This window comes from Gossypium hirsutum, chromosome D10 (genome assembly GCF_007990345.1).
Source record: "Gossypium hirsutum isolate 1008001.06 chromosome D10, Gossypium_hirsutum_v2.1, whole genome shotgun sequence".
Lineage (NCBI taxonomy): Eukaryota > Viridiplantae > Streptophyta > Magnoliopsida > Malvales > Malvaceae > Gossypium > Gossypium hirsutum.
Window position 1 is genome coordinate 32651333 of NC_053446.1, and position 72089 is coordinate 32723421.

At 34.9% G+C, this 72089-nt stretch overlaps 2 protein-coding genes, 1 long non-coding RNA gene and 1 other non-coding gene across 5 annotated transcripts in view; 2 read left to right on the forward strand and 2 right to left on the reverse strand.

Moving 5' to 3' along the window:
- LOC107915002 (7-hydroxymethyl chlorophyll a reductase, chloroplastic) overlaps nucleotides 1-459 on the forward strand; it is an 11060-nt gene extending 10601 nt beyond the window's left edge. For both annotated transcript variants that reach the window (XM_016844090.2, XM_016844092.2), the window contains 2 exons: nucleotides 1-88; nucleotides 170-459. The exon at nucleotides 1-88 is cut by the window's left edge and continues 7 nt beyond it. In XM_016844090.2, the coding sequence (XP_016699579.1) occupies nucleotides 1-88; nucleotides 170-275 (194 nt within the window). In that variant the 3' untranslated portion in view covers nucleotides 276-459. The remainder of the gene's footprint in view (nucleotides 89-169) is intronic.
- A 13741-nt stretch (nucleotides 460-14200) lies between these two features.
- Nucleotides 14201-16861, reverse strand: LOC107916060 (probable indole-3-pyruvate monooxygenase YUCCA3). Its single transcript, XM_016845229.2, has 3 exons — nucleotides 16063-16861; nucleotides 15604-15975; nucleotides 14201-14717 (listed from the first exon to the last, which is right to left on the reverse strand). Exons 1-3 carry the CDS (start codon nucleotides 16753-16755, stop codon nucleotides 14490-14492), a joined length of 1293 nt encoding a protein of 430 aa, XP_016700718.1. The 5' UTR covers nucleotides 16756-16861; the 3' UTR covers nucleotides 14201-14489.
- A 14708-nt stretch (nucleotides 16862-31569) lies between these two features.
- LOC121222277 (uncharacterized) lies at nucleotides 31570-38070 on the forward strand. The gene is made up of 6 exons (XR_005919523.1): nucleotides 31570-31954; nucleotides 32080-32111; nucleotides 32205-32309; nucleotides 36156-36234; nucleotides 36864-36932; nucleotides 37736-38070. It is a non-coding gene; the product is annotated as an uncharacterized lncRNA (long non-coding RNA).
- Nucleotides 38071-43020: 4950 nt separating this feature from the next.
- On the reverse strand, nucleotides 43021-43127 carry LOC121222791 (small nucleolar RNA R71). Its single transcript, XR_005920162.1, has one exon. It is a non-coding gene; the product is annotated as a small nucleolar RNA R71 (small nucleolar RNA).
- Between the last annotated feature and the right edge of the window lie 28962 nt (nucleotides 43128-72089).

Below are 72089 nucleotides of genomic sequence, written 5' to 3' on the forward strand. Positions count from 1 at the left end.
CAAAGGGTCTGGAATTTGCTCGATATTCACTTGACTACCATACTATAAGGAACTATTTATATGTGAATCGCACCTGGGGAAAACAAAGGTAAATTCTACTGACCAACTAATTTATAATACACTCAGGAGCAGAGTTGTTTTTAATTATGAAAACATCAAATGTGTGCAGAGTTGATAGACATATTCCTTCATACGCAAAGAAACTCGTGGATGCTTACAACCAGAATGGTGTTATTGATCAAATGCTTACCCGTGAGAAACCCTCTACTTGGTGAAAATTTCCCTTTCCATGGTGTGACATGTGAATGTACTTAAATTAGAATCCTACTGTATTATCTGATGATATTGTGATCTCAATGAAGCTCTGTGTGCATTAGACTATATTAGTTTTTCGAGGCCTGTTATTACTTGACAAATGTATCAGTCTTTGAATCGTATAAAAATCACTTTGGTTGTCAATGTATCATCTTCCTTTGTATCATAAGTCCTGTATGATCCGCTTGCCAGATTTCTAATTGGATGAGCTAATAATGATGGTCAGATTTTGTTGATGGAATGAGTTACATTGGTTTCAGGAAGATCTAACATGAATTGATATGCAATCAGAATCAATCAGCTTGTTGCAATTTTTAATGTGCTTGAACCAAAATATTAATTTGAAGATGTCTGACATCGTATTTGCAATTTTCTAAAATCAAATCAACTGAATCCTGAAAAGCAACTTGAGTGTGTGGTTATCAGAAGCAAAGTTCAAAGTTTAAACTATATTCACATTTTTGAGTAGCAGCCAATGTTGAACATAACAATCTGCAACTTGAATTGAGGTGCCATCTGGATTGATCTGATACAATTTGCACTTCTTTTCTCTTGGAGCAAAAGGCTTGGATCTGTTTGTTGTCTAGTAGTGAGTCGTTAGTAGGTAGCATCCATTTGTCTTGGATCATGCAGCATGGATGAACTTAGTGACCCAAAGTTTTGGTTGTTTTCGGTTGGCTGGTTTTGGTTCATAGTATCTATGGATGCTTTGGTTTAAATACTTAAATCTTTGTTCCTTTCCGTTAAAATTTTCAATTCTTAGAATTCACATTGAACTAATTAGGATTTGAGAATCATCTTACAATTTCTTGCATCTTTTGCTTCCCAAAAAGAAACTTAGAATATTCGAAAGGCTAAATATAACTCAGCTCTCTGTATGACTTCAAAATATCTGGTTGAATCCATTTTTTCCCCTGCATGCATGCACAGAAATGTGTGTGTATATATACTATGCATGTATCTGTCCAGGACAATAGAATGTAGAATTACTATGCGTCAGTTGTCAGTAGCACTCTATTACCGTCCAACAAAAAGGAATGGGTCTTCTCCCTGGAAGTGACAAGTCCCATGTGATTTTATATTCTTGGAAACTGCGATGTCTAAATAAGAGGTAGAATGTAGAGAATTTTACTGTACCTGGACAGCTACACAGTTGTAAGTTTTAATGTTGTAGTCTAGAACAAGTACAGTTTTCAAACTGTCAAATCTTTGCTTTTCCATTTCTTTGAAACAAGTTGAGCAAGAAAAACCTGCGGATGGTTTTGAGAAATGACACAGTATATCAAATATTTTATATGAAAGATTTGATTGTGTGGTGTTGATGAAATTCTATAGGGGCCATTGAGTTAAAGGCCTTTCTACAAGTTTGAATCAACAACATGGGTAGCCATATGGTGTGTCTAGGCTTCACATTTATTTTACTTTTATTATTATTATTATTATTATTATTATTATTATTATTATTAGGAAATGGTTACTTTCCATGCCAAACGGGAAACCTGCTCAAGTTAAAGCAGAAGGGAGAAAAAGGTAAATCATGGGAAAAAGAAGCAAAACTTTTGCTGCATCTGGCTGGATTATACTTCTGAATTGACATGCACAGCAACTCCTACATTTCTGATTGTTTATTATTCTTAGCTGGATAATCATTTTCTTCCTTAACTTGCGCTTCGTGGAAGTTGCAACTCAAAAAGTTCATGGATGAATCCTGAAAATTACTTTAAAGGTAGACCAGAGATAAATAATAAATTATTGAACTTAAAGTGTAATTTTATCGTGTAATTTTATAAAAATTTAAGAGATTAAATAGTAAATCTGTGGGCCAAGATCACTATTGTTTTCATCCCTAATCCTAAGCAATTCTCATGCTTAGCCAGCTGAGTTAAACTTTGTTATGGAACACAGTTTCAACGGTCATTTCATAATTCTGTTATTGTTGTTGTTATTTCTCTTGTTTGTAAACACTGAGTTTTATTTCTTGTTTTTGTTTTAGTTGCACGGTGCATTTTGGATAAGGGAATTAACACTCGCTAAATTGATTCGTTTTGATGGGAACACCGTATAATGAAATAGTGCGGTTTGAGCGTGTGTTAGTGCAAGCTGCCCAAGTCCGTTATTTGGTTTCCTTAAGTACCAATAGATAGAGGAAAAAGTAGTCATGAAATTTGAAAACCAAATTCTTAGTCTTCTTCATTTTCTCTCTCAAATTCTCTCTTCTCTTCTCCTTTCTCTGTTAATCCTTCTTCCAGATCCATCTCGTGACAATGGTATTAGAGCCTTATCGATTCTTATGGCAACCAAGGGTGTTACCACTAGATTGCAAAAAGAAATGGGAATGATGCAAAGTGAGCTTACTCAGTTGCAAGCCAAGTTAACACAATTGGATGCGAGTATTGATGCGTGCTTAAAGGACTTCCAAGAAGGAATCAAGACTAAGGTTCGTTTTGAGGTACGATCTGAGGTTCATTCTTTGTTTGAACAATATTTTGGGGAAACCCCTCTTGCTACTGTTACTAGATTGGTATCTAACAAAGGAAAAGGGATCTTAGGAGGATCTCCTCTTGGTTTTCCAGTAAAAGAGTATTTAGTAGTGTCTCCTATGTCAGATCTAGTGTCATGGGTTGCGCATGGGAGCACGCAACCATGACAAACTTGTGCGATCCATCATATTTGAGGGAGACCATTTGGCACAACCAAACTGGGCCGTTGCCTGGAGAGATTAAGAGCCCATCTCAAGAGCCTGGTAAATATGGAAAGTGATCCAAGAAGATATGATTATGTAATCTTAGAGTTCTAATTGTATACAGCTTCTAATTGTGTCTTAGAGTTCTAATTGTATACAGCTTTTAATTGTAGCCCTTGATTTACTTTGAGGCTCAACTATAAATAGAGACCTATTTGCTCATTGTAATTCATTCAGTTGTTAATAAGAATTTTGAGAGTGTTCACTCAAACTTTTCTCCCAAGCGTTCTTGTTTTTGTTCATCTTTCAAAGTTCGTTCTTACTTCGTTCTTCTGCTATTCTTCGTGGGTGCCTTGAGGGAATTCTGTTGAATCCTTTGTCATTGCTAGATTAAGCTGACTTAGGTGTTTTTACTGTTGAATCCGTTATCATTGTGAGTTAGGCTGACTTAGGTGTTTTTAAGCAAAGAAACTGCCTAAGGCCGCACGGATCGCGTGGAAAAATTCTAAGTCTGTGACAGTTGGCATCCGAGCTAAGGATCGAAGCGACCGTTGAAAGATGTCGAAAGAAGTTGCTGAGAATGTTGAGGGAATGGAGACCCGTGGGAGGGCTAGGAAAGCTAGTCGCTCGAGGGACATATTGTCAGCTTTAGAGGATCGTGTCGTCACTCTCGAGAATTCCGTGGGGGATATCAAGGAGAGGATTGATGATGTCGATGATAGGCTTCATGATGGATTGCAGTCCATGCAGGAGCAGCTCAAAGTGTATGTGTTAGATAATGTGGAACAGTTGACGGGTAGAGATGATGCCATTGAGACTATGGTGGTGGCCTTGAAAAGGGAGATTACGGAGCTCAAGGGTGAACTTACAATCTACAAGGCTGCTTTGGGCAATGGTGGGTTAGTTGCTGTCGCACCTAAGCCCAATATTGATGTTTCCAAGCCCAAGGAGTTCAAGGGAACAAGGTCCGCAAGAGATGTGGACAACTTTCTGTAGGGAATCGAGCAATACTTCAATGCCAAAGGCATCACGGAGGATGTCACTAAGGTAACTACTGCTACGATGTATTTATCTGACGTTGCTTTGTTATGGTGGCGTCGTAGGTCCACTGATGTGAGACGTGGTGGGACCGAAATCAGAACTTGAGAGGAGTTTCGATGTGAGTTCAAAGCACAGTTTTACCCAGAGTATGCCGAGGATGAGGCTCAGGCAAAGTTGCGTCGGCTTGCTCAACAAGGTACTGTGAGACAGTATGTGCAGGAGTTTAGCGAACTTATACTTCAAATCTCAGATATGGGGGAGAAAGAGACATTCTTTTCCTTCATGGACGAATTAAAACCGTGGGCGAAAAAGGAGTTGCAACGTCAAGGAGTTCAAGAACTCACCAAGGCTATGTCCGTAGCAGAATCGCTTGCTGAATTTGGTAGGAAGAAAAACAATGCCAATTCTTCTAAGCCCAGACTTAATCAAAAGGGTAATACTGGGGGAGATAAAGAAAAGCCCACTAGGAACGGCAACTGTAAGAAGCATTGGGACAAGAAAAAGAGTGGGCCTATAAGTTGCTTTCACTATGATGGTCCACATATGATCAAGGACTACCCAAAGAAGGCCGCTCTCACGGCTATGGAAGCAAAGGGGGAGTCCGATGCGGAGGATAACAATCTTGGTTCGATACTAGGGGGTGTCGAAGATAGAATGAGCCATGATTTGATGTTTGTAGACATCATTGTGGCTGGCAGGAAATTGAATGCGCTCGTTGACACAGGCTCTTCTGATTTGTTCATGTCTGAGGAGGTTGCTTGTAAACTGGGCCTTAAGATAGATAATGAAGTGGGTTGGATCAAAAGAGTGAACTCAGAAAGTGTTCCAATCAAGGGGGTTGCAAAGGGAGTGGATCTTCAGCTCGGCAAATAGTCTGGAAAAGTATCCATTAAGGTAATACTGCTTGATGATTATGATTTTGTGGTTAGACTAAGCTTCTTAGATCAGGTTAATGCTCTTATTGCCCCTTCGAGCATTTACATGGTGATTTCGGACGCGAAACATCAATGCATGGTGAAAGTAACAAGGAAGAGAAGTTTTGAGGGAAAAACATTGTCGGCAATTCAGTTTGCTAAAGGTGTATGTAGAAATGAAGTCTCATATTTAGCAACTTTGAAGATCGAAGAGACCGCTGAGACTATTAGTGAGACCCCGAAAGAAGTGGGTCAATTGTTGCAATCATTCTGAGATGTAATGCCTGCTCAGTTTCCCAAAAGTTTGCCACCAAAGAGGGAGATAGACCCACAAAATCGAGTTAGTGTCTAATATGGTGCCGCCAGCAAGGGCTCCCTATCGTATGTCTCTGCCAGAATTAGAAGAGTTGCGGAAACAATTGAAGAAACTTTTAGATGCGAAATTCATTAGACCATCTAAATCCCCATACGGTGCCCCAGTGTTGTTCCAAAAGAAACATGATGGGTCCTTGAGAATGTGCATCGATTATCGAGCTCTAAACAAGATCACTGTAAGAATAGGTACCCTATTCCTCTTATTGCAGATTTGTTTGATCAGCTTGGTAGTGCAAGATGGTTTACGGAGTTAGATCTGAGATCGGGGTATCATCAAGTCGGATAGCCGAGGGAGATGAACCAAAGACAGCTTGTGTGACGCGGTACGGTTCGTATGAGTTTCTTGTGATGCCTTTCGGACTCACGAATGCCCCAGCTACATTCTACACCCTAATGAATAAGGTACTTCAACCATTTCTTGATCGTTTTGTGGTTGTTTACCTTGATGATATCGTGGTGTATAGCAAGTCTCTTGAAGAGCACATGGGACACTTCAAGGAGGTGCTCCAAACTTTGAGGGAAAATGAGCTGTTCATCAAGGAGGAGAAATGCTCATTTGCCCAACAAGAGGTGTCATTCCTAGGCCACATTGTGGGAGGTGGTAAGATCCGAATAGATAAGAGCAAAGTACGATCCATTTCAGAGTGGGAGCCTCCAACCAAGGTAACAGAATTGAAATCCTTCTTGGGTTGGCAAATTACTGTCGACGCTTTGTTGAAGGCTACTCTAGAATTACCACTCCCTTAACGGACATGTTGAAAAAGGGGAAGGTTTGGGATTGGAAACCGGAATGTGAGAAGACCTTTAATCAATTAAAGCAAGAAATGACGAGGGAACCCGTACTTGCATTACCGAATTTTATGAAGCCTTATGAGGTACGTGCGGATGTATCAGATTATGCTATAGGGGGAGTACTGATGCAAGATGGGCACCCAATTACTTTCGAGAGTTGAAAGCTTAATGAGACGGAGCGTAGATATATGGTCCAAGAGAAAGAGATGACTGCAGTAGTACACTGCTTGCACATATGGAGACATTATCTATTGGGTTCCAGGTTCGTGGTCCTTACCGATAATGTTGCAAATAGTTACTTTCTAACCCAGAAAAAGTTGTCTCCCAAGCAGGTTTATTGGAAGGTTTTACTAGCGGAGTTTGATTTTACAATGGAATATAAACCAGGAAGTGCCAACATTGTGGCTGATGCGCTCAGTCGAAAGATGAAATTCGCAGTAATTAGTCAATCTGATGGTTCTTTGTTCGAACGCATTCGAGTGGGATTGTCTCATGATCCCACAGCCAAAAATTTGATTGAGCTTGCCAAGAAGATAGAAACAAGAAGATTTTGGCTTGATGGGGAGCTATTATACACTCATGGACACCGCCTCCATGTGCCCCATTATGGGAAACTCCGTAAGGAAGTCATGAAGGAGTGTCATGACTCGATATAGGTAGGCTATCCAGAGATGCATCGCACTTTGGCCCTTTTAGAGGAACATTATTACTGGCCACACATGGGTGCTGATGTGGAAACCTATGTGAAAATCTGTCTAGTTTGCCAACAAGACAAGGTTGAGTTAAAGACTCCAGCCGATTTGCTTCAACCCTTGCCAGTTCCGGAAAGGCCATGGGAGAGTTTATCCATGGATTTTATTATTGGTTTTCCTAAGTCTGACGGGTTTGGGAGTATTCTTGTTGTGGTGAACAGGTTTTCAAATTATGCGACATTTATTCTGGCGACCAAGGAGTGCCCTGCTGAGGAAGCAACTCGGTTGTTTCTTAGACACGTGGTGAAATATTGGGGAGTGCCACTGTCTATTATCAGTGATTGAGATGGGCGATTTACGGGCCAGTTTTGGACTGAGTTTTTTAAGCCAATGGGTTCAGATTTGAAATTCTCCACAAGCATGCATCCACAAACCGATGGGCAAATTGAACGAGTAAATGCATTGTTGGAGACATATCTTCGACACTACAAAAGTGCCACACAAAGGGATTGGCCAAAGTTGTTGGATGTGGCCTAATTTTCATACAACTTGCAGCGAAGTGGGGTCACGAATCAAAGTCCATTTGAAATAGTGACGGGTCAACAGCCACTCACACCCAACGCTGTTGTGACCCATTATACAGGACCTAATCCGGCAGCCTATCGATTCGCAAAAGATTGGCAAGAGAAGAATGACTTGGCTAGAGCTTGTTTACACAAAGCAAGTAAGCGTAGCAAGAAGTGGGCTGATCAAAAACGAAGGGATGTGCAATTTCAAGTGGGTGACTCAGTCCTCATTAAACTACACTTGATTTTGCGATATACTGGCTTGTACAAGGGTCTTGTGCGAAGGTATGAGGGGCCGTTCAAAGTTGTGAAGAGAGTAGGCAAGGTGGCCTTCAAGCTTGAGCTGCCAGCAAAACTTAAAGTCCACCCGGTCTTCTATGTAAGCATGCTTAAGCCATTTCATGGGGATTAAGAGGATCCGAATCGAGGCAAGTTCGAACGAGCACCGATGGGGGTAAAGTTGTCGTACGATCGTGAAGTCGAAAACATTGAGGCAGGTCGGGTAATTAGCCAAAAGTACCACTGACCATGGCATGAGTACTTAGTTCGATGGAAGAGACTTCCTGATAGCGAAGCAAGTTGGGAACCTGCCGAGGCATTGTGGCAGTTCCAAGGGAAGATTGACCAATTCCATAACGAAGATGCGACGAGGGCGTCGCTAGCACAAGTGGGGGAGAATGTCATGGATTGCGCATAGGAGCACGCAACCATGAAAAACTTGTGCGATCCATCATATTTGAGGGAGGTCATTTGGCCCAACCAAACTGGCCCGTTGCCTGGAGAGATTAAAAGCCCATCTCAAGAGCTTGGTAAATATAGAAAGTGATCCAAGAAGATATGATTATGTAATCTTAGAGTTCTAATTGTATACAGCTTCTAATTGTGTCTTAGAGTTCTAATTGTATACAACTTTTAATTGTAGCCCTTGATTTACTTTGAGGCTAAAGTATAAATAGAGACCTCTTTGCTCATTGTAATTCATTCTGTTGTTAATAAGAATTTTGAAAGTGTTCACTCAAACTTTTCTTCCAAGCATTCTTGCTTTTTTTCATCTTTCAAAGTTTGTTCTTACTTCGTTCTTTTGCTGTTCTTTGTGGGTGCCTTGAGGGAATTCTGTTGAATCCTTTGTCATTGCAAGATTAAGCTGACTTAGGTGTTTTAAGCAAAGAAACTGCCTAAGGCCGCACGGATCGCTTGGAAAAATTCTAAGTCTGTGATAGGACATACTGGTGTAACTTCTCAAGAGGGAACTTTGGATACTGTGAGTACTTCTTATCGAGTGGATTGTCCTCATTTTGATGGTGGTAATTTTAGAGGGTGGTGGTCTAAGTTAGAACAAGACTTTGAGGTTGAGGGGGTAGGAGGTCACGCTTAGGTTCGAGTTGTTATGTTGTATCTAGAAGGAAAGACATTAGACTGGCATCATTTTTTTGTGCAGAGACAATGGGCCTATACCAGTTAACTTGGGAAATGTATGCTAAAGGTCTAAGGGAACATTTTGGATCTGATTGTTTCATTGATCCTATGGCTGAGTTGGTAACTCTTAAGCAACACGGGTCGGTCGATCAGTTCCATGATGGATTTGTTTGTTTGTTGAATCAACTAAGCTTACCTGAGACATATGCAATAAGTATTTTCACCAGTAATTTAAAACCTAAAGTTGGGCAGTATCTTCGATTATTTAAGACCAAAACTCTGGTTGAGGGTTATAATTTGGCTAGGCAGGTTTAGAATATTGTATTGGGACCTTCGAGGAAAGGGTTACTTGTAGGTGGTGGGGTAAGTTCTCCCAAACCCTTATTTCCTACTTCTAAGGTGTATCAGGGACCTGGTGGTTCTGCAATAGTAGGGGGTCTATGGGAACTAATTCAGGACAATGAACTCCCTCTAAATCATTGTTTCGAGTAGAGTTAGAGGATAGAAGGAAGAAGGCCTTTGTTTTTGGTGTGGTTCAAAATTTTCACTAGTACACAAGTGTTCCAAATCTCAATTGTATCAGCTCATCATTGAACCATAACTCGATCAGGACATTGATGTTAAGAGTCCTACCTCTGAATATTTCCAAGATTGTCCCGAATAATTGGAAACAATAAACTAAGTAATTGAAATCCCTTCACCAATCCTATCTTTACATGCTCTTCAAGAATCACAGTGACATAATACCATAAGATTCTCAACTTCTATTGGTCAAACCAAGGTGACTGTTTTGGTTGACTCAGGAAGTACACACAATTTTATATATTCTAAGGTGGCTAAAAGGTTGAGTTTGGCCGTGGAAAAGGGTAGTACATTGAGAGTGGTGATAACTAATGGGGTTAGATTGTCAACTCAAAGATTGTGCAGGTTTGTTCAGTGGAAAGCACATTGTTATAATTTTATTACTGATTTTTTAAATTCTGCAAGTGAAAAGGTGTGATCTAGTGTTGGGGATTCAATGGCTTTTGTCTATTGGTCCCATTATTTGGAACTTTTCAAGCTTGACTATGGAATTTGATTACATGGAACAATCTTGTATTCTCCAAGGCATAGTACCATGATCATTGCAAATTGTTTTTAGCAGCCAACTATCTAAATGCTTGAGCATGGTGGGAAATGGTCCATATCCCATGTTGTTGACTTCTTGTGATTAAACTACATTCACTATGGTCGCAGTCTAGTTGCCCGAAGACTTGCAAGCTCTTTTCAATGGGTTTGAAGATGTATTTTAGACCCCTACAAGACTACCTCCTCCTCGGTTATAAGACCATAGAATTCTATTAATATATGAATCAAAGGTAGTCAAAATGAGGCCATACAAATATCCTGGAGTATAGAAAACAAAAATTGAGAAACTCATACAAGAAATGTTACAAGCTGGCATAATTCAGGATAGTAACAGTCCTTTTGCTTCTCTTTTGGTGGTGGTGAAGAAAAAAGGTGGTAGTTGTAGGCTATGCATTAACTACATAAACTTAACCAACTGACCATCAAAGACAGGTTCCCTATACCTGTCATTGAAGAAATTCTTGATGAATTGGGGCAAGTAAAATTCTTCTCTAAGTTGGACTTGTGTTCAACTTATCATCAGATAAGGATGTGTACAAAACAGCCTTTAAAACTTATGTTAGTCATTATGAGTTTTTGGTCATGCCCTTTGGCTTGACCAATGCTCCTTCCAGCTTCTAATAAATGATGAACTCATCTTTAGACAAGTTTTGAGGAGGTCAGTTCTCATTTTTTTATGATATACTCGTATACTCTAAGAACCTGGAAGACCGCTTGGTTCATTTGCAAGAGGTGCTACAATTACTGAGGTTTAACCAGCTTTATGCTAAAAGATCTAAGTGTACTTTTGGAACAACTTAGGTTGAGTATCTCGGACATATTATTTCTAAGGGGGTTGTTAGCATGTACTAAACAAAAGTGGAGGGTGTTCTTAGTTAGTCTCCCTAAAAATCTATAAAAGAATTGAGAGGCTTCCTTGGGTTATCAGAGTATTACAAGAGGTTTATCAAGGGGTATGGACTATTGGCCAAGCCCTTCACTACTCTACTAAAGAAGGATGTTGTATGGCAATAGATTGATCTAGAACAGACTACTTTTTGACCAGCTTAAAGAAGCTATCTGTCAAGAACCAATCTTGGTTTTGCCAAATTTTCAAGATACCTTTTGTGTAGAGACAGATGCAAGTTGGCAAGGGGTTGGTTTAATATTGCAGTAAAAAGGTAGACTAGTTGCTTTTTTTAGCAAGGCATTGGGAGTTAAACATCAAGCTTTGTCAATATATTACAAAGAAATGTTAGCAGTGCTTCTAACAATGAAGAAATAACATCATTATCTGATTGGGAGACATTTTTAGATTAAAACAGATCACCAAAGCTTGAGATTTTTATCTAAGCAGCAAGCAATTACTCCTTACCAACAACAGTGGGTTGCTAAGATGTTGGGCTATGATTATTCTATTACCTACAGAAAGGGGGTTCAAAACATGGTGAGAGATGCCTAGTCAAGAAAACCACATGAAAACAGTCACTAATTTTTCTAATGTGAAGAGAGTATCAATTCTTCTTGGTCTGCGTTATGGGATCAAGTTGTAACTTCTTATGAGACAAACAGGAAGCTGAAGCAACTGTGCCATGATATTCAAATGTAGCCTCATCTTCACCCTAAGTATTATTGGGATGGCAAGTTACTTAGAAGGCTGGGTAAAATTATGGTGGGAGACAATGTTGAGCTTAGAAGAAATATTTTTTATTTTTTTCATAATAGTTCATTGGGAGGCCATTCGGGCATACATGCCACTAGGCATACAATATTTGGCCTACTTTATTTGAAAGGGCTCTTTAAAGATGTAAAAAGATAGGTTCATGAGTGCGTCGCCTGCCAGAGATGCAAAGTTGATCACTCTACTTACCTAGGCCTGTTGCAACCTCTTCCTATACCAGAACGAGCTTAGACAACCATTAGCATGGATTTTTTTGAGGGCCTACCTACTTCCAAGGGTAAATCTACTATACTAGTAGAGGTAGATAGATAGGTTAACTAAGTATGGCCACTTCATTGCCCTGGCCCATCCTTTTACCGCGTTGATAATAGCAAATGAGTATTTAAGCCAAATTTACAAAGTTGATGGTATTCCCAAGTCTATTATTTTTGAAAGAGATAGGATCTTCTTAAGCAACTCTTGGCAAGAGCTCTTTAGGCACTTAAGCAGCAAACTTCAGTTGTCTATTGCCTACCATCCCTAAATTGATGGCTAGATAGAGATTCTAAACAAATTTTTGGAGGGTTACTTAAGGTGTATGACTAGTGAAAAGCCTTTTGACTGGGTGACCTGGCTTCTTTTGGCAGAATGGTGGTACAATACCACCTGCCATTCAACCATTAAAACCACTCATTATGAAGCCCTTTATGGTCAAAACCCTCTCATTCATCTACCCTATTTGGCTGGTGCTTCTCAAGTAGTTGTAGTGGATAGAACTTTGTAGCATAGGGAAGCTATGAAGAAACTTCTAAAGTTCCACTTTACACGAGCTCAAGATAGGATAAAACAACTGGCTGACAAAAGGAGATTTGAGAGGGAATTTAAGGTGGGTAACTTGGTGTACTTAAAGTTACGCCATTCAGGCAACACGCTCTGAGAAAATTTAAGCATCAGAAGTTGTCACCTAGGTGTTTTAGTCCTCTTCTAGTGAAGGCTCGAGTGGGATAGGTTGCTAACAAGTTAATTTTGCCACCTATTGCTTGCATCCATTCTGCTTTCCATGTTTCTTAACTAGAGAAACATATTGGTTTTGTAGTAAGTGCATCAATCTTGCCACTAGTAGGGTTTGATGGTGCCCTTCTTAAAGAGCCAATTCAAGTGTTGGACATACAAATGGTCAAGAAAGGAAATCAAGCTACCACAGAGATTTTGGTCATTTGGGCTAACAAATTTTCTGAAGACTCAACTTAGGAGAATCTGAAAGACATCCAACTCAGGTTTCTTGCTTTTGATCCTTGAGGACAATGATCCTCTTTGTGGGAATGGGTATTTGTTATGGAACACAACTCCAACAGTCATTTCATGATTCTGTTACTGTTGTTGTTATTATTTTTTTGTAAACGTTACGTTTTATTTCCTGTTTTCGTTTTAGTTGTACGGTGTGTTTTGGCCAAGGGAATTAAAACCCGCTTAAATGATTTGTTTTGATCGGAACACTGTTTAATGAAACGGTGTGATTTGAGCATGTGTTAGTGCCGGTTGTCCAAGTCCGTTATTTGGTTTCCTAAAGTACCAATAGACAGAGGAAAAAACAATTATGAAATTTGAAAACCAAATTCTCAATATCTTCTTCTTCATTTTCTCTCTCGAGTTCTATCTCTTCTCTTCTCCTTTCTCTGTTATTTCCTTATTCCAGATCCATCTCGTGACAAACTTCATATCCAAAATTAATTAGAAGATTTGTTAAACTTGATTGCTTAAAGTAACAAACTTTTAGGTTTTTATCAATAATTTTTCTAGATCCCTAATCTATCATTAATCCCCAATTCCTATCTATCGAGCTCATCTAGCAAGATATTACATGCTGAAGTCTTCAAGAACTTATAATCTCCAAGAACCTATACCGTAAACAAGCCATTTTAAGGAGAATGTTGCGTATTTAAATTTTCTTGAATCTGAGAATTTATCCTGTATAGAAGTCGAAGGATGAACTTGAGAAATTCTAGTTGAAGCTAGATATTAGAACTAATAAGTGTTGGATGTAGTGGTAAAACATATTATATTTTGAAAAAGAGAATACATGTTTGAATATTGAAAATAACATTATTGAAATTGAAAGTAAAAACATAGACAAGAAATATGAAAAACAAAAACTCTTAAATTTTTGCTATATCCATGTATTTTTGGAATGTTATTATTGTAATGGCTAATTTTCATGTTTGGTGGACTAATTTGATGAGAAGAGCAAGGTTTTCTTTTTTTCTCTCATTTTTATCAACTGCATTCTTCAAAGTAAATAAAGAAGTTCCAAAACTGTGGTCTGCACTAGGTTTCCCTCTATGCATTTACGCTTTACAATTTTCAAAGATAAGATTTAGTTGTCCTTTCTTCTCCTTATTGTGGGCTCTAGCCATGTGAAAAAAGAACACATGAAACAAACAACAATAAACCTTTTTTCTTTTTTGTTACAAAATTTTAGAATAAAATCAATGAGAATGATGGCATGAAAAGATTTGCTTGTGATGCTAGGTATAATGGAGATGGGTCCATATTTAATGGACCCAAGGTTAAAAAAATTCTAATTTTAGAGAGAGCCCATTAGTTAGTAATTATTAATGTCTAGTTGACCACAAGAGATCCATTTGAATTGTCAATTTATTAATGTTGTGATACAAAGTAAACAAATACAAAAAAGAAAAATAGTAATTAAAAAAATAGCCTCATCTTCCTTTGTACAATAAAAAAAAAATATAAAAGACAAGTTATTGGCATTTTTTTCAGGAGAGGGCTACTTCCTGTGTTAAACTAAAGCTCTACATTATTTTGTATGCATATAAAAAGAAAGAAAAAAAAAAAACTAAAACAGATTTAAAGACAAAAACCCGTTGGATTAACATTTATACTTGAAAGTGGTTGAATTGTTGTATTTCAGAAATGTGAAATGCATCGCCTATGCCTTGCAGCCATGGATTTTTTCTTCTGCTTTGTTTCTTCTTTCCAGCTTTTGGCAATATCATGTGCTACACTGATGGCATCCAATGATGCACCAGAAAGACCTCTCCTTGTGAACCCTACTGCATAGAGTCCTCCTTTCCCTTTCCACCCGTTAGGGAAAGGGTTCTTTGGAACTCCTTCTGATGAAAAAAGCTCATTTTCCTGTTTCCATCAACACATTCAAAGTTTTAGATATATAATCAAATTAACAATGAAATCTGCCAGGGTTTGATTGTTTGTCAGTTGCTCAAAATAATCATTGATGATAAGGAAATGACAGTCAGAGAGGGAAATTTAAAAGAGAGAACAACATTGACTTTTTGTTTTTTTACAAATAGGATTGTATTTTGTTGTTACTATTAAAAAAATGTGTAAATAAATCCTTATATGTTACATAAAAAATTTAATTGGTCTTTTTTTTTGTTAAAAATTTTATCTATTTGTATTGTTAAAAATTAACACTGTTGATACAATAACCAAACAATTATGTTTGACGCGACATGTGTACTCATGCTGATATATACAGACCATATTTAATAGAAATAGATGAAAATTTTAAGAGAAACACTAATTTAATCTTTCATTTAATATATATAAATTAATTTATCCATTTCTTAATAAAATAATAAAATACAATCAACTTCTAATACAAATATCTCTATTTTCGAATTAAGCTAATTCATTGTTTTTTTATTATTACTATGACAATCCTAATCTCAATAAAAATACAAATTGATAAACAAAAAGAAGAAGAAGAAAGCTTCTCAAAATATTATAAATCTAATCAGAAATTTTGATGTATGAATAAGACAAAAGCAAACCGTCAGACAAAACAAACGATGCTGACAGCGGTTTCTTTTTTTGATTTTTGCAAGAACATGTGAATGTCTTAATCAGTTAAAAAGACAATAAACAGAAGAAATAAAAGGGAAGGAGAATCTAAAAAATATAGTCAGCGACTTCCATAACCGTCACATGTATATCCCACAAGAGATAAATAGAATAAAAACAAATCAATGGTGAAATAATTAGAGAGAATCTGACTCACCTTTAGCCATGAAGGAACGTTGCTACGATACCCAGTTGCAAGAATAACAGACTCAATCTCAAGAGTTTCACCATTGACAAGCTCAACTCTGCCCCTGGAGAACTTTTTGATCCCAGGGACAATCTTGATTTCACCCGATCTAATCTTCTGGAATGCACCAATGTCCAATACGGGAGTTTTGCCTGCACTGTTTTTTAGCTCTAAAGGTCCTACACGAGGCCTTTTCAGACCATATTTTTCAGTATTTCCAAGTATTAAATGCGTAAGAATGAGCAGTATCTTATCAACAAGCCAAAGGGGTAGCCACTTCATCATCGACACTGCCAATTCAAAAGTTGATTTGCCTAAAACTTCCCTTGGTAAGACATGAACCTGTTGATCAAATGAAAAAAAAAATGGTTAATTTAAATGCCTTTATCCTTGGAATAACATGATTTGTTGAAATTTATATTCACTTACTGAGCTTCGAACAACCATTGATGGATTTGCATTATGGTTACAGAGGTCAAGAGAGACCTCCATGCCCGAATTGCCACATCCGACAACTAGAACACGTTCTCCACTGTAACTTTGACCTGATTTATAGTCACAAGCATGTGTAACATGGCCGCCAAAATCTTGCAAGCCTTCAAATTCTGGAACAACTTTCTCTGCATTTTCTCCTGTGGCTACTACAAGCCATCGACAAATGTATTCGACTCCGATAGGGTTTGGACCGCCGGTTGCGATGGTTTTGACTCGCCACAAACCAAAAGTTGCATTGTAGTTGGCTGACTGCACTGTCTCATTGAAATGTGGGTTTATATCAAAGTGTTTTGTGTAGGACTCAAGGTAGCTTATGAACTGATACTTGGTGGGGTATTCAGGGAAGTCCTCAGGAAATGGAAAGTTGGGTAGCTGGCAAAATTGTTTAGGAAGGTGAAGCTTAAGACGGTCATAAGTTCTGTTCTGCCAAAGGGAGGCAATGCAGTTTGCTCGTTCAAGGATTATGAATGGCACACCTTGGTTTTTAAGCCCCGCTCCAACGGCAAGACCCGAGGGACCTGCCCCAACTATCACTGGTCCATTCACCCATATGCACCGGCTACTCAAAAAAGCCTCAGAAGCTAAAGTTGGAAACATATTCGGCATGTTAAGACAGCAGCTAGACATGTATATAAAGAAGAATTGAGGAAGTTTGTAGGGAAGGGAAGAAGCTGGTTCGAATATGTATGTTGTAAGATGGAGAAGAGAATGAATGGATTTCGTTTGAAATGATGTGAGTGGAGAGGGAAAGAGCGACGGAGGGGGTTTAAATAGAGAGGGAGTTGGCCATGATGATGAGTTTAGCATGTGATTGGTATTTGAAAACGATGCTTTTAGGGGTCAGTCTCAAATGATAAGCTACCCGGCCACCTGCAATTATTTATTACTTTCATACTATGTATGCATAAACAATTCCCCAACTCTAATATTTTATTTCAAGTTTCTAAATTTACATTTTACTCATTTATGGAGATAGTATGATGTTTTAGGATGTAAACCAGTGACTAAAACAAAACAGCCAACCAATCAAGAAACACTGCTGATCAACATTTTCACTCAAATTTCTAATGAAATTTTGTAAGCTTACTGCTACTTCCCAGCACTATAAAAAAAGGAAACGAGTATATGCTAACCAGAACCCTGATAGTAATCAATGGGACTTCAATGGCTTGAACTCTCAAAGAAAGCATAAATAGTGTAGATTTTATGCTAATTACAAGTTATACGTTTTAACAGAGTAATAGAATGTTAAAGGAAGTCTACAGGTATGACTAATAAATATAGGCCAAGAGTTCTGTGAAAGTTAACCTTGGAGGACTTGACCAATGGCTGCTACAGCCATATATGGTCCTCACAAGATATTTGTTACCCTTTGTGACGTTGATTCTGCTGTGTTCTTGGATCAGCTGCTAACTTTTTATTAATATTATTATTTCAGGTTTTGAGTGGTTCACCAGCTTGAATCTAGGGCAGGTGCTTTGTAGGTTCACTGAATACTCTTTGGTTAGAAAGTTTCATTTTATTTGTTGAATGCTTAGAAGAATCACGAAAAAGAATTGCATAAAACAATTATTCTACACCAGCATATATCATTTTCATTCACATCATATTGTATAATTATTCTAACAATTAAGTTATACAAAATGTTTGGAATGGGCCATGATAGTGGTTCCCACCAAGTGTGGTGCAGAGAGCAACAAAAGACGAAGGTTTAAGTATACAAGTGATTGTGAAATTGTAGTTGTGAGGGTGTTTGTACTGCAAGTAGTTGATTTCTATCTTGTGTCCTTGTTTTGGCGTTAAGAGGGGGTATTTATAAAGGGAGGCTAGGCATGGGTCCCAACCAGTAAGATTGTATTCTTCAAGTGCAAAAGGTAGAGTGATTGTCAACAAGGAGCACTATTGGAATCAATGTGAGGTGATTAGGTGGAGTATTGTCGAGCCTGAAGAGGTGATGGATTCACAGGTGCTGGCAAGAGCTTTTTCTTATATACATTTTTGGGGATTGCACAGGCTTGCCTTGTGTGATATGGCATTTGTCAAGGTTAAGACTAAGCCTCAAGCAAGGTTCCGAGGTCAAGCTTCATCGAATTCTATATTTAGGCATATGCATCATATAGCGAGAGATGATATGAAAGGGTGAGGTAGAATATTTGGCGGGTGATTTCAAGTAGTTGCAAGACTAATCAATGGCACAACATATGCAAGTTGAGCTTGATGTGAAGTTTTTAAGGAAGGCTGTCGAGGAACAAGACCTTCCAATTGCTTCCCTAAAGTCAAGTCATCATATGACCATTAACAATGTAACACCCAATACCCGACCCACTGTTCAAGTCCGAGTCTTGGATGATACAAATTTTGAACAACTGACTAACGTTATTTAAAATTCGTTTCCAACAATTTATTTGTACGCAATAATCTATATTAACACATACATCTTTTAAAATTTTTGCCTAGCAACTTCGTTTACAATTTTGACTATAAATCTCAAAGAAATTGTGGCTAGGCTAAAACTACGAGCCGTAACCTCTGGAGCACCCCTTTATACGCATGTTACAATTTCCCCTCCCTTTTTCTTCCATGTTGGCGAAGTCTGACTCAGCCCTCTGCTCAATTTTCGATGACAACCCTATCCTGCAATTAAGCAGACCATTCATAAGCTCAATTGGACTTAGTGAGTTTTTGCTTAATAGTCATATATCAAAAATCAAAGTTAAGGGATTGTCGATTTAAAGGAAAATTTTCACTCACTGGTCAACCCTGACATTTGACAAATTCTATCAATGAAGCTTTTGCCCTCCTTTTTCTTTTCCTACAGCCTACAGTTGATTGACCTTTGTTCTATTTGTAGTACATGCCAATTTTCTTCAAAATGGAGGTTCTCTAGAAATACGGACCTGAATGCAGCTCAACCAAAGTTCTTTCCCTCACAACCTTGAATGTGAAACCCAATATTGGTCTTTGGTTGTCTAACCCTTATTTTTCTGAGTTTAAATTCCTTATTCTCTCTATTTCCTGGTGGACTATTTGCCTCGAGATGGTCCTTGACGGACTCCTTTTATTGCCAACCTAGACGACTTAGCCTTGTATAACCTCGACGGACATAACCACCCTTAATTTCTCTTATGTCCATGGACCCTTAAGTTCCCAGTCCTTGGACAAGTACATCCTCTTGTTTAGTTTGCCTTAGAATTCATCCCATTCAACGATCTTTGCCAACCACCATCATGGAGCCAAGAATATACACCATCTAAATTCTCGAGTTCATTTTACCCTTTGAGTCTTTATGATGCCATAACCGAGTTATGGTATTTCATTCTTCCTTCACAAGTTAATTGTCCTAGCAAATTGCCCCGAGTGTATTGTCCCAGAGGACCCTTTATGACGCCATAGCTAAGCTAAGGACTTACACCGTATGCCCGACATTTATCTTCCTGGCGGACTCCCTTGATTTCCATAGTCTAAGTATGGTCTTATGCCTTATAGTCCTTATGTTTAATGTCCCGACGGACTAACTATGATGACATAATGTCAAAAGAAAACTTGTAGATACTATTTGGTTTTTCTTAAGAAAATCAAAATAATGATTTTTAAATAACGGTGTTAGTCGAGAGAAATAGTTAAATGATTCTCTGTACCATTACCATGGCCAATGTGATCTTCAAGATTTGGCCATAACGTCTAGGCCAGGTTTAGGGGTTATAGAAGGGCTTACTTGAATTGTATATAATTGTTTAATTGTTTACCTTTGGAACTTACTAAGTTTTTCGACCTTACTTAGTTACTTTTCCTTCTCAAGCTTGCTGACGAAGTAAAGGAACCCTCGAAGACTATGCAAGAGGATAATCACCGTCGTGAGATTTCTAATTATTTTGTATTATGTATGGCATAAGGGTGTTGTCATGATGATGTCTTTTTGAAGAATGAACTTTTTATATTTGAGCTTACACTTTTGAAATTATAGATCCGATGAAAATTCAGTAAAGTTATTACGATTTATATAATGCCCAAATTTATTTAACTTTGATTGATCAATGCTTTACGTCTTTAATATATATATGTACATGAGTAATGCTCTGATTAAGTTGTGGTATGTTCCCAATTTGTTTTTGAAAAGATAGTGATTTTAAATCAGTGACACGCCATTCTTGGATCCTCTTTAAGGATCAGGTTTGGGGCATTACATCAGTAGAATACTATGGTAGTTGGTATTGGAGGCAGGACTTAGAACTGTGCTTACTATGGTAAGCGACATCTAGGTGATTTTTGGAGAGGGATGGGTTCCTGTTTGAGATGTGGCCCTATGGACCATAAGATTAAGGATTGCTAGCGTTGTTATAAGTAGGTACAAGCTCTTGTGCAAAATAGAGTTGAGAACCAGAGGGCTGGATAACAGCCTCAGAGTGGTCAGGGTAAGTACAGAGCAGGTAATGCTGGTTAGGGATAGCGAGCACCAGGCCAGGGTGCAAATCGAACTGATGCCAGACAACTTGCACTTGTCTATGCGACTAGACGTTAAGAGGATCGTGATGCAACTAAAGTCATAGCATGTACTTTTACAGTTAATTCTGCTTAGTACTTCGCTTTGATAAATATTGGTTCTACACACTCATATGTTTCCTGTTTGATGGCTGAAAACTTGGGATTGGGGTAGAAGAAATCGTTAGTGACGTAACTATAGTTAGTCACTTAGGACAGTCTGTTACCATGAATAAGATTTCTAGAAGATGCTGTTAGAAGTGCAGGGAGAAATATTTTCTGCAGATTTAATAGAGCTACCCTTTAGGGAATTTCATATAATTCTAGGTATGGATTGGTTAGCGGAACACCATGTCGGTTGGGACTACGCTTCGAAGAAGGTAACTTTGAAGACTTCAGTTGGTAAGGAGATTGTGATGGTTGGTGAGCGTAGAGATTACTTATCCAATGTGAAATCTGCTTTAGTAGCTAAAAAGTTGGTACATAAGGGATGTGAGGCTTATCTGGCCTATGTTCTGAACATGAGTGTTAGTGGATCAGTTGTGGAAGGTATCCATACTATGAGGGAGTTTCCTAATGTTTTTTAGGAAGAATTACCTAGATTACCTCAAGAGCGTGAGTTCGAGTTTACTCTAGTGTTCATTGCTCCTTACCGCATAGCACCTAAGAAGCTTAAGGTTTAGGTTCAGGAACTTTTGGACCGTGGGTTCATAAGACCAAATGTTTCACCTTGGGGAGCCCTGATCTTATTTGTAAAGAAGAAGGATGGGCCTATAGGGCTATGTATCGGTTACTGACAATTAAACAAGCTGACTGTAAAGAACAAGTATCCCTTACCGAGGAATAATGACTTATTCGATTAGTTCAAAGAAGCTATGGTGTTCTCTAAGATTGACTTAAGGTTTGGATACTATCAGTTGAAGGTGAAGGAACCTGATGTACCTAAGATCGCATTCAAGACTCGGTATGGTCACTATGAGTTCCTAGTGATGCCTTTTAGTCTTACGAATGCTCCGACTACTTTTATAGACTTAATGAACCGGGTATTCTAGCCTTACCTTGATTAGTTTGTTGTTGTCTTCATCGATGACATTTTGATCTACTCCAAGTTCAAATCCATGCACGATGAACATTTAAAGGTTGTTTTACAAATTCTTCATAAGAAGAAGCTTTATGCCAACTCAGTAAGTGCGAGTTCTGGATTAGGGAGGTGATGTTTCTAGGGCATGTGGTATCTATCGAAGCCTAAGAATGTTAGTGAGATCCGAAGTTTCTTGGGTTAGCTGGATATTATTAAAGCTTTGGAGAGGGATTTTTGTTAATTGTGGCGCTGAGGATTCAACTATTGATGAAGAATGCTCCTTTTATGTAACACCTCTAACCCGTATCTATCGCCAGAATAGGGTTATAAAGCATTACCAGAGTTTACAAATTAATTTTCAGACTTTCTTTTCATCAAGCATTCATATTTATAACCAATCAAAATCAAAACATTAATGAGCTAACATTAACCAATTTCACTTGTACATGCCATTATAACCAGAATCAAATCATCCAAAATTATCGATAGAACCAATGGATAATGTGATATTTCTCCAACAAGCTTCCAACTCAATCGAGCTTCCGATAATCATTTCAATGCATCAAATAATTATACATATTACCAATAATAATTCAATTCCAATAATAAAACACACACACACACACACATATATAATATTCATTACCAAATAGCATTCACTTCAATTAAAATTATACAGAATATAGTTCATACGAACTTACCTGGCTAATTGCAGAAATACCAAAGTTCAGGGACATTTTGGAAATTTTCTATTTTTCTCAAATTTCCACCCAATCTTGATCTAAATTAATATTTCATTCAATTTACTAAATTAAATACTAAAAAAATTCATTTTATGCAATTTGGTCACTTTTTGACATTTTTACAAATTTACCCTTAATGTTTTACTTTTATTCAATTTAGTCCCTGAGCCTAAAATGTGAAAATTATCCATGCTAGCTGAATATTCATATATCTATTTTCCTTCTCCTCCTCTCCATTCCACATCCTTAATTTATATAATATGCTTATAAGTAACATTATCTATGATTTTACTATTTACTTGTAAATTTATTCAAAACTATCCATTTGAGTCATAGACACTAAATTATTTTTATCTTGAGATACAGGACAAAAAATTAGGATCCGATAATTTTCCCTGAAACTAGACTTATGTATCTTCTTACCATAAAATTTTCAGAATTTGTTGTTTAGCCAATAAGAACATTTTATTCTTTAAAGTCACCTCTGTTCTGCTGTCTGACAGTTCCGACCCTTCTTCACTAAAATTTAATTATCTCCTTGTACAGAATTTGAATGATATCCCCGTTTGTTTCTATTGAAAATAGGCTATTTAAGGACTTTAAAAATATAAATTATAACTCATAATTATTTTTGTACAATTTTTGATGATTTTCCAAAGTCAGAATAGGGGAACCCGAAATCATTCTGACATTGTCTCACAAAATCTATTATATCTCATGATTTACAATTCCATTACTTACACCGTTTCTTCTATGAGAAATTAAAGTCAGTAAGATTTAATTCAATATTTTTTTCATCCTATAATTTCATTTCCAAAATTTATGGTGATTTTTCAAAGTTAACTTACTGCTGCTGTCCAAAACTATTTTAGTGCAAAATATTAATTACTAAGTTTATAACTTCCTTATTCCCTTTCTCTATAATATTTCCCATCACTTTGACTTATTTCTCTTCACTAATATATCAAGAGCATAAGAATTTATATAAGAAAACTCTACTATAACATCTTTTCCATGCTATTTCAATAATATCAAACTTAAAAATATATTGAAATCTCAATGTACCTTGTCCTATTGATTTCAACCTTTAACTTGATTTTCTCTTTGCTCAAGCTTCAATTTCTTGAATCCAACTTGATATTCTAGCTTCCCATAGTCTCCTTGTTATATTTCTCTCTTTATGGCTATGAGAATTCTTTTGATTTCTAATTGAAAATGGTGAATTCTTTTTGGTAGAAGGACCAAATTGTAAAGAAAGAAAAACTTTATTTCTTCTCTTCTCTTCTAACGTGAATTGCATGGAAAAGATGGTGGGTTGGTTCCTTTTCATCTTTCTTTCCTCTTATATATACTAAATAATAAAATAATAAAATAATAAAATATCATTTAAAAATTAAATTAAAATATTAATAAACTAATATTTATTTAATTAATCTAAAATATCTCCAACATCATCATTATCTTCTAGATTTCTCTCTCTTCCAAATGAATATTTTGCCCTTTATGATCTTTTAAAATTCCATCCTTGAGTCATTACTTAATTTGGTAAAATTACAATTTAGTCCCTCATAATTCGAGTCATTACTTAATTTGGTAAAATTACAATTTAGTCCCTCATAATTCTTCACCTATTCAATTTGGTCCTAATTCATCCATTTTCCTTAGTTTCTAGATTATTCCAACCTTAAAATATTTGCACTATTGGTCCTTCAAATTTTTCTTATTTACACTTTAACCCTTCAAATTATGAGTATTTACCCTTGGGCAACAAAACTTTTCTCACTTTTGCGATTTAATCGTTTCTTTAATTAATATGTCATAATTTACTTCTTAATGTTGACATAACTCAAAATTACCCTTTTTATCACTTTATTTTCTTATTTTACTATATCAGGAATATTATCTTACTTTCTTACTATAGTAATTTTCGGGCTATTATATTTCTCTCCCCTTTAAAATAAATTTCGTCCTCGAAATTTCATTGTTTTCTTTTGATCATGAACTTCATTTTCCTTTCCATAAGAATAGAAGACCTTTAGTAGATTACTTTTGGAGTTATTCATATAATCCCATGTTCCCTTTTTGCTCAATTTACAAGGAAATTCATAATTAATATACATTCTCAATTTTCTTTAAATATCAAACATATAATGATTTATTGGTATATATATTAATTCATACTTCATCTTCAAATTTTCAACAATAACAATTAATCAAATTAATATTGTATATCCTCAAACTGAATTTAATCATCTTGTGAACCTTTGTTTCATGTCCTTTATTTTCAGTCTCCATTTAATTCACAATTTCAACTTTCCCATTTCATAAATAAATCAATCAATCAATTTCATTCGTTTTGTAATTTCACTTGTTTACGCCTATTAACAAGTATGTAAGCAATAAATGCTTAGTAAGCTCGTATAAAATTTATTCATGTCCATTCATTTCAAATATGAAATTTATAAATATCAAGAATAATTTAATATTGATACCACAATGCTCATGTAGCTATATTCATCAACTCACAAGGTAAATAAATCCACATCATTACTTGTTCATTTTATCCCTAGCAATATAGGATTTTAAACAACTTTATACTCTTCCAAATTTCTTTATTTTCATTTGCATTTCTTTACGTTCAACACTTATTCCATATACATGACACACAAGTCATAAACATATCATTAAACCATGGTTACAAGCTAATACATTTAACCAAAGTTTTTTTTAATTGATCACATGATAAATCATTTCATAAGAAATTGCATAATTTAAACCTTACCACTTTTTAGTGAGCGCTGGCATATTTTCACTTAAATACTTACCAATTCAATGTATTATATAAATAATCATATTACCATTCAACCAATAGCTTGACACTTGCCTAAGCATCAAGCAACACCACTGGTTAGCGTACTTGCACATATTACATATAAATTCAACTTTGATAAACTTGTTTGCTCAATATGTCACACTTGAGTTTATTACTTGTCTCAACATACATAATTTCCTTGTCAAATACCATATCAATATTAATTTAGAAATCTTTCATTTCAATCATATAAGTCTCTTACCATTTCTTACTGAATCGAAGAACGGCTTACGGATATGAGTACATTGTTATTTTTGTGCCGTAGTCCAACTATGGTCTTACACATGTATCTATACTACCATGGTCTAACCATGGTCTTACGTTCAAGGTGCCATAACCCAGTTATGGTCTTATTCGTAAATTCATCCTTTGCCACTGAACGATTATACTCAATCCCGCGTTCAATCCAAACTGAGTATTAAATTCAATAATATATTTCTAATAATAATTCTTTCATTAGTTAATATCATATACTATCACATTGCGCCATTATTTGTCTCATAAACATTTAGTTCATGCTTTCTATTCACATTTTCATATTCAATTCACATTTTCAAATTATATTCCACTTAGTCATTACATGATCTCATGTATTTTTACTTAGTCAATTTCCCGAAGAACACTTCGGAATAATAACAGATACACGGTGGAATTATCACATAGCAACCACCTTATAATCAATGATACTCGGTGGAATCAGCAGATAGCAACCACCTTTATAGTCAATGATACCCGATTCACATAGTAGCCTAGACATAGTACTACACATGTGACCATTTCCATCCGATACATTTAGTAGCATGCACATAGTACTACACACGTGATCGAAGCTATCTGGTACGTATAGTACCTTGTACATAGTACTACACATGCGACCCATCATTCCGGTACACGTAGTAGCCTGCAGATAGTACTACACACGTGACCATCACTTTCACTTTTACATAGTGGCCTACACACAGTCCGTGCCACACATGTGATCATTTCTGTCACTTCATTCATATCCCTTTTTATTCCGAAGGTTCATTCGAGAATTTTTCTCTTTTTCTCACTTCTCTTTTTATCGATCAATTTCAATTTCTCGTCTTTCTTAATTTATAAAAATACATTTAACTTATATAACATTCACACTATTCATTCCATTCCAAAAATCATACTTTAGAAAAATTATGTTTTTGCCCCTAAAGTTTCACAAAATTACGATTTTGCCCCTAGGCTCGTAAAATAATTTTTATTCAATCTCCTTGCATTTTGGGACTAGCCAAACCATTTTATGACAATTTCAATCCACAATTTTCACTTATTCACACACTTATGACATATTTTATAACATGTTCAAATTAGTCCTTTTAGGTGTTTTTATCGAAAATCGCTTAGGTCAAGTCGTTTATCACATTCCAAACATTCATATTCTTCCATAAAACATCAAAATACATGCATATCACTTTTACAATTTTCGCATAATGCTTTCAATATTATCGAAATTAGCTAAGTTAAAAAGTATCTCTATTTATAAGTAAAACAAATTTCATCAAGGTCGGGAGATATCACACTATCACAGGTTATATAATGACATGTATATTCCAAACTTTACACATGCTACGTTCGGTCCGAGAATCGACTACTGTAGCTCTGGTACCAATAATTGTAACACCCCTAACCCGTATTTATCGCCAGAATAGGGTTATAGAGCATTACCAGAGTTTACAAATTAATTTTCAGACTTTTCTTTTCATCAAGCATTCATATTTATAACCAATCAAAATCAAAACATTAATGAGCTAACGTTAACCAATTTCACTTGTAAATGTCATTATAACCAGAATCAAATCATCCAAAATTATCGATAGAACCAATGAATAATGTGATATATCTCCAACAAGATTCCAACTCAATCGAGCTTCCGATAATCATTTCAATGCATCAAATAATTATACATATTACCAATAATAATTCAATTCCAATAATAAAACTTACACACACATATATATAATATTCATTACCAAATAGCATTCACTTCAATTAAAATTATACAGAATATAGTTCATACGAACTTACCTGGCTAAATTGTAGAAATACCAAAATTCAGGGACATTTTAGAAATTTTCTATTTTTCTCAAATTTCAACCCAATCTTGATCTAAATTAATATTTCATTCAATTTACTGATTTAAATAATAAAACAATTCATTTCATGCAATTTGGTCACTTTTTGACTTTTTTGCAAATTTACCCTTAAAGTTTTACTTTTATTCAATTTAGTCATTGACCCTAAAACGTGCAAATTATCCATGCTAGCTGAATATTCATATATATATATTTTCCTCCTCCTCCTCTGCATTCCACATCCTTAATTTATATAATATGCTTATAAGTAAAATTATCTATGATTTTACTATTTACTTGTAATTTTATTCAAAACTATCCATTTTAGTTATAGAGACTAAATTATTTTTATATTGAGATACATAACTCAAAATTAGGATTTGCTTATTTTACCTGAAACTAGACTCACATATCTTGTTACCATAAAAATTTTAGAATTTTTGGTTCAGCCAATAAGTACAGTTTATTCTTTAAAGTCACCTCTGTTCTGCTATCTGACAGTTCCGACCCTTCTTCACTAAAACTTAATTATCTCCTTGTACAGAATTCGGATGATATCCTTGTTTGTTTCTATTGAAAATGGACTATTTAAAGACTTTAAAAATATAAATTATAACCCATAATTATTCTTTTACAATGTTTGATGATTTTTCGAATTCAGAATAGGGGAACTCGAAAACATTCTGACCTTGTCTCACAAAATCTATTATATCTCATGATTTAGAATTCCATTACTTACACCGTTTCTTTTATGAGAAACTAGAATCAATAAGATTTAATTCCATATTTTGTTCATCGTCCCATTTCATTTCCAAAATTTATGGTGATTTTTCAAAGTTAACCTACTGCTGCTGTCCAAAACTATTTTAGTGCGAAATGTTAATTACTAAGTTTATAACTTCCTTATTCCCTTTCTCTATAATATTTCCCATCACTTTCACTTATTTCTCTTTACTAATATATCAAGAACATAAGAATTTATATAAGAAAACTCTACTATAACATCTTTTCCATGCTATTTCAATAATATCAAACTTAAAAATATATTGAAATCTCAATGTACCTTGTCCTATTGATTTCAACCTTTAACTTGATTTTCTCTCTGCTCCAGCTTCAATTTCTTGAATCCAACTTGATATTCTAGCTCCCCATAGTCTCCTTGTTATCTTTCTCTCTTGATGGCTATGGAAATTCTTTTAATTTCTAATTGAAAATGGTGAAATTTTTTTGGTGGAGGGACCAAATTGTAAAGAAAGCAAAACTTTCTTTCTTTTCTTCTCTTCTCTTCTCTTCTAATGTGAATTGCATGGAAAAGATGGTGGGTTGGTTCCTGTTCATCTTTCTTTCCACTTATATATACTAAATAATAAAATAATAAAATAATAAAATCAAATTTAAAAATCAAATTAAAATATTAATAAACTAATATTTATTTATTTAATTAATCTAAAATATCTCCAACATCATCATTATCTTTTAGATTTCTCTCTCTTCTAAATGACCATTTTGCCCTTTATGATCTTTTAAAATTTCATCCTTGAGTCATTACTTAATTTGGTAAAATTATGATTTAGTCCCTCATAATTCTTCACCTATTCAATTTGGTCCTAATTCATCCATTTTCCTTAGTTTCTAGATTATTCCAACCTTAAAATATTTGCACTGTTGGTCGTTCAACTTTTTCTTATTTGCACTTTAACCCCTCAAATTTTGAGTATTTACCCTTGGGCAACAAATCTTTTCTCACTTTTGCGATTTAGTCGTTTCTTTAATTAATATGTTATAATTTACTTCTTAATGTTGACATAACTCAAAATTACCTTTTTTATCACTTTATTTCCTTATTTTACTATATTAGGAATATTATCTTACTTTCTTACTGTAGTAATTTTCGGGGTATTACATTTTAAGTGGACTGAGGAGTAGTAAGCCAGTTTTGAGAAGCTTAAGTTCGTTTTGACTCAATCACCTGTTCTGATTCAACTCGATTCTAGGAAGGATTATGTGTTTTATAGTAATGCATCCCATACTAGTCTTAGTTGTGTGCTGATGCAAGACAGTAAGGCTGTAGCCTATGCATCGAGACAACTTAAACAACATGAGTGCAATTATCTGACTCATGACCTTGAGCTGGAAGCTGTGGTTTGTGCCCTTAAGTACCTTTTCTCCCAAAAAGAGTTAAACTTAAGGCAGCGGAGATGGATAGAGTTGCTTAAGGACTATGATTTTTTCATTGAGTACCATCCAAGTAAAGCTAACGTTGTGGCTAATGCATTAAGTAGGAGATCGATGATTGATTTGAGAGGGATGTTTGCTAAGTTGAGTTTGTTTGAAGATAGAGATTTGCTTGCGAAGTTCCAAGTAAAACCTACTTTGGTTAGTTAGATTAAGATGAAGCAAACTCTAATGTGTCTCTTGTACCACGGGTTAAATAGATTGAGGAGGGTAAGATTACAGACTTTAGGTTTAATTCTGATGGAGTCTTGTGTTATCGTGGGAGATAGTGTGTACCTGGCGATAAAGATCTAAGACAGTCTATCCTTCGGGAAGTGCATTTAGCCCTTACACTATGTATCCTGGAAGGAATAAGATGTATTGGGATTTAAGAGAATTGTATGGGTGGTCGGGTCTTAAATGTAAGGTTATTGAGTTTGTGGCTAAGTTTCTAACATGCCAGCAAATGAAAGTTAAGCAACAGTTCCTTTCTGGCTTGTTAGAGCCTATTTAGATTCCTTAGTGGAAGTGGGAGCGAGTGACTATGGATTTGTTAGTGGGTTGCGTTGGCACCCACTAAGAAGGATTCAGTCTGGGTGATTATGGATAAACTGACTAAGTTAGCTCACTTCTTACCTGTTTGGACAAATTAAACTCTACAGAAGTTGGCGAGATTGTATATTTCAGAGATAGTGAGACTGTATGGGGTAACAATATCTATCTTTAGTATGACTTTTAATCCGTAATCTAATGGGTAGTCTTTGCTGGTTATACAAATTCTTGAGGATATACAGAGGGGTTGCGTAATCAATTTTCGAGGTAGTTGGGAGGGACATTTATCACTAGCAGAATTTACGTATAACAATAATTTTCAGTTAAGGATTCATATAGTACCTTACGTGGCACTGTATGGTCGAAGTTGTTGAACAACTTTGCGTTGGATCGAGTTAGGTGAAAAGAAAGTGTTGGGTCTGGATTTAGTTCAGGAGCTGGAGAGTATTGTTAAGTTGATTTAGGATAGATTGAGAGTGGCATCGAATCAATATAAATTCTATATAGATTTGAATAGGAAGGATATAGAGTTCAGTGTTAGGGATTAGGTATTTCTGAAGGTATCATCGTGGAAGAAGGTTCTGAGAGTTCGTCGAAAGGGAAATTTGATCCTAGGGTTTATTTGACCTTATAGGATCCTTAATAGATTTGGACTGGTGGCTTATAAGTTGGAGTTACCTCCGGCATTGGACCTTAACCATGACATGTTCCATGTTCTATGCTGAGGCGGTATCAATTTGGCCCATCTTATGTGGTTCCGATTGAGGAGATCAAGGTGAGACCAGATTTATCATTTGAAGAGGAACCAGTCCAGATCTGGTGTGGTGAGGTTAAAGTATTAAGGAAAAAAAAGATTCCACTCGTAAAAGTTTTATGGTGAAGTCATTGATCTAAGGAAGCTACTTGAGAGCCAGAGGACTCGATTTGTCGATAATATCTCCATCTATTCTGATAAGGTAAATTTCAAGGATGAAATTATTTTTAAGGTGGGTAGAGTTGTCACACCCCATTTAAATTTAATTATCGTCAATTCTTGAACAAGTATGGATTTTAGCTTAGTGGTTAAGAACAAGCCAAGCTTCTCATGTGACCCAAGTTTGATTCCCCCACTCGTCTTTATTTTGATTTTTTTACATTTAAATGGTTGGTCAAACCCCTTTTACAGTCCCACCTAGTTGCCATATAAAAAATATTCTTTCCTCCATTATTTTACTCTCCGTTCCTTTCTTAGCCCCCTTTTCACTCCACATGTCCCCCTTTCCCTCATTTTCTTCTCCACCTTTCACTCCCTTCCAATTTTTCTCATTTTGGCCTTCATTAGCCATTCCTTGTATCTAGAGTAGCAAAAACATTTTTGTTGAATCTTTGTTTGCTTTCTCCCCTTCTTTTCTCTCCTCCTCTTCTTGCACCATATTGAACCACCATATACTTTTGATTTTGGCCACCACTTTACCACCCTTAACCACAATATTATAACCTAAACATCACCACTTCTGAATTGTTACTCTTCTCCCACTCTCTTCTTACCGCTGATGCACCACCATCGAACCTTGTCTACCGTCGCTGCACCACTACCAACATCACCCATTGTTCTTCTCCATTTTTCATTCCCTCTTCATCTAGTTAATCAAAAATTAATTTAGCAATTTTTTCGCAAGTTATTTAATTAACTACATACCCACTTTGCCCCTTATTTTTTTTTTGTTTAGCCTCCACTCCTCTATCTAACCAATTTCCTGATGAATCGCTAATTGTTTGGATCTAGCCCAATTTGGTGAAGGTAATGGTTCATTCATCAAATCTCAAACCTTTCTTCTCTTTTTAACGAACTGGAAATATAGTCTAATACATATGAATATTATGTTTGTGAAGATCTAATATGAATTAATTGGATTTTCTTTGAAGGAAGCAAATTTTTGGACTTCTTTACGAAAATGGTAAGTTTCTGATCCGATTCCATAAGAGGTTAATTTTTTATGATCGATTCTAACAAGTGTAACTTTGGTGATGTACTGTTATCGTTCGATTAGATCACACAAGATCTAACTTGGTCTACACCGCTGATAGTGGGGGTAGTTTTGGTGTTAAGAGATCCGTAATCCAAGGGCGAATTTAATCAAATAAAATCTGTACAAGTATGTATTAAACTTTAATTATTAATGATTAATATATATAATATGCACCTAAATATGGTTAATCAAATACTCTGAGTATTCATGGTGATTGAAAATCCTTTAATTGGATTGTTACCAAGTAAATAACTCTGATATGTTAAATCCATGATGTCAAAAAATGGTTGTGAGTTATATTATGATGGATGAACTTATATATTTGTTCCAACACTTATGTTATGTGATCAAATGACACTTTTGTGACTAAGTAAATCAGATATCATGATAAATCATGGATATTGCTATTTCAGTTCTAATAAGAATGAAAAGAAAACCCATGCCTACTATTTTTGTTTACAAAATCTGATCGCATGTTAAGCATGCCTATTGAGATATATATGTTTTTGTAAGCCATATCACATTGCATGGGTTGGGATAAATACTAAAAGGAGGAAGTTTCTAGCAATTTAATGATTTGTACATTTCTTGTGGTATATCCACATATTTTGGCAGTATATCTGCAATATATGGTGGCTTGTTTACAATTTTGGTGTTATTGGATGGATGAGTTCTAGGGAACTCTTCATGGTGTATAAAAGTGTTGGGTAGGGAATTTTATTAAAAAACTTTGCATCAATATTATCTTTCATATTGGCATCTATGAAATTTGACTGCTTATTTATATTTTCTGTTATATTTTGTATTGTATGTTTTGAATTTCTATTCGTTATATTAGCTAAGACTCACATTGAGCTCTTAAGCTCACCCTTCTATTCTAATTTGATTTAAGATAACCCCCTAGGTTAGGGTTTGCATGTGGCTTTCGGAGGAGTTCTTGGATGGTTTTGGTTTTTAATCTTTACACCTTATTATATGTTTATTTTATTATTTTGGACTGTAATAATTTTCTTATGGACTGTGGCATTAGACTTTTTATTTTGGGATTTTCATTTTGTTATCGCATGATTTGAGGTTTGAAACTATTTACTAATTTTTTTAATATGCATGAAAATTTGATTTTTAACAAAAATAAGATTCTAATACAATTTTTCCACCACAATATTACAAAGTTGCTTGTAACAAAATATAACCTAGTTTTTCCAAAATAACTAATATTTACAAATGAAACACTAAAGTCACATAATGATTTTAAAATTTATATAGTATTTTCTTGAATCAAAGCAAATAAATCTAGATTATTGGTTTTAAATGAAATGAAAATTGGTTTTAAAAAGTGATTAAGTCAAAACCTTTTTTGTGCCATCCCAATGGCTAATGTAATCTTCAGAATTTGGTCATAATGTCTAGACCCAGTTTAAGAGATTACAAGTACTTTGTCGATACGCTTTCTCTTTGACCTGTTTCGATGTTTTACTTTTTTGTTTTGGTTGCACTACTTTTTGACTTAAGTTTTTGGATTTTTTTTGCTTAAATTGGGTGATGTTTCTTATGATTTTCCTTTGGATATTTTGTCTTGCTTATTTTGAATCCTTTTTTGGCATGCTTTAAATGGTCTGATAGTCCATGTTCCATATGTTCCATGCTTTACTTTATCTTTATAACATGTTTTAAATGTTCTTTTGTTATATAAAACATGAATCTCTACCTTTTTGATTTTTTAATGTTTTTATATATAAAAAAGGGGGAGAGACCATAGCTTAACATTTGCAATTTGAATTGAAAATCAATTATGTTGGAAAATCCAAATTGTCCAAACATAAAAACTTGTTATTTTTCTAATAAGTTCTAAAAAAGGAAAATATTGTAGAAAAAAAGTGTTTTAAAAAGGGGGAGTCACAACTTGAAAATAAATTTTTTATTTAGGTTGAGTTTTAAAAAGAAAATTTTTCTAAGTATTGTTATAACTAAAAAGGGGAGATTGTTAAGTTTGATTTTCTAATGTTTTGATATAAAAAATACTCTTTAAATTAAATTTGGTAAAATAAACTTTTAAGAACTATTTTCAAGTTAGTTTTTAAGCGAAAAATGAAGTTTTTCTAAATGCACCTAGTCAAATGTGGTACCTTGACCAAAAAGACGTTGTACCTAAAATTTAGTGAGCAAGATGAGTTTCAAGGGTACCACACCCCCTCAAAGGAATGACATCCAAGCCTTGTGTTATAAGGCTTCCAAAAGCCTAGGTACCACAGTTCCCTCAAGAGGTGCTGCACCTCTCCCAGTAGTTATAACATCCCAAAATATGACTTAGGCATTTTAGGGGTATTTTAGGGATTTTAGCTTTAGAGTGTTCGAAATTTATTGACATGGTAAATCGTAAATGTTTTTGACTATGGTTTTTAGAAAATGAAATCAATTTTTGAAAGTGAATTTTAGAGACCTTCAATTATAGAAAAAATACTGATTTGTAACAAGGGTCAAAGTTGTGAGTGTTTATGTTGCAGATAGACCAAATTTTAAAATCAGCTTAATAATTCCCCCCACCTATAGTTTGTTTTCACGATAGCCACTCTTCTCATCCCTTGTTGCTGCACCTTGTTTCCCAAGCCACACCCACTCATTTTTGTTCTTCAAATCCTAATTTCTTTCATACTTATAACATTAAATCTTCATATAATTTCAAGAAAACATCCCAAAAATCTCATTCTTCTTGGATTTGCATCAAAATCTCATTTTTCTTTAATCAAAGGTAACCATTCATCTTTCTATTAGTTTTTAAGATTATCTAGTCTTTAAAATTGAGTTTTTAGATATTCAATCACATGTTTTGATTAAAAGCCAAAATTTGGGTCGTTAATGGTGGATTTCGGGTTTTTGAGTAAAAATATGGTTTCAAGGTATTTTTCAATTAGTTTTGACATGATTGGAAGGTTTCTAAATTTACTTTGAAGTTTCGTTAAATATTTATAACATTTTAATGATTTTTCATGAAAATAGCCATAAACATGTCAAAAATTTTGATACCATATTGAGTTAGTTTTGCGTAGTTTAAAGATTGATAATCTATCTAGGTGATTAATTAGATGAATGTAATTCGTTTTAAGCAAAAATATTGAGTGTAGACCGAGATATGTGAATTCTAGGTTTGCTATGTCAAAGGTTTCGATTCCATGTGAACCTAGCTTAGGCTTATGCTTTTGGTTGTCTGAGTTGAATATTTAGTTGGTTGTTGATTGTACTTTTCTTGTGGTTTACTTGTTGAAGCTTCAGATTCACTAGGACCTTCTATGAGCTAAAGAAAGACTAGTTGATCTTTTGGTGTCTAGGCAAAAGTAATTGGTGAGTGTTTGGGAACTCTACTTGTAGACGCAATTCATTGTGTGAATTGGGAATTTAGAAGTAGCCTAAACCCATACTCTAAATTCTGAGTGTAAGTATTTCCATACTTTTGATGTTAAATGTGATTGTGAGTTGTGAAATTGTGGACTAAAATGTGATACTAATGACATGTGCTATATGCTTGTGATGACTGTTGAGAAAGTGTAAATATGGGTGTTTTACACATGCCTTATGATAGTGATTAAATGTGTTTATAATGCGACTATACAGAGGTAAAGTGCAGAAAAATGGTAAGTAATATGTGTGTATGATAACAAATATTTTGGCCTTGTGTGTTTATTGAACCGTTGGATATAGTTGGCATGGTATCAATTTTCCAATCGGTACCAATACCTTTTTAGTAAAATATTGATACCATTGCTACAGTATCGATACCTACTTTTTTGATTTTGGAAATTTTGCTAAGTGGTCATAATGCATGTATAATTGTTAATGTTGAGCATGTTTTAATGATGACTGATGTATATTAGACTTAAAATTCGTACAAATGCTAAAAAGGAATGATCGCTTAATAACTTGACACTTCTATTGTATGTGTGATGTGTGACGGTGGTGTGACATCCTAATATTCAGGCTCAACGACTGGGCTGGGTATAGGGAGTTACATGAGGCGTGGTACTTATGGCCCAACGGTCACTGTAACATCCGGAGAGTAAGCCTTCTTAATAACCCTGCTTTGTGATTATATGTTAAATATTTTTTATGAATGGTGATATGCGAGCTCTATATCGGGAGCTAGATATGAACAGTGATTTGGGAGCTCCTCATGACTTACAAGCTCTATGTTTAATTAAATGTTTTGACACTATAATATTTTGAAATTGTTGGATATAATGGCATGCCATAGGATTGTGAGTGCTTACTTTTGTGTTTTATGTTTTGGGAGAGAGACCTTGCGACAGTTTGGAGAGATAAGGGAATGTCGAGCTGAGCTCCACTCAATGGGATATGTTGGTGTGTTGGAGAGTGCTTAGATTTATGCTACACCTATGGGACATGTTAAGAATCTTTGAGACACAATGACGAGTTATAAGGAGATATGCTTATCCAACAGAAAAGAACATGTAAATCAGATTGTGTTTTTCGAAATATTATTTTTTACTATTTTAAGCTAACTGACAGTAAGTAACTGCGAACCAGACTTTGCGTAGGTATGGCAAACCCAGTTAGCAGTTCAGTGACCTTGCCAAAGCTTTTGTTTAACATATGTTTTGTGCATGCTATATGGTTATTCTTTCCAGTATATTCACTGACTTCACACATTCCTTCTTAACACTGGAGACGGTTAGATCGCACGGGGTGTAGCAATGAGGCGAGTGATCTAGGTGAAGCATAAAATCTAAACAAGAGGTACAAGCGAACCCTGGATTTAAAGGCAATTTGTGATTCTGGTTGGGTTTAGAGATATCTTTCTATTGACTTTGTCAATTAATCTAGGACATAGTTATTTAAATGTTTTCTCATGTTTTTCATTATATTTTTATTTGCGAACCGGTAAAACTTAGATATAGTCCAAGTTTGATTGATGTTTTCTTAATTTACAATATCATACTTAAGTAATTAATTTCTAACATAGTGTTCACCATAAGAATTACCATGAAATATTCAAAATTGACAAACCTAAATAGAGTTCACCAAATTTGCTACGAAGTGATAGGGTTGTTGAACTATGCTAAGTACAAACCCTAGTGATTGGCGAACTGCTACCTTGAAAGCCCTAATAACTTTTGATATGCAAAATAGGAGAAACCCTATGAGCCGTGTTCACAATATCTAAACACATAGGTGTAGTTCGCAGGACTGACCCAGTTTAAGGAAACTTACCCCATGGGAGACTTAGAATGCTAAGTAAGGGCGCGAACCCTAATGTCAAATAGTTGAACTATTGTTTTGCAAAACTTAGGGTTCGTATGTTCTTAATTTGTTTCTACAAATATTTATGCCTTAAGGGAAAGAGTAGTTAAGTTTGTGCAAGTGATGTAGGTTCGCATGTTATTGTCGCTATGTACCAAAAAGCAAACGAAGTGAGTTTGCGAGCTTGTGTTTTCTTAAATCTAAACATGTTTTATGTTTCAAATTTTGGTGTGTTGGAGGTTAGGTTGGGTGTTAATGGAGAATCACTTAGGTGTCTAATGTGGCATTCCGTTGCACAGGTTTGACATTCAGACTGGGTATGGGGTGTTACAGCCACATTTCAGACTAAAGGAATCGGGCCTAAGGCTTGGGTACTGACACTTAAAGCTTTGGAAAGGTATTTAGTGTTGAAACTAAAGACTCCAACAACACAGATTGATATCTTTCAACCTCAAATGACTATTAATTGTTTAAAGCATATAAATACTACGCAAGAACACTCAGAACTCAACAAGAAACAAGCTTTACAAGTGTTAATTTTCACTCATTTTTGAGAGCATATAAAATTTCAATAATTTCTCTTTGTTATTCTTATTTTCACTTGTACAAACTTCTGAGGTTAATTTTGATTCATTCTTTCAAGTGTTGTCTTATATTGTGAGAGTGCCTAATTTTTATATATATACCTTCTAGAGGTGATAATCCTTTCTTAATTTCATCTCTTTTTGTGAGGATTTACTTAAGGTTTTGGGTAGAAAACCTTAAGGAAAAGTGGCCCCATTTTTCATTTTTGAAGAGATAGATATTGTGAATGTCAAAACTAGTCCTTGAAAGGTTCAAATTAGTGAATTTGAGAAATTTTTAATTATGGTAAGTTAAGGTAATGAGGTAGACAAATGGAGCCGAAGCACTATAAATTCTCGTGTCTTATTTGATTGCTATCTTTGCTTTAAATTTTGTTTAAAACACCAATACACACCTCTTGGTGATTATTGAGCTTAAAAAAGAGTTTATAATGGCTATCTGGTATGGGATTGACTTTCAATATGTATTAATATAATGAAGATGAATTTTTGGGTTAAATTAAAAATGATGAGAAAGTACAAGGACTAAGTCATAATTTTTTTCTTTCAAAAAAGGTCAGAAATATATATTTTTGCATGAGTAATCAATAATTATGAATGATAAGTGCAAATTGTAGAAATTTGATGTATTAAGTGCTAGGAACGAAATTAGAAAAAAGATGATAAATGATAAAGGGCCATTGTGCAATTTTTCTACCAAAGAGGGCATGTTGGTCATTTATCATGAAAATTATTTTAAGAGTTCCACATTAAGAGATTCAAATTTTTAGGAATAATTTTGGGCCTTTGTTTTGGATTTAAATAGAATTTTTAATATAGGCCACACATTTAGTTTAATTTTAACTAACTTTGACCTTTGACCTTTGACTTTTAACCTAATTTTATAATGAAAAAAGGAGAAAATTTTCTTTCTTGCTCTTTCATAGCCAAACACCCACCCAAAACCCATGAAATATTTTGTAAATATTGATATTTTATTACTTTCAACGACATTTCCACTATTAATTTCATCTTCTTCAAGTTGGGGTTTTTGTGGTTACCGAGAGAAAGCTTGAGTTAGAGAGAGAAAGGTCTAAGAAAGGTAAGAAATCAAGTTTTTATCATGCCCAGCTAATTTTTTTGAGATTTGACATGAGAAAGCTATTAAAGCTTGTGTATTTATATTTTTGTTACTTGGTGGATGATGAGAAATGTAGGATGGTTGTTAAGAAACTTTGAGTAGATGAATAAGTATATTCAAGTGTTGAGAAAAAAAGAGAAGCCTTGCCTTTATTTTTTCCATCCAGAAGGGTAAGTACCTCAGGGTATTCCATACTTTTTCCTTAAATAAAAATGTGAATATGAGTTTAACGGTGGATTAATAAAGAGTTTGACCCCTAAGAAGAGTTTTCCTCCTTTTTTTTTCTGTTCTTTGTCCTTCAAGGAATATTGTCATGCACATTCCCAAAGTTGAGCTCAAAGAAATTTGTTTTGAGCTTACAACTCCCTATACTATTGGGCTGTAGGTTTGATATCTTTTCCCACTTCTAGATCTTAAGAATATTCATCATCTTGGCGAATTGTCAAGGTGGTGGAAGAAAATGGATGAGTATGATTGTTGCACTATTTGTCTAAATTACAAATAGGATATCGGTCTCCTTTTTTTTGATCTCGATGTAAGTTCCACCTTGGTGTTGATGATGGATGGCATATTGTGTTGGAAAAATCAATAAAGAAAAAATGAACGGTGTATAGCAGAAGTTTAATTTTTTTTCTTAAAATTGAGCTTTGTGATATTTTTAGTAATAAACCTTAAAACTGATTCATTATCTATCTTTTGTGTGAGGTAGTCTAAGCTATTTGCTAGCTTTCTACCAACTATCTTCTTCGCTATCCTTGAACCCCAATTTATATTGAGTGTGGGCTCAAACAACACAAACTGATTGCATAGAATGAGAACCAAAAAAATTTTTGGCCTAGTAGAAAGTGTGATCTCTTGGTGGCCATATTCATCAAATACAAAATAGTTTGTCAATTGGAGGAATACTATTAACAAAATAAAGGATGAGTGTGTGGTGAATTTTATGGGGCTAGAATGTTTTACCTTGATACTTGGGGATGGTTGGGATATTCTCATTTGGTTGGATGTATGGTGTGGTGAACTCCCTATAATGACTCTTTTCCTAGGCTTTTCCATCTAGCTCAAGACAAGTGTGCCAAAGTGTGTGATTATTTGAGGAATGATACATTTTCTCATGAGTATTGGGAGCTCTTATATTCTCATAATTTTTTAGAGCATGAAAAGAATTACCTTAAGGATTTATTAGAGGGTGTGCCTAACATGATTTTGGTGCCTACAAAAAAAAAGACACTATTGCTTGGAAGCATGGTGCTGCAGGACGATTTTTAGTTAAGAAACTTTCTGCTTTGATATCAAAACTTGTTGCACTAGATTGGGATAGTAAGCTAAGATTCACCTGGAAGTTATAAGTTCCTCCTATGGTGCAATGCTTTCTTTGCATGCTAATGTTGGATAGAATTCCCACTAAGGAATTCTTGATATGAAGAGGACTCCAACTTGATCATTCTTAGTGTTTATGCCCATGATGTGGATGCAAAATTGAATCGTCAGGTCATCTTCTATTTTTTAACTCACTTGTTCAACCTTAATGGTATAATATGCGATCTTGGTGGGGTTTGATTGGCTACCTACCTAAAACAATTTTTGGTTTTATTCAGGAATGCTTCAATTCTCTATAAAATGGGATAAAAAAACAACTATGGTTTAGTTGTTTTATTTCATTCCCGTGGTCAATATGGCTTAGTAGAAATGAAGTTGCAATCAAAACTGCCTTAGAACTATTTGTTAAAAAAGATTGGGTTAACAAGAGAGGGCTCATCATTAAATTTAATTCTATGTTGACTATTTTGCTATGCAATAATCCTTCAACTTTCCCTTAGAAACTAGATGAATCATTCAAGGTAACTGAGCAGTGTTACTCATTGATGTAACATGCCAAGGTCAGGCTTGGAAATTTTGGCCTCGCAAGTAAGGGTTTGCCAGAGCTCCGGTGAACTAGGGGTTCACCGGTAGTTTGGTGAACTGGGGAGTTCGTCAAAAAGGTATCAGTGAGGAGTTTGCCAAGTGTTTTGGTGAAGCAGTGTATGCCAAAGTTGAGCTAAAGGGGTTCAGTAGATTTATTGCAAGTGGGTTCGTCAGTGTGTTTGGCGAGCTAGGGTTTGCCAGGGTGTTTGGTGAGCCAGGGTTCACTAGGTAAGTTATGAACTAAGGGTTTGTTTGTCAAAGGTTAAGACAGAATCAAATTAGGAAATAAAGATATGGTGCATCTAGGTATACTTTTCATGCAAGTAACACATTTCCTAAGTCAAGTAGGGTATCCTAAGATTTCTAGGACACTTAGGTCTAATACGACACTTATTCCATGAGAATTCCCTTGTCGAATATTCCATCGCCAAGTCTTTGTTCTGGACCAAGTTCGTGGCACCCAAAGTAAGTTTCTATCCTACTAGGTTTGATTGTCAAGAAATCTAGGTTCACTTGTATATGTCATAACTCTTGAAAAGTGCATCTAAGAACTTAAGATGGTGATTACTTTATTGCATCTTTACTTTTAATTGCTTGTGGAAAGGTCTTGTTATGGTTGAATGGCAGGTTTAAAACAGAAGGATAACAGAAGATGGTGGTTTGTCGAGGCATTATGAGAGGTTGACATGGCATTGCTAGTGAAAAAAAATGACAAACACCTAGTTAGCAATGATAACACTCAGCATTTGGTCCCCCATATGAACGTGTAATGGATAATACTTGTGTAAAATTTAGACATAGAGCCTAACCTTATATGATTTAGAGGGTTGAGCTTTAGTAGTAGTTGTTAATCTCTAGCCTATAGACATATAGTGTCTTAAGGATGAGTAACCTTAGGTCTTGCTTTCAACAGAAGGAAACCACATTAGTACCCAATCAAACAGTAAGTTCACCATAGTTTTGCCACAACATTCTTCATCGGTTAGAACAGATCCCTTAGTACTTCCAGCCTTCACGACCAATATTCCAACCTTGCTAAAGTCCTTAGTACTCTTGTTTGATTTTTTGCAATGGTAAACTCTGCTAGTATACTTCATTACTCTCACTTCTAATGTGTTAATCCCATTTTAATTTCATTAAACATCATTCGATACATTTATCTTTTTTGTTCAATTGTGATAACTTAGACAAAGAGTACTCATCCAATCCTTGTGGGAACGATACTCACTTATCACTTTATTACTTGATTCGACATGTACACTTGCATAATTCACACATCATATTCACACGTGACAAGTTTTTAGCGCCGTTGCCGGGGATTGGCGATTGGTAACTTCAATATTTTTTTATTGCTATTTTTATAGTTTTAGTTGCTAATTTTTTTATTTTGTGATCTCAACAGGTCTGTTACTAGCTGTATGCATAGAGGCACTCCTACTGAAGGACTCTATCCTTTAGATCCAAAAATTGAAAGGACTTTGCTAAGAAAGAGAAGAGAACAAAGAGCAATGAATCAAGGCGGTAGCAATCCACCTGTTATGAATGAGCAACTTAATCTGATAGCTTTGAATTTTAATCCTCCTGTTGTCCAAATGTTTGATGATCTGGTTAAGCCAATTCGAGAGCATGTAGTGCCTATCTTAGACAACCTGAATCCTGGAATAGTCAGGCCACAATTTCAAGCTCCCTATTTTGAACTGAAACCTGTAATGTTTCAGATGCTTCAATCAATTGACTAGTTTGGTGGTTTGCCAACTGACGATCCCAGATTGCACTTGATACTTTTTTTGGAGGTCTGTGGTTCTTTCAGACAACAAGGTGTCCCTGAAGATGCCTTAAAAATCAATCTGTTTCCATATTCTTTAAGAGATCATGCTAGAAAATGGATCAATGTTTTACCATCTAGAATAGTAGAATCATGGAATGATCTCTGCTAAAGACTTCTGCTGCGACATAACCACCCAATATGAATGCCAAACTGAGAAATAACATAACATCCTTTAAGCAACTAGAGGATGAAACACTGTATGATGTATGGGAAAGGTTCAAAGATTTGCTTAGAAAATGTCCTATGTATGGATTTCAGCATTGGACCCAAATGGAGATGTTCTACAATGGTTTGAATGCACAGGCACGGATGGTGGTTGATGCTTCAACTAATGGAACTTTGTTGGATAGGCCTTATAATGAAGCCTAAGAGATTTTAGAGAGAATCACCAATAATGATTATCAATACCCCACAAAAAGAGCTGGAACTAGTAGGAGAGTGGCTGGATTATTCGAACTTTATGCTATTACCTCGCTTACTGCTTAGGTATATTCTTTAGCCAACATGATAAAGACTATGCAGAAGCCTAGTGAGGTGAAAGAGTTGAAAACGACTGGGTTATCTTGTGTTTATTATGGTGAGGATCACGTGTTTGAAGAGTGTCCTTCTAACCCAACATCTGTCTACTATATAGGCAACTTCAATAGGAACAATAATCCTTATTCCAACATGTATAACGCTTATGGGAAACAACACCTAAATTTTGGGTGCAACAATCAAGGAGCTAGAAATTCCAACACGACTATTAGACCCAATGCCATGAATGTTCCACCTGGTTGCAATCAGTCTATACCACCTCAACAACGAGTTCAATAAGGAAATACATCATCTTCTTCCTCATCTATTGAGTCTCTACTGAAGGAGTATATGGCCAAGATTGATGCTGTGATCCAGAGCCAAGCATTATCATTATGAGCTTTAGAGAATCAAGTAAGACATGTAGCTAATGCTTTGAACTCAAGAACACAAGGAACGTTGCCTAGAGGTACTAAGAATGGTAGACCATATGGGAAAAAACATTGTAAAGCAATCACTGTTAGAAGTGGCACACAATTAGACAAAGTTGTCAAGAATGTTGTTATTGAATCAATGAACTCAAAAACAATTACAGGCAAAACCCTTGAACAACCCTAAAAGAGCACCACAACTGAGGAAATTGGGCTAAGCAAACTTAGATAGCACTACCGAACACAATGCTTGGGAAAAAAATATTACAACCTAAGGTTCGCCCACCTCCACCATTTCTCCAACGCTTTCAAAATCACGAACAACACCAACATTTTAGGCGATTCTTGGATGTCCTTAAGAAACTTCACATCAATATACCTTTAGTGGAAACCTTGGAGCAAATGCCTAACTATGTCAAGTTTATGAAAACATACTTTCAAAGAAGAGACAATTGTGAGAATTTGAAATAGTCACACTTACTGAAGGGTGCACTACTATGTTGACAAATAAATTGCCTCCAAAGTTGAATGACCCAGTAAGCTTCAGAATACCTTGCTCAAATAAAAACCAATATATTGGGAAGGCCTTGTGTGATTTAGGAGCGAGTATAAATCTTTTGACCATGCCTGTGTTCAAAAAACTGGAAATACTATAACCTTGCAATTGGCAGATCAATCATATGCACACCCAGAAGGTAAAATCGAGGAAGTCTTGGTAAAGGTAGATAAATTTATTTTTTTGCTGATTCCATAGTGTTAGACTGTAAAGTTGACAAAGATGTGCATATTATTCTAGGTAGACCTTTCCTTGCAACATGTAGGACTGTGATTGGTGTTCAAAAGGGAGAATTAACTATGAGGGTGAATGATCAACAGATCACTTGTAATGTTTTGAAGGCTCTAAAATATGCTGATGATATCGAAGAGTGTCATGTTGTTAGTTTTTTAGATGCTGTTATGGATGAGAAATTTGAGAAAGAATACCATGAAAAAGAGTATAGTGAATTAGATTCAGTTGATATTGATGATGAAGAGCCATTAGGACAGAACAATGAGTTTTTAGAATCCAAACTAATTGTCTGTTGACCTGGAAATAGGTTTGACACATTAAATTTATCTGCTTGAAATTTTAGCCCTTCTAAATTGTCCATAGAAGAACCACCCACCTTAGAGTTAAAACCTCTACCTGCGTAGTTAAAGTAAGAATATTTAGGAAAGGATAACACGCTACCCGTGGTTGTGTCTGCTAAGTTGACTGATGAGTAAGAGGTTAAGTTGTTAGCTGTGCTTAAGAAATTCAAAAAGGCATTAGGCTGGACAATTGCACATATTAAAGGAATCAACCCCACACTCTGTATCCACAAAATTCTGCTAGAAGATTGTCATGGCAATTCTATTGAGCAGAAAAAGGAAGTTGAACCCAATTATGAAAGAGGTGGTGAAGAAGGAGATAATCAAATGGTTGGGTCCTGGCATTATCTACCCAATCTTTGATAGCTCTTGGGTGAGTCTAGTCCAATGTGTGACGAAGAAGGGAGGTGTTATCGTGGTCAGTAACGACAATAATGAGCTAATTCCTACACAAACTGTCTTGAGATGGCGAGTATGCATGGGCTATCGTAAGCTCAAAAAAGCCAAAAGGAAGGACCATGTTCCATTGCCCTTCATTGACCAAATGTTAGATTAATTAGCTGGAAAGGACTTCTATTGTTTCTTAGAGGATACTCTGGGTACAGTTGGATTGCAATTGCCCAGAGGATTAGGAAAAGACAACATTCACCGGTCCGTATAGTACATCCGCCTTCAGAAGAATGCCGTTTGGTGTGTGTAATGCGCCAGCAACATTCCAATGGTGCATGATTTTCATATTCTCGGATATGGTTGAGAATTTCCTAAAAGTGTTTATGGACGATTTTTTGATATTTGGGAATGATTTTGAAGGTTGTTTGCACAACTTAGAATTGGTACATCAACACTATGAGGAGACTAACCTTGTCTTAAACTGGGAGAAGTTTCATTTCATGGTAAGAGAAGACATTTAAAATCCTACGACATAAGGTTTAACTTAAAGGAATCAAAGTTGACAAGGCAAAAATCAAAGTGATTGAGAAGCTGGCACCTCGAACGAGTGTTAAGAGAATTAGGAGTTTCTTAGGGCATGCTGGATTCTATAGGAGATTTATCAAAGACTTTTCTACGATCTCTATGCCCTTGTGTGCCTTGTTGGAACAAAATAAACCTTTCATCTTTAATGAACCTTGTTTGCTAGCTTTCGAGGATTTAAAAAAGCGACATTTTGCCATTCGAGCTCATGTGTGATGCCGGTGGTTATGCCGTTAGAGTAGTACTGGGGAAAGAGAAAGACAAAATATTTCATGTGATCTATTATGCCAGTCAGGCTCTAACTGATGGACAACTGGAAACACAAATAAATCGACTTTTTCAGCACCTTTTGAGCTCGAAATCATGCATTTTTGTAGTAATTTTTGTCAAAATTCATACTTTCATTATAAAATAATTAATTTTCACTTAAATTATTAACATATTTAATTTTAATTATTTTTATAATAATTTTTCACAAATTTTGTTTAATTTTGACAGTTTTGCACAAAAGGTGAGAATTGGCTTAGTAAACACCTCGAAAGGCTCAAACCGTTGGGGTGGTTTTTCCATCAAGTGAATCAAGATCATAGTTAAATTATTTTCCAGAAAAAGATGGTCCAATAATGATTATTATATATACTTTATATTTAATTTTTATCCAACATTAATTGGGTCAAAAATTAATATAAAGTTTGAAGAAGAAAGTGGCATAGTGTGCTAAGTATAGAAGATTGATCCACCAAGAAAGTGGGTAGCCCAAAACTATCCCTATAGCTGACCCAATTAGCTAATTTTTTATAATTTTTATGCTTGTAAAATGGCCCTTGAGCTTCCCCTAAATGCTATTCAAACCCCTCCACTTTTTGTGCCTATCACTTTTTGCCTCAAGCTAAATATAACAAAGTTTGAAACATTCAAACTTTGCTCAATGCATGACCGACCAAGGGAGCTTAAATGGCTGAAAATTATTTTCTATTTTTAGCAACCATTCCCACCTATAAATACTCTTACTCTCTTCATTATTTCACACACCATTCATTCCCACACATATCTCTCTCTCTTACTCTCTCTCATCCATTCCCTTCTTTGTTTTTCCATTTCCCATTGTTTCATTCCCTTTCCGATTTCCCTATTGAAAAAGAGATTTCATACACATTGGAATAAGGACATTAAATTGTTTGTGGAGGCCTCGGTTCAATAGAATAAGCAGAGAAAAAGTGGAGCGCACGAGCCTGGCTTCAAAGAAATACTGGATTTGCTTCCTAGTTCCCTTCTCTTTAAATTTCTTATTTATGTTGTGATTATGAATATGAATAATTGTTGTGCTATTTTTATTGTTCTAATTAAAATTCCTTAAATTTAATTTGTGTTAGATTGATTGCATTCTATCCACTTAAATTATTAAAATCATGTTTGTGTTGCTATAGGCCTTGGTAAGTTGTTCAATTAAATAAAACCATGCTTATGTTATACTTGCATTCTAAAATATAAGGTAACGAATGAATTAATTATTAAGTGTATTGAAATTGTAATTAATTGAAAAAAATATTTAATTGGTGCATGTTTAAACTTTTAAGGTAGCTGAGGGTTAAATTAGCGACGGTATTAAACAGTACATTAGCCTTGCATAACTTGCAGGATTATTGTGATTAAAATGTTTCAATATAGAAATATATTGTTACCTCACTTAATCTTATATGTGCTTATGAAGATTGATTATTTGTTTGAATTCGTATTTAAAAATGTTCAAGAGATTGGTTAATTTAGTATGTATGTGCAGTAGTTAACAAATTACCAAGTTACCGTGAAAATATTCGTAACAACATGATCATGGGTTTAGTAATACTAAGTTAAGGAATGTAATTGATCTAACACAATTATGTCATATTGATTAAAACTCATCTTTTTGAAATCGTACATTGGAGTTTTTACTTTTTATTTTTATTACTTAGTAATTTTTAGTTTTTAAATCACTTCTTCAAAAAAAAAGTATTTTTCCCATCACCAAAGTATTTGATTTACATTTCATAAATACTTTTCCTTCACAATCCCTGTAGGACCGATAACTCGACATTTACTTGTCACTTTATTACTTGATACAATTGTATACACTTGTAGTTTTCCATCTTTCCAATAGCTTAATTATACCACCACCGAAAATGAATTATTGGCTGTGGTATTTGCATTCGATTAATTCCGATCATATTTAGTTGGTACCAAAGTCATGGTTTACACAGACCATTCTTCGATTAAGTATTTAGTGACTAAGAAAAATGAAAAGTCAAGACTGATTTGGTGGATACTCTTACTACGAGAGTTTGATTTAGCGATTCGAGACAGAAAGGGAACTGAAAATCAAGTTGCAGATAATCTATCAAGATTAGAAGCTGGAAATGAACACGAAAATATCAAGATTATTAAGGACAATTTCCCAAACGAGCAGTTGTTAATTGCCATGACATTGCCTTGGTATGTCAGTATTGTAAACTTCTTAGTTAGTGGATTGTTGCCACCTAATCTGAATAGCCAGGGCAAACAAAAATTCTGGAATGATGAAAGATTCTACTATTTGGATGAGCCTTATCTATATAAGCAATGTGCTGATCAATTAATTTGAAGATGTATTCCTGATGAAGAGATGAAAAGTTTATTGCAATATTTTCAATCAGCCTCGTATGGAGGGCATTCTAGAGGAGTAAGAACTGTAGCAAAGGTACTCTAATCTGAATTCTACTGGCTGAATTGTTTCAAAGATGCCCATTAATTTTATAAGACATGGGATCATTTTCAAAGAACAGGAAACCTATCAAGGAGACATGAAATGCCACTGCAAAATATTTTGGAAATCTAGTTGTTCGATGTTTAAGGGATAGAATTTATGGGTCCATTTCCACCCTCGTTTGATAATTTATACAGACTTGTGTTAGTAGGTTATGTCTCCAAATGGGTAGAAGCCATAGCTCTACCTACCAATAGTGCCAAGTCAATGATGAAGTTCCTCTTCAAGAACATCTTCATGAGATTTGGTACGCCTCAAGCCATCAATAGTGATGAGGGATCTCACTTCCACTGCAAGCTAGATGCCAACGCCCTGCAAAGATATGGAGTAAAACAAAATATTGCCACGGCATATCATCCGCAAATGAACGAACAAGTTGAAATTTCCAATACTGAAATTAAGCAGATCTTGGATAAAGTTGTTAATCCAAAATGGAAGGATTGTTCCTTAAGATGGACGAAGCTTTATGGGCATATCGCACCTCCTAAAAAACCCCGTTAGGAATGTCACCATTCAAGCTCGTCTACGAAAAACCATGTCATTTGCCGGTTGATTTAGAGCACAGGGCATACTGGGCTGTAAAGCAATTGAACTTTGAACATGATTAGAAAGCTGCTGGCAATGGAAGATTGCTTAAAATTAAAAGAAATGAAAGAATTCAGGGCACAAGCATATGAGAATGCTAAACTTTATAAGGAGAAGACCAACCGCTGGCATGATAAGAGAATTACGCTATGACAAATTGAACCGGGAGAGTAAGTTTTGTTATTCAACTCAAGGTAGAAAATGTTCCCTGGCAAAATGAAATCCCGGTAGTCTAGTCTCTTTGAAGTAGCCAAAGTATACCCTCATGGAGCAGTGGACATCAAGTAATGGACAACATTTCAAGAACTACTAGGGTGCTCATGTAAATCAAGAAAAATAATCCATTGACCTTAGAGATGTTTAAGCTCAACATTTATTTCTTGTCTCTATTTTCTTTATTTATTTTACTTTAATTTTGTTTTTACAGTTTTCATCTTTAATGACTTTATATTATTTTCAATTATGGATATATTTTTTATTAGTGTATACATTTTGCAGGAATTACAGGGAAAGAATGAAGGTGCAAGCATGATAGATTAGTACCAATAGGTGTTTTCCCTAGCAATCCAAAAGTAAATTATGCCACAACAAAGTGGGTAAGTGGACATTGAAATAAGAGAAAATATGGGTTGAAAAGAGATAAAAATTCCAAGGAAAAGATTGTGGATAGCTGGACCCAATCTTGATTGGAAAGCCTATGAAGAAAGTGCCAAAAAATTTTAGGGCCAGGTCATTCTAGGGTTCCCTCCAAAACCCTTTTTACTTTGCCCTCTTCCCTCTCTTTCTCACCCTATAAGTTTCTACAAACTGCCCAACCAATTACCCCTATTTACGTCTCTCCAACTACCAACACTCTTTCATTTACCCATAGTTACACAATGTTTCCCTTTTAATCTTTATTAACCTCCTTGTATCCCTTCTTGAAATCTAAACTTCCTCCCACTAACTTCTCTTGTGTAGTTTCACAAACCATTTTCTTGTTTAGACTAGAGAAAACTCAAAAGGATTCTTCAAGACTAATCAATGGCAAGAGCCAAAACAACTTCTAAGGGTGTCAAATCTTCTCAAGTAGGTGCCACCCAACCGAAAAATTTCTTCAACAATGCTTATGCATTGAAATATGACAACCACATTTCCAAGAGACTATTTTTCTTTGAGCAAGGCTTTTGGTTTAAGGATGAGCCATATATGGGTTATGACAAGTCATTTTCATGTACTGTGGAAACGCACAATTGGCAAATCTTCTACTTGCACTTAGACGATGTCTTGGGAAAATATGTTTGAGAATTATATGCATGTATCACTTCCTTTGATAGCCCATTCATTTATGTTCGAGGAACATCAATCCCATTTGATGAAGATAGAATCAATGCCCAATTTGGGCTAAAAGATATTCAAGACGAGTATACCTCATTCACTAAAAACATAAATTTTGAAGGCTTAAATTAGGTGTTAAAGGACTTGTGTGTTGAAGGAACTCGATGGATTGTGTCTAACCAAGAATGTCACATAGGCAAGAGGACTCCACTAAAGCCCATTTGTACGTCTGGTATCACTTCCTCAAGAGTAGTTTAATGCCATCTACCCACAATTCCACTGTGTTTAAGGAACGAATGCTACTATTTCATTCGATCATCATGGGTAGGAAACTCAACATTGGCAAGGTTATTTTTCATGAGGTGCATCTGTGTGTAGAAAAGAATATGGGCAGTCCAAATTTCCCTTCCCTAATCATTTCTCTCTGTAGAACGACTAAAGTCGTTTTGAATGCCAATAAGGATGTTGCCCCAAACAAGGGAGGAATGTCATGATCTATATGTTCAAAAATCCAAGGAGTAGAAACACTGAAACAACACCAGCAAAGTAAGGCACCTACATCTTCTGCCAGGAACTTATCTCAGTAGAACCTTCAATCTCTTGGAATTCATTTGAAAAACAAGTCTACAGTCCTTAGAGAAACTGGAGCAAAGAATGTAACTATTCGAGATTCAACAATATAAAATTGCTGAAATGAAAAAGGCTCAAGAACAGCAGGCACTCTATTGGTCTTATGCGATGGATCGAGATATTGCTCTAAAAATATTCCCACAGAAGAACTTTACTAAGCCAATGCCTGAATTTCTTGATTACCCTAAGGATTTTCTACCACGTCCGGAGGCTGAACATGCTGAGAAGGAACCAATTGAAGTGCCGTTTGACAAGGCAGAGCCTGTAAATGTGAGAGAAAATCCTGAAAAAGGGAAAGTAGTCGAGAAAACAAAGTTTGTGAATGCTAAGGTCGAGGAAAAAGAATAAAATGAAAACACCCCAACACCTGCACCACATAAGGACAGTACTGAAGCTATCCCACCTCCGCTAATAGAAGACGTATCCAAACAAGACCGTGAAATTAATCAAATTATTGACGAGATCACCGAGTCTGACAAGGAAGAGGAGGAACAACCCATTCAGTCACTTAAAAGAAAGCTAAGATATAAGCGTATAGTAAGAAAATCAACCCTCAAGTCGTGAAGTACCATCACCACAAGCCATTAGTGAGTTTCTTTTACCCTCTGTTAAATAAATAAATCAGACTTCATTTTGTTAATTTTAAGTCTTATGCATTGAAAACAATTTACAAGAGGTGGATATTGAAGAAATTAAGGAGACCTTTGTAGATGAACAATTATTGAGAGTATACATTAATCAATTAAGACTATGTAAGCATTTAACCCCATGGTATGCAAATTATGTTAATTACATCGCAATGGGGTCTTCCCAGAACATGCATCTTGGCAACTGAAAAAGTGGATAGCCCATGAATAAAAAATTTATGTTTCGGAGGAACCATATGTGTTTCGACAATGCACAAATCAATTAGTCTAGTGATGTGTGGCAGAGGAAGAGATTCAAGATATTTTACAAGGGTGTCATACATCTCATTCTGGAGGGAATTTTGGTAGAAAAATGACAGCTCAAAAAGTACTATAATTAGGGTTTTATTGGCCAAAAATGAATAGAGACGCTTATGAATTCGTACAAGGATGTGATAGGTGTCAGAGAATTGGGAATATATTTGAAAGGGACAAAATACTGCAAACAGGGATAATCGAGGTTGAAGTGTTTGATGTTTGAGGGATTGATTTCATGGAACCTTTTTTGAGTTTTTCCAGGAATCAATACATCCATATGGCTGTAGGTTATGTTTCAAAATAGGTTGAAGCTGTCGCACTATCTACTAATGATACAAAATCAGTAGTGAGATTCCTAAGGAAGAAAATATTCGCCAGGTTTGGTACACCATGAGCGCTGGTCAGTGACGAAAGATCTTATTTCTATCGGAAGCAGTTCAAAGCAACATTGGCTAAGTACAGCATAATATATAGGATGACAAAGGCGTATCACCCACAAGTTAGTGGGCAAGCAAAAATATCTAATCGGGAAATAAAACATATTTTGGAGAAAATAGTAAACCTAAGTTGAAAAGATTAGGCAATCAAGGTAGACGATGCATTGTGGGCCTAGAGAATAATATATAAGACTCCTTTAGGCATGTCCAATATAAGTTAGTTTATGGTAAGAACTGTCACTTACCAATCAAATTGGAGAGGAAGGCATATTGGGAGATTAAAGAGTTAGAACTGGATCCAAAATTAGTTAAAAAAGAAAAATTATTCCAACTCCAAGAATTGGAAGAATTCTGATTTATAGCTGAGAAAAATACTAAAATGTATAAACAGAGGTGTAGACTTCGAAATGATGCAAAGATTAGAAAGCGTGAATTTTTGCCAGGACAGAAAGTGCTACTATTCAACTCAAGGTTAAAATTATTCCTTGGAAAGCTTAAATCAAGATAGACAAGTCCATATACAATACATCAAGTCCTCATTGGACAACAGAGTTAATCGAAAAGGGGGTCAACCTTTTCTTGTTAATGGCAAACGAGTAAAACATAATTTTGGAGGAACTATTAGTATTGTAGTTGATGAACAAACCCTGTGGTGTAGCGCTCTTTAGGATTTCTAGGGAATCAATGGGAAACTAACAAACATGAAGAATGATAATGAAAAAGGTGACCCAGGTATTGGTTTTATGAAATAAAAAGAAATCTGGTTGTCATGTTGCGACACCACTCCAGAATATCGTGACAAGAAAAAAAAATTTAATTCTAGAACCTACCATCGACGTTGTGACATCACCCAGGGATGTCACAACAATGCTGCGTAACTCTATTTTCTGAACTAACCTAACTATTGATATTTTTGTAGCTTAATTATATTAGGATTCTTGTTCTTTAACTGCTTATTTAGTAGAACTAGACTATAACTCTTGAATGATTTATTCTTCCTTTCTAATCTATAAATAGGACACATGACCACCCTATTTTATCATTAACAAAGATTAAATTGCAGGCTACCCTCTTTTATCATCAACAAAGGTTAAATTGTAGGAAAAATAAGAAAAAAATATCAAATGGCTAATTTTAGTGCAAGCGCCTCAAGCCCAGCTATTGAGTTTCAAGAAGGTGACATGGATAAGTACCTGCAACAACTACAGTCATATACCTTTATTCAAGAGCAGTGACTTGACCCTTTAAGAGGAATTGCAAATGAATATGGGAAAATGTAACTGAAAGGGAATGGATGAAATTTTGTTTGCCAACCGAAGAACCCTAATAATTCTTGTGGTGCAAGAGTTTTATCTAGCATTAAAATATAGGGAAGCAGCCAGACCGTTCTATGAGATGTGCTCCTTTGTGAAGGTTAGAGGAGTTAATGTTTCAGTAATTGAGATGAGTATTTTCCAAATTTATGATGCACCATATTATTATCGCGATTGTCTCTATAAAACAAATTTGAAGGAATTCAAAAACATTGATACGTAGGAAATATTAAGATTCCTAACGGAAGGTAATAACAATACCTGAAACATTCAATCAAGAGCTAATAAAACCAAAAGCTAAGATGTGGATGAAATTCGTATCTTCGAGAATATGGCCTATAACAGAAATGTCTGAGATTAGTCCAATTCAAGCTATCATACTATATGGGATCCTCCAAAAAAAGAAAATATGTATTGAAACATGGACATATAAAAAGCTTGGTTGATTCTGCAAGGAATTTAGGAAAATTGAATGCTTCTTTCTTTATTAAGAATTTGTACTTTTCATTAATAAATAATTACTTTAGGGATTGTATTAATTTTTAGGTGATGTAAATTTTTATTTAGGATTAGGGATACATGCATACATTATTCTTTGTTTTTTAGTTTGTTTAATTTTTTTAGAAACCCAACACAAAGCAGACACAAACAATTCGAACTTCACATGATCAAAGGAGGAAGCACCCACCATTAGCAGTTGGAGTGCCCACGATCAATCAAGTAACTTCTTTTCTTATCTTCTTATGGGATACAATTTGAGGAAAATGTGTCAACTAAAGTGTCAGGGGGCTAACATAGGAAATTTGTTTTTAAAAATTTTTCTTGTCTTTTGGTGTGTTTGAGCTTGTAGAAATACAAGCGATTGGTTAGGAGCACCTAGATAGGTTGCTTATGTTTATAAATAAATTTGGCATGATGGTATGTGATTTTAAACTTTTGAGTATTAGACTACTAAAGTTCTATATGTTACATTGTAAATAGGTATTAAGTAATCAACTGTACCAAATGATATAGAAAACACAAGGAAACGAGCATGCTAGTATGAATGATAAATCGTTGAATTTGAGTTTGTTTGGTTGATTAATTTTGTGCATGTTGAGGTATTTCGAGATTACCTAAGGCATTATTTGGAACACATCCCTTAGCCAAAAATCCAACCTATTAATACTCACCCTTTGTGCCTATTTTTTAGCCTTTTGACACTTCTTGATGAACCTCATTACAAACCACAAGCCTTAAAACGTTAATTTGTATTTGCCATTTTCCTTTGGTCTTGCACTGTAAAATTATAGACGTCTGGTCAGTGTATTGAGGGTTAAGTAGATACATTAAGGAGGAGTTTGTAAAAACATAGTGAAATAGGAAGGATTAGTGTGATATGGGAATTATAGTTTAGCTCGAAAGTGCAAAACAAAATAGCAATCCAAAAAGAAAAAGTAATATGAGTAGAAAATTTTCTTGAAAAATAAATAAAAAAGCATACATGAGTGAGATGAGCTGAAAAAGAAAAGTGACAAAGTCACAAAAGATAGAGAAACTCGTTTATTAGTGCACAAAAACTCGTAGGCTAGCCATAGTTACTATGTCATGATATGATTTCCTATACATGGAGAGACAAGGAAGGTGAGAGAAGGAGAAATAAGACAGTGAGTAGGTAAGGGTCACTAAGGGAAGAAGAATAGGGATCAATAAGATGTGCCAAACTATTTTTATGTTTGTAACCCTTTTGATGCTTATTGTTTTTGAGTTTCATACCTATCCTAAGCTTCAAAATGTTACGAGCCGAAAAGTCATATGTGACCTAAATACCCTTATACATGAATATATATCATACTAAACATACGCATAAGCGACTATTTGTATTCTGCTCAAATAATGAAAATACTTGTATGATTTGTTGATGGATTCCTATAGGTGAGACCCTTAATACTTGTATATTGTGTAACATACTGAACTTAGATGTTTGAAATCAAAGGTGGTAAATCAAGTTTTCATCATGTTGAAATTTTTAGTAAGAATAAAATGCCTAAGTCATATGCTCTGAGGTCAATACTTGTATCATATTTGCTCAAGGGTCGTCATCTTATTTGTCATTTTTTTATGTTGCTTGAGGACAAGCAATGACTTAAGTGTGGGGGAGATTGATCTGTCGTAATTCGATGTAGTAGATTAACTAGTTTTCACATTTAAAGAGCTTGAATACAAGCAAATTAAGTCTTGTATTGACCTTTGGGACCGAATGAGAGCTAAGGGTGAGCTAACGTACTTTGTGTGTGTGCAAGAGACCATTAGAAGGTGCACTAAATAGATGCTGGTGGCTATGTCGCAACACGGATGACTCAATGTCACAACATAGGGAACAAAATGGAGAAAACTCAAGACTGCCTTCAATGTCGCAACACAGATTGAGGGTGTCGTGACATACCCTTGAAGATAGTTGCAGAAGAGTATACTGATTGTTATATCGCAACACAGGTCTTGGTGTGACATTACATCAACTCTGTGAAGGAAACAAAACACGAAACATGGGCGTTTTGGTCTACACAATCAAACTTTATGCTTGGGAACGTCAGCTAACCTGGGGTTGGGAATGAAGACCATCTGAAGGCTATAAATAGGCTCATTTATCACCTGTTATGCATATCATTCCTTTAACCTAGATTCTCTCTTGTAAATTTAGTTTAGCTTTCTTTCTTTCTTTGGGTTTTAGATTTATTTCAATTTTTCTTGTTGATTTCAAGATATCTAAATTGTGGAAGCATTCAAACTCTGTGGACTCGTGCTTGATTTTAATACAATCAGACTTTTTCATTTACTTTATTTTGACTATTTAATTAGCATGTTTTCTTTGTACATCAATTATATATTATCTATGGAAGCCATGTGGAACTAATCCCTCTAACGGGGATTAGTGAGTGGAGGTATGATCTGTTAACTATTTTGTAGGGTTACTTAATGGATAAGCTATTTGGGAAAGAAAGAAAGTGAATCAAACCCTAGGCTTGACAACCCCGGGAAGTCATCAAGTTGAGAATTAACCCAAAATTGGTATTGCCCAATCGTGAACACCTTAACTCCAAACCAGTCTGAAATGTGAGGTCAGAAGATAAGTAGTCTTGCTAACTTGTTATGTTAGTAGAAGATCAGAAGATCCTGCTAGAGTAGCAACTAGTTGATTGACGAGGAACTCGAAACGACAGTTGATGAAGATTATCGAAGTGAGATAATAACTCATAATTAGATTTTATTTACTCTCCCTTTTTAATCACTTAAATTTTATCTTTTTATGTTATTTTTAATACTATTATTATATAACCTTAAAACTCTTTTATTTCATATTGTTCGTACTATAACTGATTTAAAAGTAATAATTAGATCTTTTGGTGTTTAGGTTAGAATATATTTGGCACTCACCTCCCTTGGGTACGATCCTCGGAGTACTCACCTACTTTGTTGTAACACTATATTACAACTCGACCTGTATAGTTGCAGATATCGCCTCGTCTTTCTATATTTTATTGCAGTATTCACACTTTGGATGTTAGTACGAACACAGACAGTTAGTACACCACTCCTGAGGCGTAGTCCTGGTGTCATCCCTTTTAGCGCAAACTCATATCAACTCACCTGTTACAAATCACACAGCCAGATAAGTTCGTAAGAACTTAGTGACGAAAACATCATTTACCTGTGTGTTTTATGAACATCTCAACTAGTAACTTATTCAAATTGATGTGATTTTGAGCACCAATGTTGAATTAAATCTAGTTAGGGTGAAACAAGTTGATGATGGGTTGAATCTCCAAGAGCCACATCTTCTTGTGATGATCAAAATGAGGATTGATCCTTTTGTGATTTTCAATTGGGTTAACAATGGAAGGTCGAACAAAGAGAGTCAAGAGGAGTTTAAAGGGCCTTTGTGTGGACGTGGGGAATATGTCCAAAATAATCAAGTTTTAGTTGGGCCAAGATCAAGTCAAATTCTGATCCAAGAGATTGGATGATTCCTTTTTATGGGTTTTAATTCATCAATAAATTTATTTAAGTTTATTTTCTATTTGAATGCTTCTCTAAAATATTGTTTTGCATTATAATTCTATATCTTTTAAATTATGACATGTATTATGTGTTCTGCATTTAATAAAGTCATGCATTATGTAACTCTCATGTTAGTTAAGTATGCATCATAAATAATGACCTGCATTATGTAACTATCATGTTAGTTAAGTTTGCATCATAAATAATGACATCTATTATGTAACTCCCATGTTAGTTAAAGTTTTCATCTTTAAATTAAGCCATGCATTAAGTAACTCATTTGTTCATTTAGTTCACATCTTAAAACCATGCATTTAAGCATCTTAGTTAATAAATATGTTTGAGTTAGTTTATATATGTGTGTTATTTAATTTGGTTGTTATTTTAATGCAAAAGTTAAAGTGTGTTTATTTTCATTTTTTTTATTTAAGTGTTTTAATTTGAATAAGAATGTGAATAGGTTTCAAGTGTTTAATAAGCATTCACTCTTGATCAGGTGACTCTTTAATAGACTAAGGGAAGGCTCTTCAAATACTGATCGATTTTGGTGCACTTAAAGGTCAATTCATGTTAGCAATTAAAGAGAAGATATACAAAGAATGAAGGCACTCGGTTATGGTAGAAGAAAGGACTACAAACAAAAACTTAAAGAGCATTAATCTACATAAAGATGGTGACCGTTAATCTATCAATGGGCTAATGAAAAGACATGCCCTTTCATCTACTCAAAGACAAGTGAAGAGACATGCCTTTTGAGCTAACCATCAAAGTGTTAAGCTGAATTTAATGGTCTGATTTAAGCTAGTTAAATGATCAAATTTGAAAGGTCTTAAGGGAACTTGAAAGGTCATTCGAATTTAGGTTTCCACATTTTGAACCATTTCAAGATGATTCTTCAATCAAGCTATTTTTTGAACCCATAAAGCTTGGGAAATTGGATCATTTGGTATCAAAGCTCGAGAATCTTGAAATTAGGTTCATTTCTATCTTACTATTATTTTTATGTCAAAAAAGTGAAATAAAATTTTAAAAAAATCAAAATATAAAAAAAAAAGAAAATTTGAAGTAAAAAAAAAAAGAAAGCAAAATTTTGAATTAAAAAAAAGAAGGATTCGAAAAAGAAAAAAATTGAGTTAAAAAAATTCAGTTTCTATTCCTTTCATCAAGTTGATATCATTCCAAGTACTTTTCATTCACTATCTTGTGAACAACCTAACATGTGTTCTTGTTGCAAGTACCCATGAAAACAATAAGGCAATTTTTCCAAGCTGCTTACTAAAGAGTTATTTTAGTTCTCTTAAGAGCCTACGAGAGAAAATTATGAGCGGTAAAAGGCACGAGTGTGGTAAGAGCATCTGAGAGAGAAAAAGGCAAAGAATTGTGGAGCAAAACTCGACTGGAGTGAAAATATTATTTTCTTTCCAAGAGGATTCGTGAGGATTTGATTTGGTGAGGTTTTAAATCTTAATTTTCATTTTATTTTAATCTTTTATTTAAAACATGTCACAAGGAGATCAAGTGAACAACGAACGAGGACAAAGGCAAGTGTTCCTAACTTGGAAATAGAAGCCTTAACTCGGGAGTTGCGAAGGCTAATGGGTAGTAATTGAGAAACAAGGGATCGAATTGATCAAGTGGAAGGAATGTTACATGGGTGGGGAATATCATCAAGGGATCAATCATCTTATGATCCCTTTAGAAGAGAGTCACATCGTGAATCTTATTCTTCATGGGATTCAAGTTCAAATAAAGAAAACTACAAGTTTGAAGCCCTCCAAGGTAACAAATGCGAAGGTACGTGAATCCATTATATGAGTGTCACCTCGAGTACTCCAAGGTACTCATCGATGGAGATTCAATCACGAAGAGATGATCATGTTTTGTATGTAAATCATTCCATTTATGCTCAAAGGAAGTCCATTCATTCCAGTTCTTTCATTCCCACCACGTTTTGTAAAGAAAATGAAAGTGTTGAACAAAAGAATTTGAGAAAAGAGAGTGAGACGAATTTTTTATGAAAGAAAAGTAAAGGAGATTGAGAGAAGAATAAAAGAAATGAGGGAAAAAGAAAAGGAAATAAAAAGAGTGTGAGTGAGAAAATAGAATAAAATAGAAAAAGAAAATGAGATTGAAGAAAGAAAAGAAAAGGCGAGTGATTAGCATATTGTTATGGAAAAAGAAAACAGGCAGGAAAATATTCAAGCAAAAGTGAGGAGTGAGTTAATTTTAACTAACCATAACTCAAGTTTGTCTCATGATGTTTCTTTGTCATAGGTTTGGAAAAATCCTTTGCCAAAATTTTCATTACACTAATTCGCTTCCAAGAGACAATTCCATTTGATTGAAGAAGGTAAGTTAGAAGTTAAGAGGTCTTTACGAGAACCGAAAGGTAAGAAAATTTTTGGGATTCAACCAAGTTGGTATTCTTTGAATGTTATTGATAAAGCTGCCAATGATTTTGTTCTAAAATGATTTCTTTACAAAGTTCCTTTTTGTTGTTATTCTTCGATTATTGTTGATGGGTTTATCCCGAATAATGTTTCATAATATTTTTCTTGTGACATGCATTGTGTTGGATTAAGTGCCATTAAGCAAAAATTTGATGTACCCATTGATGTCTTTGGTCGAACTAGATGTTAACAAAAATTGATTGTCATATGTGATAAAGAATTTTCAAGTAAAAAGCTTAATCAGTTTGATTTAGATTGTTATTTGGATTCTTTAAATCAATATGAGAAAGTTTTGTGGATATCTCTACCTGTTTGAAGGAATTTTGAGAGTTATGATTGTTTGAACATACCTATGCCTAAATCTTGTATGTTTAACATGTGTGAATTGTTGCTGAATGAAAAGTTTTGTTGTATTCGAAAATAAGTTATCAAAAACATGTATTTAAACTCGGAGCATGTTTTCCTAAGTCATTGTTGAGAGAAGGTGAGCATCATAATTTTTTTTTGTATAAATGTGTTGGTCACTTTCATTTGCTCCATATTTTATCATTATGTTCGAAAAAAAATGTGAATTGTGATGACTTACAAAGTCAAAATCAAATCTTTGATCCCAAATATTATTGTTCTACATTAGGGCTGAAAGGATTTGGGCATGTTTTCCATGATTTTATGAATGACTTTTGGTTAATCAATGTTTCATCTTTGCCATTAGAAATGATGTATGTGACTTGTGCTAAAATGGTAAAGCAAACTTATGTATTTGATCCCGGAAGTTGTTGTCCTGTATTGTTATTGAAACTATTCAAGCATGGGATTTTTTATTTGCAAGAATTTTTGAATAACTTTCAATTGCTTCATATTTCTTCTATGTTGATTGCCATGAAATTTTTGAGTTAGATTGAAATGGTAAGACAAAACTTCGTCTTTAATCCCAGATTTGATTTGTTAGTCCCATTCTTGAAAGGGGATCTGAAGAAATATTTTGTGTTTAGTGTTCTTATTTGATTAGGTTCATCGATTTGAAGTTTTGAAAGCTCACAAGAAGTTTTCAACAAGGAGGAAAAAGAAGGAAAATGACATGTGTAGTTATTTTTTGTTGTTTCGTTTGTCCACAATCTAAAAAGACATGTACATTGGGAACCATTTGAATTTGGATGCATTGGAGATGGATAAACAAATTGATTTATTTGATTTTGAAACTTGTTTTATTAATGAAATTTTAAGTGTTCTTTAAAGGTTTTATTTTGTTTTTAATCTGTTTCTATTTTATTTAGGTCCGGATTTGAGGACAAATCCATTTGAAAGGAGAGGGAATGATGTGATTCTGATTACCAAGGTTGAATTAAATCCAATCAAGGTGAAACATTTTTATTGTGGGCTGAATCTCCAAGAACCACATCTTCTTGTGATGATCAAAATGAGGACTGATCTTTTTGTGACTTTCAGTTGAGTAAACAATGGAAGGTCAAACAAAGAGGGTCAAGAGGAGTTTAAAGGGCCTTTGTGTGGACGTAGGGAACAAGTCCAAAATAATCAAGTTCTGATTGGGCCAAGATCAAGTCAAATTCTGATCCAAGATATTGGATGATTCCTTTTTATGGGTTTTAATTCATCAAGGACTATATTTAAGTTTATTTTTATTTTTGAATGCATCTTTAAATTAGTGTCTTGCATTATTATTCTACATATTTTTAATTATTACATGCATTATGTGTCCTGCATTTAATAAAGTCATGCATTATGTAACTCTTATGTTAGTTAAGTTTGCATCATAAATAATGAAATCCATTATGTAACTCCCATTTTAGTTAACGTTTGCATCTTTAAATTAAGCCATGCATTAAGTAACTCATCTGTTCATTTAGTTCACATTTTAAAACCATGCATTTAAGCATTTTAGTTAATAAATATGTTCGAGTTAGTTTATATATGTGTGTTATTTGATTTGGCTGTTATTTTAACTCATAAGTTAAAGTGTGTTTATTGTCATTTTTTATTTAAGTGTTTTAAGTTGAATAAGAATGTGAATAGGTTTCAAGTGTTGAATAAGCATTCATTGTTGATCAGGTGACTCTTTAAAAGACCAAGGGAAGACCCTTCAAATACCGATCGATTTTGGTGTACTTAAAGGCCAATTCATGTCACTAATTAAAGAGAGGATATACAAAGACTGAAGACATTCGATTATGGAAGAAGGATGGACTACAAACAATAACTTAAGGAGCATTAATCTACATAAAGATGGTGACCTTTAAGCTATCCATGGACTAATGAAAAGACATGCCCTTTGATCTACTCAAAAACAATTGAAGAGACATGCCTTTTGGGCTAACCATCAAAGAGTTAAACTGAATTTAATGGTCTGATTTAAGCTTGTTAAATGACCAAATTTGAAAGGTCTTAAGGGAACTTGAAAGGTCATTTGAGGCCTATAAATTTCGTTCTAAGTCATTTATGTAAAAAAAACTTTTCTTTGAAACTAAATAATATTTTGTGAGAATATTTCTCTTTTGGTTCTTCATTGAACTGCTCGAACTTATTAAACTTTCTTCAACGTTTGTGGCATTCAAAATTTGTCTTATCACTCCGTTTACCATCCTAGGGTGCGGCGACTTCGATACACCAAGATTCGAGTATAAGGTCAAGTTTAAGTGGGTTGTAGTTTTCATATAGCTACGATTCCTTAGAGAATGCAAGTTCTTCGAATTAAGGTTTCCACCTTTTGAACCATTTCAAGACTATTCTTCAATCAAGCTATTTTTCGAACCCACAAAGCTAGGTAAATCACATCATAGATGATCATATCATTCTAAATCTTCAACTTAGTCACTGACGAAGACTCCCTCAATTTCTATTCTCATGTAGACGTTAGATACCATACCTTGCTCATAGCTCATTTCTTACCCATCATCGTCTTTGATACGCCACTTAACTCTTTCAATCTGATCATTCATATTTCTTTACCCGTTTCCTTTACAGAGGTCCATATGACTAAAACACCTTTACTCTTGTATACGTTACTTTAAGTCATAGTTCCACAATCCATGTTGGATCACATATATAGATAACAGGTACATTCCTTCTTATATATAGTTAGAAATATCTTTATTCAGAATAATTTTTTTATGTTTTCCCATCACCTTTTCTTTATCTCGTCACTTCATTATTCATAGTTGAATCATGGTCTTATATAAAACTTTATCGTAGCCTATAGAGACATTGTCCCTTATTGATCATTCTAATCATACTTACTAACCATACTAAATGGGCCAAAGCAATTTAATATATAATCCGCCAAAAATCATTCCTTTAGGTTATGCCATTACGAGCCTTACCAGGATACGTCACAAGGGCACTACTTTTAGATTTTTCCATGTACGCCATACTTTCAAGTTTTCCCAACAAAGCCTATCACGTCAAAATTGGCAACACAGGCTATTGATTCATTGTTTGCCATAAGGGCAGTTCTTAATAGTGCGCCATGAAGGCGTTCCTTACGGAGTTTGCCACAAAGACATTCTTTAATATTATGCCACAAAAGCTTTCTTTCAAATTTCGCCACAAAGCCTTACTTTATCTGTCTTGTTTTTTCGATATGGATTTGTCTAAACTCACATATGTGAAGTTTGCCCATCATCGCATGGGATACGCAGAAAGCCCTTATAGGTAATAACCTTCCTTTATGTTCCTTTAAAGAATACCATGACCATCAACTTTTCCTTCAATATTCATATTAGAGATAATGTTTTTTGTCTCGATGAATCCCTTTAGACTCTAATGTGGTGAACAGAGACAGACTTACTTGACAGACTCTACATGTACTGACATCGTTTAAGACTCAACACTTTAAGTTACTAATCATACAGTTCATCACATGCATTTCAGATGTGTCATACAACTATGCTCAAACTTCACATACTTAATTTTTCAAACTCATACGAAGTATACATGCAACCTTAGCAAGCATTCAGACTATGAATTTTTGGTTTCTATTTCATAGTTCGATCAACTACCATGAAAGTATCTTGTATGAACAATATACATGCAAGAGTCAGTATAGAGACTCACCTTACAACCATGGAAAGTAGTTTAATTCAAAATCCAACCTTCATCAAGATATTGCAGCAACCACTGCTTATAAAAACAAAGGAACACCATTAAAGCTCCTTTGAGTAACCATACTATGATCTCAAACCTAAGTGAACCGCATACAAGTTTTTCTCCTTCGTCCTATTATTCATGCACTCATTCAAACCTATTATTTCATAGCACAACATGAAGAGCCATAAAACTTACCTTGTAATGGAGTAATCACTGATAAAATCTGGGATCTCAATTTTAGCTTAAAGAAAAGCCTTCGGTTCCTCAAGCCTCAAATAACCTTATCTTAGAAGAAAGAAAAAGAGAACTCTCCTTTCCCAAACTTCAATATCTATTATTATAATCTAAGTCCTTATTGGAACTTAAAAAATGTCAAATCATTACTGAATTATCTTATCACAAATCTACAACTTCTGAGAAACCTAATTGAGTATTCCATTATCTTTTAACATTCTGGTTCACATTCAATTGGTTCTTAACTAGCTTGCCTTGTAACTTAACTTGCATAGTACCACTATAAATAGATGCACTATATCCCCAACATGAAATCATACTCTCGATACCATTTTACTTAGGCATTGATCTTATTCCAACTAACATAACCACTTGACAAGGTACCTATATTAACTAAACCACATAATAGTACATGCTCGCTCTAGACGTTGAAAGATACACTTGGGTGAAGCCTACTCTGCCAATCATACTACCTTAGGACTATAAGTCAGACCTTGTACCCACTAGAACTAGGGTATTACAACTCTCCCACCCTTAACAAAATTTCATCCTCAAAAGCTTAATTGCTCCTAGAATTTTAGATAACATGATAAATTGGTGATACAGACCATCTATCAACAATGATACAAATTTCCTTACTTACTCTTCGAGGCCTCCTTCTTATTCTTATACTTCTCGAAAGTCTTATTAAAAGGTCACTCATACCTTTTTGACAGATGTCAAACCTGTATTAGAAAATTCAAACAATTTCTCACGAAATGACTTCTTGAGCACGATTGTACCAATTAAACAGAGACTCCAACCCTGTTTTGGGCACTTTTACCGAACTCTTAAATTTTATTAATAGCTTTTATGATTCCTCTATTTGCCTTCATCTTCTCTAATTCTTGATTTTCTTAAAGGTAATCTTATCTTCTATTCTTTTCCATACTTTTTCTTAATTTCATACAAGAATGTCAAGAATGAATGTTTGCGGTAGAGGTCGTACCCAAAGTAGCCAAATTTTAACCCCCAAAAATCATATCATTATTGGACCCATTGATTTTGAAAACATTATTCCACGAGTTTCCATTCTCATTCATGAGTATAGGACCACCAAAGAAGAAGCAGACCGATCCTTAGTAGCCCGAGGCTTCTGCCGTCCAAACTTTGCTTATGATGTTGAAATACCACCAAGGTGTCATCTAAGTGAGAACACCTAAGGTTTTATCCTTCCCTTTATTCTATTAGAGGTTGTATTACACTTACCTTTACACCCCTTCTTTTGCTCAATTTTGATTGAGTATGGTATTGCGCCGGGACAAATGTCAACGTTATCTCGATAGACTCTAGTAGCTTATTTGATATATTGTTGCCAATGAAACGAGACAACCCTCTTAGGAGTTTTCCAAAAAAATTATCAATTAAAGATTACCAAACAAGGGGCAAATGTTTGTTCTGCCCACTTCAGTGTTCGACAAGGTCATGAACTAATATTCCAAAACAACATTTCTAATCTTCACTGAATGAAGGAAAATTCATAAGGGTCATTTGTAAGCTTGAAAATGGGTTTCGCTTTCCTACCTATTGGTCACTTCCCAAGGAGTCCATTTGTTCTCAAAATCTACTCATTGATTCTAAGATTTGCATATAAGTAGTTCGAACATTTGAGTGGGGAGCACGTTCTAGAGTTTGTGGAATTAGTTAAGATTAAGAATGTCTTTCAATATTGTTTGCTAAATTAGAGCCCCAATAGCCGCAGAAGTATGGACTGAATCATTTTCTAAACAACTATAATATGCCTTTATTTTTGGTGGCTTCAACTTACAATGGTAACACAGTTTTAGCAAAGATCATCACCAGGCGTGCAGGAGAACCCCCATTTCATTTTTATGAATTCTATGGGATTCGCTCCCGCAATTGGCTTATTACTCCTGGTATTCATCATCCTACTTCTTCTTCTTCAAGAGAAGTTAACACTAACATTGATAGTGTAGGACCCAATCCAAAATCTTACACTTCAATCATCCCAACACCAAATATGGACATCACAGCTATATTGGAATAATCTCATGTTAAGGTGATTTCTTCAACTGGTTTTTCTAAGAAACCAGTTACAAAGAACTACCAAAAGAGGCCCAGAGCAAGTGAAGATGCTCCAACTGCTAAGGAGAGTAAGCCCCTAAACCTAAATGGCATAAACTTAATAAGGGACTTTCAGACATAAAGATTCCTTCTCCTACTGTTGCATCATTGTCTGTTGTGCCACCAGTCCCAATAGAGTCTACCCATACTGTAGACTCACCTGCACAAAACACATATCCTTCTCATGCTGACACGCTGTTAGAAACTTACCATTAGATCTACCTGTGATCCCCATAAATCTTGAACCACAACCCTCTTCCTCTATTGCGAGTGATGAATTATTTCTTTGGTGTAACCTTGATGCTTCAAGGTTATCCTCTATTTCTTTAAGTTTAATCTTCTAGAGCCAATACAACAAGATCCTTCTATAATTAAAAGAGTCTTTCAGATCTTCCATTGTGCCCAAATTAGACACATCCCTTATCTCGAAGATGGCCAATCTGTACAAGCTTTATCTATAGAATATGGGCTATTGAGTGGAACCTTTCAATAGTTCAGCAATTACCATAAGGCCAAGATTACAAGCTTGGAGGAGACGAGTAAGTCAAAAGGTAAGATGATAGAAGAGCTATACTATAATGAGTAAGTCCTTAAAAGCGGAGTTTAACGTTTCAACTCATGCATCATAGCTTGGAAGCTCAAAGATAGGGACTTAGAGAATAAGTGCAACCTATTGGAAAGTAAGGTTGAGTCATTGGAGAAGGGAGAGTCCTCCTTTAGGGAACAACTCTAGGCCTAGAAGCTACATTATTAGGCCAAATTGTATAGCCTTCGCCAATCTAATGATGAAGCCTTCTAAAAATGCCAAGAGAACAAAACTAAGAACTTGACCAAGGCACTGCCAGAGTTAAAGGCTAACTTGATTCTCCATGCCCAAGTGGTCGCTGGTTCCATAGACTTTAGTTAGGTAGAGTTCGATTTCCTAAAGGAAATCTATACAGATTCATTGGTTTTCGATATTTACAATCACAAAGGAAAAGAGTGAGAAGACTTCTAGTCAAAATGGAAAAAAATTGTTGGTTTCTTCATCCCTAACTTGCCCAAAATAGGGTGAAGAGAGTCTCGAGAAGTCTAATGACTGAGAGAAAACTCCAGGGGAAGTGGAGCAAACAGAATAGGTCTCCTTAGCAGAGAAGGTTTTCGCCATATCCTTTGAGCATCATACCGATGGAGAGGACTGGATTTATTTTTATTTTATATTTCCTTTTATTGTCATTCATATAATGTAACAACCCCTTTTTGTTCATATTAATGAATAAATCCTTTATGTTTCTTTTATCTTTTGTTTCATCATTATTTCTCTTCATTAAGCCATTATTAATACATCAATCTCATGATAAGATAATTGTTAACATACCTGAGGAACTCTACCATGTTCGTTCTATTATGCATACATGGTTTCTTCATCTTCATAGTCCAAGAATTAGTTAAACTAGACAATGATACCAAACTTGTAATGCCCTCAACTCGACTTGATTAATCAAATCTGAATCATGGGCATTACCACACAATTACAGGCACAGGCTTAATTTATTCTACAATTTATAGATAATGGCAACTTGCTTAAATACAAAATTTAAACTAAAATACATGAGTAAATACAATGAATAAATACATGTACAACATGAGGTAATTAAAATACAATGATATACAAATTGGAACCCTAATTTTTAAAGATACCCCAATGGAATTTCTAAGGAGTATTATAGTCTTTGAACACGCCACCAACTTGCCCTGTATGCATTACAGCCTAATACGCTACTCCTTAAGAGTAGTCATGGCATTGTCCCTCCTAGCGCAGACTCATATCAACTCGTCTGTTACAAAATAGACACCCATATAAGTTTGTAAGAACTTAGAGAAGAAAACTTCATTTACCTATGTCATTTTTGCACATCTTAATTGGTAACTTATTTAGATGATTATATTGTTCTGAACCTTCAACTTAGTCACTGGAAAATACTCCCTCAATTTCTATTCTCATATACATGTCAGATAACATAACTTGCTCAAACTTCATTTCTTACCCATCAACATCTTCGATACGCCACTTACCTCTTTCAATTTGATTTTTCATAAGTCTTTACCCGTTTCTTTTATAGAGGTCTATATGACCGAAACAACTTTACTCTTGTATATGTAACTTTAAGTCATAGTTCTACAATCCATGTTTGATCACATATATAGATAATAGGTACATTCATTCTGATATGTAGTTATAAAAATCCTTATTTAGAATATGCTTCTTTTATGTTTGCTCATCACCTCTTCTATATCTCATCACTTCATTATTCATAGTCGAATCATGGTCTTGTATAACACTTTATCATAGACCATAAAGACACTGTGCCTTTATTGATCTTTCTAATCACTTACAATCCATACTGAATGCGCTAAAGAAATTTAATATATAATTCACCCAAAGTCATCCATTTAGGTTACGCCATTGTAAGCCTTCATAGTATATGACACAAGGGCTCTACTTTCAGATTTCACCATGTACGCAGTTCTTTTAGGTTTTTGCCACAAAGGCTATTACATTAGAATTTCCCACACAAGCTATTTATTCATTGTTCACCACAAAAGTGGTTCTTAAGATTGCGCCATGAAAGTGTTCCTGAAGTAGTTTCCCACAAAGGCATTCTTTCATATTACGCCACAAAGACTTTCTTTCATATTATGCCACAATGAATTTATTTCAAATTACACTACAAATGTTTTCTTTCATATTACGCCATAAAGGCTTTTGTTATCTATCGTGTTCTTGCGATATGTATTTGCCTAAACTCACTTATGTAAGGTTTACCCATCATCGCATGAGACACATAGAAAACCTATATGGATAATAACCTTCCTTTAAGTTATTTTAAAGAATGCCATGGCCATGGGATTTTCCTTCAATATTCATATCAGAGATCATGATTTTAGTCCAGACAGACCTTTTTAGACTCCACTGCGATGAACAGACACTGACTTCCTTGACAGACTCTACATGTACTAGCATTGTTAAAGACTGAACACTTTAAGTCACTAATCATACACTTCATCACACGTATTTCAGATGTTGCATATAGCCATACTCAAACTTCACATACTTAACTTGTCAAACTCATACTTAGTATACATGCAACCTCAACAAACATTATGGCTATGCATTTTCGGTTCCTATTTCATAGTTTGATCAACTACTATGGAAGTATCTTGTATGAACAACATGCACAAGTCAGTACAGAGACTCACCTGACAACCACGGGTAGTAATTTAAACTCCAAACCTAACCTTCATCAAGATACTATAGCAACCACTGCTTATAAAACAAAGGACCACCATTAAAGCTAATTCGAGTAACCATACTATCATCTCAAACCCAGATGAACCCCATATCGGCCTTACTCTTTCATCTTATTGTTCATGCACTCATTTGGACCTACTTTTTCATAGCACAACATGAAGAGTCATAAAACTTATCTTGTAATGGATTAATCACTGATAAAATCTGAGATGTCAACTTTAGCTTAAAGAAATGTCTTCTGTTCCTCAAGCCTCAAATAATATTATATTAAAAGAAAGAAGAAGAGAACTCTCATTTCCAAAAATTTAATATCTATTATTATAATTTATGTCCTTATTGAACTTGAAAAATGTCACACCATTATTGAATTATTTTATAAAAAATCTACAACTTAAGTATTCCCTTCTCTTTTAACTATTCTGGTTCACATTTAGTTTATTCCTAACTAGCTTACCTTGTAACTTAACTTGCATAGTACCATAGATAATGGGCGTATTATATCCCTAACATGAACTCATACTCTTGATGCACTTGACCACTGATCTTATTGTAACTAACACAACCACTTGACAAGGAACCTTTATTAACTTAACCACATAATTGTACACGCTCGCTGTATACACTGAAAGATGCACTTGGGTGAAGCCTACTCCACCAATCATACTACCTTAGGACTATACGCCAAACCTTAGACCCACCAGAACTGGGGTGTTACAGCATGTGAACAAGACTGAATAACATGCTTTTGATTGTGAGTTTTTGATACATGTGTAGCATGAGAATGGATTTTTCCGAGTTGTGTTGAGCTGGAGTATAGTATACACCTAAGTGTTAAGTAGTTGGCGTATTGAGTCTGTCTATGTTCTATATATGTCGCTGGGCATATTATATGAATGTGTGTAAATTGTACAGAAAGTTTCAAATGTACTACCAGTAATGTTATGTATGATTTCTCTTTGGAACTCACTAAGTTCATCTGAACTTACTTTTTTACATTTCCCTCCTTAGGCTTACTGTCTGAAGGAAGGCTTTGTTAGAAAGACTACACTAGAGTGCTACTACTATTGTGAGCTGACTATTTGTTTTGTATCATACGTGACTCGTGAGGGTGGCTCATAAGTGAATTTGTAAATGATTTGTACGAAGAACTTTTATTTTGATAAGACTTTGTTTTTATGAGATTTCTATAAAGTATTCATGTTTAGTTTCAAATCAATATTTTGTTTAATGAAGTTATTATATTTGAACTTATACGTCATATGGTTTTTATTTTATTTTTAAACTATTCATGTTTTCATTCAAACCTTAGTAAAGTAATAGCTAATATATGTTTTATATTTATAACTTTGTAAGAAATATATACATTTATCGCTAAAATGTTTAAAAGCTAGTTTGTTTTTAAGTAGTGACACACCATACTTGGACCCTATTATAGGATCGGGTTTGGTGTGTTACAAGTTTTGTATCAGAGTTAAGGTTGAGTTGATTCTCAAAAAACCAAAGGTTGAGTCACGCCCTATCGTACATGATACACCTCTAGCTTAGTTCTTAAGTGTGTTAAACTAATTTGAATTTTCTTATAGTATTGAAAAAATGTGTCTGAAGGATCTAGAGAAGCGATTGTAGAAGAAATTGAAAGTCATGTTTGTGGGGAATACTCAAGTGCCTCAGCAACCATAATCAGAAGTAGTTCGCCCAGTAGAACCTGCACTACTAGTACCTATTGTGACTCAACGGAAAGAAAATCCTATGAAAGAAATTCACAAGAGGGGTGCTAAAGAATTTATGGGTGATAAATGTGATGATCCCATTATGGCTGAGAAGTGGTTGACTCAAGTTGGGACCTAGATGTATGTAGGAAAGATGAAGAAGGAAAGGTATGTGGCAACTCATCACTAGATTGTTGAAAAAGAAGGAAAGGT

What these genes read in the sequence shown, in the direction of transcription:
- LOC107916060 (XM_016845229.2), bottom strand. Translation starts at nt 16,755, where the DNA reads ATGTCTAGCTGCTGTCTTAACATGCCGAATATGTTTCCAACTTTAGCT. An exon ending in CAATGGTTGTTCGAAGCTCA is followed by an intron (nt 15,976 to 16,062) that starts GTAAGTGAATAT and finishes TTTGATCAACAG; the next exon opens with GTTCATGTCTTACCAAGGGA. An exon ending in ACGTTCCTTCATGGCTAAAG is followed by an intron (nt 14,718 to 15,603) that starts GTGAGTCAGATT and finishes TGATGGAAACAG; the next exon opens with GAAAATGAGCTTTTTTCATC.